At 34.5% G+C, this 72,089-nt stretch overlaps 1 protein-coding gene across 1 annotated transcript; it reads left to right on the top strand.

Annotated features, from left to right (window-relative positions):
* The first annotated feature begins 26,374 nt into the window (after positions 1–26,374).
* LOC131167444 (serine carboxypeptidase-like 45) lies at positions 26,375–70,751 on the top strand. The gene is made up of 15 exons (XM_058126248.1): positions 26,375–26,467; positions 28,050–28,354; positions 30,070–30,161; positions 34,536–34,758; positions 34,970–35,175; positions 67,207–67,425; positions 67,559–67,663; positions 67,737–67,832; positions 68,879–68,971; positions 69,154–69,233; positions 69,355–69,642; positions 69,794–69,915; positions 70,062–70,153; positions 70,299–70,414; positions 70,578–70,751. The coding sequence occupies exons 1-15, from the start codon at positions 26,375–26,377 to the stop codon at positions 70,749–70,751; spliced, it is 2,304 nt and encodes a 767-aa protein (XP_057982231.1).
* The last annotated feature ends 1,338 nt before the right edge of the window (positions 70,752–72,089 follow it).

Below are 72,089 nucleotides of genomic sequence, written 5' to 3'. Positions count from 1 at the left end.
CTACTAGTCTTGCCTTATTTCTAACAACCATCCTATGTTCATCTTTCTTGTTCTTATATATCTATTTTGTTCCAATAACTGTCTTATCCTTAGATCTAGGAACTAGTGTCCATACTTTATTTCTCTCAAACTAATTTTACTCTTCTTGTATGGACATCACCCAAGATTCATCCTCAATTGCTTCACTCACATTCTTAGGTTCTTCTTGAGATGGAAATGCACAATGACTAATCATATTTCTAAGTGAGAATCGTGTGGCTACTCCACTGGATGGTTCACCTATTATTTGATCAATGGGGTGATTCTTTATGTACTTCCATTCTTTAGGTTGTTCATTAACTTCATTTTCAAATTTATTATTTTCAACAGATGGTTCCTTAATTTCATTTCTCTTATCTGAATTATTTTCAATAGACAGTTTTTCAAATTCCTTATTAATCTGAATTTCATCCTCATCAATCTTTTGAGCAAATGGATTGGATTCATCGAATACAACGTGAATGGATTCTACAACTGTTAATGTTCGTTTATTATATACCCTGTAGGTTTACTATTGAAGGCATATCCTAGAAAAATACCTTCATCTAATTTCACATCAAACTTTCCTAAGTGTTCATTGTCTTTAAGCACAAAACATTTATAGCCAGAGACATGAAAATACGAGATGTTTGGTCTATGGCCATTCCAAAATTTGTAAGGAGTCTTATTTAGAGATGGTCTAATCAAAACTCTATTTAGAATATAGTAGGCGATATTCACTGCCTCAGCCCAAAAGTACTTAGGTAACTTATGTTCATTAAGCATAGTTCTGGTAATTTCTTATATAGACCTATTCTTTCTTTCAACTACTCTGTTCTGTTGAGGTGTTCTAGGAGCTGAAAAGTTATGGGATATTTGTAATGAATTACATTATTCTTCCATATATTGATTTTTAAATTCTCTACCCCTATCACTCCGAATATTTTTGATTGTATATCCTTTGGCATTTTGAATTTCTTGCATAGTTTAATGAATTGTTCACAAGCTTCATCTTTGTGACCTAAAAATAAAACCCATGTATAGAATAATCATCAACTATAACGAATGCGTATGATTTTCCTCCTAAACTCTAAATTGGGTTTGGACCAAATAAATCTAAATATAACATTTGAAGTGGCCTAGTAGTAGAGATTACTTTCTTCTTCTTAAAACTGGATCTTGCTTGTTTTCCTAGTTGACATGCATCACAGATTTTGTCTTTCACGAATTTTGCCTTAGGCAATCCCTTAACTAAGTCTTCCTTAACTAGTTTAGATGTTAAGTTCATGTTTGCGTGTCCTAGTCTCCTATACCAAATCCAACTAATCTCATTCATAGCAGAAAAACAAGTTACGTGTTGAGAAGCAAGATTGTCAAAGCTAGTGATATATACATTTTCATGACGCTCAGCAGTGAATAGGATTTTGTTATCAGTTTTATGTTCGACAATGCACTTGTCATGTTCAAAAGATACTTTATAACCTTTGTTGTACAGTTGGCTTATACTTAATAAATTATGTTTTAAACCATAAACTAGTAGAACATCTTCTATAATAAGTGATGAATCGTTACCAACTTTACCTACACATGTGATCCTTCCTTTTGCATTGTCCCCAAAAGTGACAAATCCTCCATCCTTTGGTACAGTGGATGCGAATTTGGCTTTATCCCCAATCATATGATGTGAACATCCGCTGTCCATATACAATCTATCTTTCGAAGTGGACAATCTCAAGCACATATGCAAGACATAATCAGATAACTACTTGTGGTATTTAGATTTTCTTGGGTCCACGGGGGTTAGTGCTTGACTCTGCTTTAACTCTCCATACCTTTTTCTTTTTAACATTGTAGACACCCCATTTTTGCCCAAGGCCCAATATATTATTTTTATTTTTATTTTTATTACTATTACTATCGTATATATTATTAGTGTTAATACTTTACTATTATTATCATTATTACGATTTTTATTGTTGTTATTATCTATTATCATTACTATTATTATTATTTTGTTATCATTATTATTTTTAGTATCTTTATTATTATTATTATTATTATTATTATTATTATTATTATTATTATTATTATTATTATTATTATTATTATTATTTATTTTATTATTATTATTATTTTGTTATCATTATTATTTTCATATATTTTTATTATTACTTTATTATTATTATTCTATTACTATTATTATTATTATTATTATTATTATTTTTCATTAGTATTATTATTATTACTTTTATTTTTATTTTTACTTCTATTTATATTATTTATTATTATTATTATTATTATTTATTATTTTCATTATTGTTAATATCATTTTAAATTTTTATTATTATTAGTATTTTTGTCTTTATTACTATTATTATTATTATTATTTATTTCTTATTATTATTATTATTATTATTATTATTATTATTATTATTATTACCATATTAGTAGTTATACTCATATATATTATTTCCAAAAGAAAAAAATGTAATAAAATGCAATAAACCAAAAAGGAAAGAGAGAATTAGGGTTTCTAAATTTTTTTTATAAAGGGTCTCTTTTGGCTTCTCTGGACGGCCCAGGGGGGGGGGGGCAGTGCACAGCCAAATAAAAAAAAAAAACTTATCTGTGCTTCCTCTTCTTCTCCTTTTCTTCCTAACAGTCTCCCGCTACATCCTGCTCACGCTCACGCAACCATCATTCCCGGCCAACTCCACCTTCTCCATCACTCCCTCTCTTTCATTCTCACGACACCCACCAGCCACTCCTCAATTCTCCCAGCCACGACAGAGGTCTCGGATCACGAACAACAACACACCGACCGACCTCGCCTGCAACTCCGGCAACGACTCAGCAGATCTCCTGCAACCATCCCGCCGCTGCAACTCCATCCCTACTGCTCCGGCCGCCCTTGACGTCGAAGCAACCTCCGGCCACACCAGGCAGCACCTTCGAGCCCCCCTTGCTGCCGAGCACCACTCCAGAAACTTTATTCTCCTGTTGCTGCCGCCACGAGCCTGAGAAGCCTGCGGGAGACTGCTACACTCCGGTGACACCACTCACGACCACTGTTTCCTCCGGCCATCCTTGCAACACCAGAACCTGCTGCAATCATCCAGATCCACCCGAGCCCGAGGCCACCCAGCCTGCCAGCGGCTATTTGAGCAGCCCCACTCCGACAGCCTCTGCAGATCTCCCTGGCGAGTCCCTCTGTAAGTACCCACTACAAGCTCCTGTACACACAGACCACAAACACACACATACACTCTGTATACATAAAATTGTATATATGCGGGATTGTATATTTATTTTTGCAGGCATTAAATCACTGGTATATTCATGTTATTTTTGTATTATTATTATTACTATTTTGTATATTGCAGTGTATATTCATGTTATGGTATATACAGAATGTTTTTATTATGGTGTTCTATATTTATATTGCGTGTTTATTTTATTCACTAGGTTGAGATCATGATGGTGTTCTACATTTATGTTATTTTGTTTCGTATACTTATGCTATTATGAAAGTGCGGTGTATTTATGCTATTGGTTTGTTTGCATATATTTTCACATATTTGTGTTATTATTAATGTGCGTTAATGGTATTTTATTGTATATGCATTTTTTTTATTGCTTGTATATTGTTTAGGGTGATTTAGTATTTTATTATGGTTATCCATTTGTTTGTATATGTATTTAGGGGGTTTATATGACAATGCATTTATTTTTATTTGTATATTTATTCATGATTTCTTTATTGATTTTGTAACATTTAATATGTAATAGTTATTCTATTTGCTTGTATTATATTTAGGGTTTTTATCATTATTGTTAATTTTAATATGTAATATGTTAGTGTTTTAGGGTTTATTTTGTTTTCATTATAATATTTAATGTGTAATATATTCATCTTATTGGCTTATATGTTTATTTACAGTTCTTTGTTTTTATTGTAATATTTAATGGGTAATATGTTCACCTTATTTGCTTGTATAATTATTTCGGTTTTTTTTTTTTTATTGTTATTGTAACATTTAATGGGTAATATATTTATCTTATTTGATTGTGTAATTATTTAGGGTTTTTTATTTATTTATTATTATTGTATTATTTAATGTGTAATGTGATTATTTCATTTACTTGCATAATTATTTAGGGTATTCTTAATCATTATTTTATTATTTAATGTTGCTCCCATATTTATCATTTTATATTATTGCTTACTAATGTTAAAGTTTATTTGTTCCCATATTTATCCTTGCATATTTACATATTGATTTTAGAATTGATTGTTTCCATAATTCATTATTTTGTTGTCATACTCATAATCGTGTAATTACATACTAATTTTAGAATTGATTTGTTTCCATATTGTATAGTTTACATTTTAATTGTAGGATTGATTTGTTTCTTTAATTATTTCCATATTATATATGTTATCATTAATTGTACGTTAATATTAAGACAAGTATTGTATTATTAAGATATACCTTTTTATTATTAATATTATTATGGCTACAACTATTACCTTTATCATTATATACATATACATACATATATTTTTAGAATTGTGTCATTATTGTATATCCTACTGCATGTTATTATTATTATTATCTTTTTTTCTGCAGGTATATATATATATATATATATATATATATATATATATATATATATATGTTAAAGTATGTGTTATTATTACTATTACGTTATATACATATATTTAAGTTAGGTGTTATTATTATTATTATCATGGTGTGCATTCTTCATAATTGCAGTATTTATTTTCTTTAAGTAATTTATATTATATTTTTATTTCTATATCATTATACTTAGTTTTTATAAGATATTTTCTCAATATTCCAATCCCTATGATTTTATTGCGGGGGTATGAGCCTTTGGGCATCACGTACCCTAAGCTCTGAGGGAATATATGTATATATTTATTTATTTATTTATTTTCCCTATGTATTTATAAACTCATAAAAAGGAGTAATTTAAAGACTTATTAGATTAACTTAGGGATAATTTCAAATTAATTAGGTACCGTTCGTAAGAACGGGCGCGTAGAGGGTGCTCGTACCTTCCCCTCGCGTAACCAAACTCCCGAGCCTAACTCTGGTAATGTAGACCTATTTAGCCCTAACGGGGTAGTTATCATGTGTTCTAACCACACTAAAGGTTAGTGGCGACTCCGACTCCCAACATTTTTCCTAAAAATTTTAAAATGATTTTAATTTCGCCGCCCGGGGCACACGCGCTCCTGGGACGTCGCGACAAACATCTCTGTTCTTAAAAGGAAAATCAAATTTTGTATGACCCATCCTTTTACATTTAAAGCATGTGGTATATTTAAAAAAATCTTTTGATGGAGCATAAGTCTTTGATTCTTTTACAAAATAACTCATGTAAAGATGTTTTTGTTTCAAATTTTCTTTTCCATTAAAACCAAGTCCTTCTTTATCTAGGGAATTTCTTTGAGTTCCAAGGAGTTTTTCAAAATTAGTTTGACCTTTATAAATTTACAAATAATCTTAGATTTATCTTTCAAATTCTTTTTCTAACTCCTCAATTTTCAAATCCTTGTCTCCCATTAAGGATGCATAAGATTCATTTTGAATTTCTATTGACTTTAAAAGTTCCTTCAATTTTAACTTCAAAACAGAATTTTTCTGATTCATTTTCTCAAGCATTTTAAGTGTATATAAATATTTTTGTTGCAGTTCATCATAAGAGAGCATGTCATTTTCATTTTCTAAATCGCTGGAATAATAAGATGAAGCAGAACAAAAGGATTGTACCTCGTGGTCTTTGTGAGCCATCAGACACTGACATGCAATCTCGTTATCACTAGATTCAGATTCTAAACTACTAGTATTGTGAGTATCCCAACCAACTTTTAGTGTCTTCTTCTTCTTCTTAGATGCTTTCTTTAGCTGGGGGCAGTCTGGCTTGATATGCCCAACTTCTCTACAGTTATAGAACATAGGAAGATCCTCCTTTTACTTCTTTCTGCTTGTCTCTCCCTTTTCTATTTTTGAGCCCTTGAATTTTCTGGTGTATTTCTTGTTCTTTCTCATGAAATTTCCAAATTTCTTAGTAAGAAGAGTCATGTTATCATCTGATTCTGAATCACTTCCTTCACTAAAGATGTTAGATGATATCTTAAGTGTTGTGACTTTCTTTGCTTTATTTCGCTCATTTTTCCTCTCACTTATCGCTAGCTCATAAGTGATGAGCGATCCGATCAGTTCATCAACTGACATCTCCTTCAGATTCCTTCCTTTAGCTATTGCAGTAGCCTTAGCTTCCCAAATTGGCAGTAGTCCCCTGAGTATTTTCTTGATCAACTATAAGTAGGGTAAGATTTACCAAGAGCATTTAAAGAACTCGTGATATATGTGAATCTAGTGTACATGGGTTGAATAAATTCATCAGCAGTCATTTTAAATGTCTTATATTCACTAGTAAGCATGTCTATCCTACTATCTTTTACTTCCTTAGTACCTTCATATGTAACTTCTAATTCTTCCTAAATCTTTATAGCAGTGTTACAGGCCATCACCCTATTAAACTCATTTACATGTAGTGCACAGAATAGTAAGTTCATTGCACTAGCATTTATTTGCACATATTTCCAATCTTCTTCAGAATACTCATCTTCAGTTTTGGGTACATTTACCTTATCAACTACTTTCATAGGGACACGGTTTGTCTTGGAAACAATTTTCCACACTTTCCAATCCACATTTAAAATATATATACTCATTCTTCTTTTCTAGTAGGTGTAATTTACACCGCAGAAAATAGGTGGTCTAGTGAACGAGTGTCCCTCACCGAATAGGGTTACACTAATGTGTGTCATGTGATCTTTTTGAAAAAATGACGGTTAGCACTATGTAAACCCACTCTAATACCAAATGTGAATTATAGAGTTATCTCAATGGGGGATGAATTGGGTATTTCAAAAAATATTTAAGTTTATTTTACCACTTAATCCCTATTTCAATATTTAAGAAAATAATTGCAGGGACTTGAAATTAATTCAAATTATTATCTCAATAAATTCAATTTTACCCAATTAATTATCAAGCACATGCAATATTAATCAAGATACAAACATACAAAAGCAGATAATGAAATGCAAGTGAAAATTAAAATGTTAAGGGAAGAGAGAAGGCAAACACGATTTAACGATGTTCAGCCTGCCAAGCCTACGTCCTTGTCTTGAGCAACCCACTCTAAGATTCCACTAAATTTCTGCTCCGTTAATCAGGATGGAGCTTCTCTTACAATCTACCGCTTACAAGAGACACAGCTTCCTCCTACTCTGCTGCTTATAAGAGGCACAACTTCCTCCTCATCCGGTTCACAACCCGAACCATGATTACAATATAGAATTAGAATTCTGTAAGAACTCAATATTGCTTCTACACAAGCTAGTGAATACAATCAAAATCCTAACACATATTCATATGATAAAACTTGAAGTTCAGTATGTATGTAATGATGATATCGTTATATGAATGATATGCTTCACAAATCAATTCTTCAAATCGATATCTCTCAAAAATGATTTTATAAATAAATGCTTTGGAAAAATGTATGGTTCAATTTCAGAATACTTTATGCAAGATTAGAAAATAAGATCCTTTCAAAAATAATCTTTAATAATACGCAAATCTATATTCTTGCTATCAATAATCTGTAAAGTTGAGTCTTTGAATAAATATACGACTTTTAATATGACAAAGATTTAAACACAGTTTCAAGAATAATATCCCTTAAGAATATGTATTTAGAAGCTCTTAGGATTTGCAATCAAATACTTCTTACACTAATCAAATAGCCAATCTTTGAATGAAGATATATTTAAAAACTTTCTTCAATATTTTAGTTTTTAAACAAAAATTTTTCTCAAGTAGTGATCTCTCACAAAAGTATATATAAATAATAACTCAAGATCAATTTCTCAAAACAAATATTCAAGAATAAGTTTGTGAGATGAAATAGTCTCTGAAAATAAGCAAACAATTAGTTTGATCACCAAACCTCAATACCCAAGTTGTTTGCACAATATTTGCTTGAATTCCTTTTTGAAAATCAACGTAGCCCAAGCTTAGATATTTAATAAAAGCTTTGAAATCGCGGATAAGAGCTTAGCAATGAGTTCAATGATTTTTAGAGTTTTTTTATACGATCAAGGCTCCCAATCATATGCCAAAAGTGAGGCATTAGGGTTTAGAGGTTGTTTATATAAGTAATCTCGGCTTTAGGATAACTCCTGAGTGTTGGATCAATTTGATCAAGTGAATAACTCGTGTGTTTTCTCTCTAAAGTTCATATTTTTAAAATTCCCGCAGGTTCAGACGACTAAGCATTCGGGTTCAGACGTCTGATGTTCCTTAAAGCACTAAAAAATATAGTCTGGACACAGGGTCAGACAACTGAATTATGGGTTCAGTCTTAAGAAGTCCCAGACGACTGAACTGAATATGTTCTACCTGTTCATTATTTCAGCAATTAAATCTTCAGATTACTGAACTAATTCTTCAATCTTTTGAGAAAATTCTTCAAATGTCTGAAGTAAAACTTCAATCGTATGAGGTTGTATCTTCAGACTTTGGAGGGTACTCCTCAGTCGTCTAGGCAAACCAACTTCATTTCAATTTAGTGTTCAAAATCAGTTGAGGTCTCTTACTTTAATCTCTTATAAAACATTTTCTGGGGTTCAAAATAAGTTCTCTAAGTCCATGTTTAACCCTATAAGGTTTTCATGAGATGCATGTGTAGGGTATATTTTGAGCTTCTAGCTATATCATATAAAATAGGCACATGCATCACTTCTAAATATTCATTCCCATGACGATCTTGAACTTGATGCTTGCATCTTCATTCTTCTACTCTTTTAGTTCTATGGATTGTGTCAGGTTATGTATGCTTTAATCCTCATGGCTTCCATAACTTCATCACCTTTCGTGCATGCTAAGTAATGTTCTTGCTCACATTCTCAATGCACAAATCAAATACCAAGTAATTTGTCATTATCAAAACAGGATAGAACTCATAAAGTCAACAGGATGTATTGAAGACAACCTTTCGAACTCGGTGTGGCCATTACGAATTTTTGGTTATACCATTTGGTTTGACGAATGCGTTTGTAGCATTCATGGACCTGATGAACAGGGCGTTCAACGAGTACTTAGATAGGTTTATGGTGGTATTCATTGATGACATCCTGATTTATTCGAGGAGTTTTGCAGAGCATGGAGCTCATTTGAGGCTGGTACTTAAAGTACTCAAAAAGAAGAGATTGTTTGCTAAATTCAAGAAATGCGAGTTCTGCCTAGAACGGGTTGCATTTCTAGGACATGTAGTATCCAAGGAAGGAATATCAGTAAACCCGGACAAAGTAGAGTCAGTAGTAAATTGGGCGAGATCAAAGAACATACATGAGATCAGAAGTTTCATGGGTCGGCAAGGTACTATCGTCGATTCATTGAGGCTTTTTCTAGGCTGTCGGGTCCTTTGACATAGCTTACGAGAAAGAACAGAAGGTTTTACTAGACTAGTCAGTGTAAGCAAAGCTTCCAGGAGTTGAAGTAACTTTTAGTCACGGCCCCATTCCAACGGGGGATGGTGGTTACATGATCTATAGCGATGCATCCCAGAAAGGGCTCAGGTGTGTTTTGATGCAGCTAGGGAAAGTTATTGCATATGCTTATCGCCTACTCAAGGAGTACGAGAAGAACTACCCTACACATGACTTAGAGTTGGGTCTCAAATACTTCTTCACCCATAAGGAGTTAAATATAAAGCAACGCAAGGGGTTTGAATTGATTAAAGACTACGATTGTACTATTAGTTACCACTCCAAGAAAGCTAATGTGGTAGCTAATGCTTTGAGTCAGAAGTCGGTATCTGCATCAATCTCAGCAGTTGGGATTCAACATGAGATCAGGATGGACCTGGAAAGGTCGCGGGCAAAGTTAGTAGAAGGAAATCACTAGGCATTCATTGCCGGTCTGGTAGTGCAACCAAACTTAAAAGAGAGGATTATATCAGCTCATATGAAATATGTAGAGCTGGCAGAGATTATGAGTGAAATACAGGATCGGATGAATGTAGATTTTAATGTCTCTAATGATAGGGTGTTAAGATTCACACCCGGATCTGCGTAATGAATGATGACGAGATTAAACGAACCATCCTAGAAGAGGCACATCACTCCTTATATACGGTACATCTAGGAAGCACAAAGATGTATAGAGATCTACGAGGTTCTTACTGGTGGTCTAACATGAAAAGAGAGATTGCCCATTTTGTAGAGCAGTGTCTGACATGTCAACAGGTGAAGACCGAGCACCAGAGGCCAGCAGAAGCACTACAGCCACTTGACATCCCCAAGTGGAAGTGGGAGCATATCTCGATGGACCTTGTGTTAGGATTGCCTTCAGAGGTGGATGGGCAGAATGCTATCTAATTTATTGTGGATCGGCTAACGAAGACTGCGCACTATATTTCAATCAAAGTCAGTTACTCCATGGATAAGCTAGCAGAGCTTTATGTACAGAAGATAGTACGACCTTATGGCATCCCGAATTCTATAGTTTCAGATTGAGATCCACGGTTCACCTCTCATTTTTGAAAGAGTTTGCAGGATGCCTTGGGATCTCAACTCACCTTCAGTACTGCCTTTCACCCGTAGATGGATGGACAATCTGAGAGGACTCTTCAGATTCTAGAAGACATGTTGTGGGCGTGTGTACTGAATTTTGGTGGTAGTTGGATCAGATACCTGCCGTTAGTCGAGTTTGCAAATAACAATAGTTATTAGGCCAGTATTGAGATGGCACCATATAAAGCTTTGTATGGTCTCCGGTGTCGATCTCCACTATACTAGGATGAGGTAGGTGAGTGACGAATGTTGGGTCCAGGATTAGTTTAGCAAACCTCTGCAAAGGTCGAACTTATCAGGGAAAAGATTAAAGCAGCATAGATTCAGTAGAAGAGTTATACAGATACTCGCCAATGAGAGTTAGAATTCAAGGGGTGATGCTGTGTTTTTTAGGATTGTTCCAATGAAAGAAATGATGAGATTTGGTAGGAAGGGCAAGCTGAGCCCTAAGTACGTCGGGTCGTTCGAGATTTTGGAGAGTCGCTTCAGTGGTGTACAGGATAGCAATACCACCCGCATTGTCTAGGATTTACGACGTGTTCCACATGTCCATGCTTAGGAGGTATGTTCTAAATCCTTCACATTTGATCAGTTACGAGTCATTGGAGCTTGAGGACATGTTAGCATATGAAGAAATACCAGTTCAAATCCTAAATCATAGAGAGCAGGAGTTACGTTCAAATAAAATTCTGTTAGTAAAGGTATTGTGGCGTAATCATGCAATAGAAGAGTCTTTATGGGAGCTAGAGTTAGAGATACGTCAAAAGTATCCTTAGTTATTTAGAGACGCTCAGAGCTAGATAGGTAAGTAGAATGGTAAGTAAGTGGTTTATGTGTATGTATGGTAGTGTGGGTTTGTTAATGTTAGAGTAAGTATGGTCTCTGGGAGAGCTTCGTATGGATATTGTAATCTCCTGAGACATTATGTATAACCACAGTATTCCTCCACCATAAGTGAGGGCAGGTAATAAATTTGGGATGGGGCTGTTATGTGGGTGGCCACTAGCTCTTCCTAGAGTCAGACCAGTGATGGGTAAGATGATGTGATAGAGAGCAGTTAGCAAATTTGGAGAACAAAATTTTTATAAGGAGGTGAGATTGGAGAGACCCGAACCAAGAAAATAAGGGAAATTAAATAAGAAAAGGAAAAAAGGAAATTTCAGCAGGCTTCGTCGACGAAGGCCCTTGTGTGGTTCGTCGCTGAAATTCAGTGCATCGTCGACCAAGAGATCCAGAACGTCCGAAAAATATCAGGCTTAGGGTTTGTTGATGAGGCCCTTCTTTTGTCGACGAACGGCTTTATGTGGTTCATCTAAGAAGGCGTCATTCTGGGTTAAGGGGTCTATAAATAGATTTTCAATTGCTTCATTGTTAAGAAATCAAAATATATATATATATATATATATATATATATATATATATATATCTAGAACTTGCGCCCACACACTCTCTCTCTTCAATATTTCGCCGATCGTTGCCTATTTCAACGATCGGAAGTTACAACGAGGATCAGGGGGCGAAGATCTACAAGTCTAGCGGAGTGGATTCTTGAACTAAGGAAAAAGCTAGGGTTTGGTTTTTGAGTTTCAGTTCATTTCGGTTTCTGTTTCAAAAATTAGGTAAGGTGATTAAATTAAGTCGACTTTTTTAATGAATTTGAACCGTACGAAATGTTTTTGGAATAAGTATATCTATATTTTCAGTTGATGTTTCAAAAACCAACCGTTCAAAAGACTTCTTTTTCAAACCTAGGATATATGTTATTCTGTTTTAAGTACAAATGAACGATGGGAAGCCTCGTTTTATGTTTTAAACCATATATATTATGTTTTCTTGGTTGCCTACGGGCTATGTTCAAAATATAGGAAATTGTGTGGCAGGTGAATGATATGTATGCATTATTTTATAACCGAAATGATGAATGTTTGTGAGATACTATAACTTTTTATGGAAGTACAAAAATATGTTTACAGCTGTGAGGGCCATGATTACGTTTAACGGTTGTGAGCTGAGATTTATGTGATGGCCGAGTGCCGAGAGTTTTAAATGACAGGCTTTATATTTAATGGATATGAAATATGGTTTTTATATTACTTAAATTGCATGATATGCTCTAAGAACTCTGATGACCCCTATGTTATGAGCATGATATCATTACTAGAGATTATGTATGTGGTCATGTGCGCCCACATTGTACTGCAAGAGTGGTGTGGGTGGTTTCAGCCGATTAGCCTTAATAGAGGGTGTACCTTCCCTAAAAGTCCAGACTTTCAGGATGTGGTAGGGCAATCAAAACCACACAAGCAAGTTGCGGATTCCTACATAGTCGGAGTTAAATGCAGATGTATATTTGACTTGGTCTGGGTTGATCACCTCAGGCTTTGTCCAGCCTTCGGGCCACAAACCCTGACCATGGGGGTTTATACATGGCGTTAGATCCCAGGGATTGTCTTCTATGCATATCTATAGATTTATATAAATGATGTTATGTAATTAATGAACCGTTTATATGAGGAATATGAAGCAAGTATTTCCAACTATATCAATACGTACAATCTAAAGTAGCTATTTTTGGTTAAATGAAGAATAGATGTTTTCTTTAAGCACTAAATGCATGCTTCCCACATACTGATATTAACTTGATCATCCTTACTGAGAAGTGTGTTATCCCAATATACAAATCATCTTTTTAGGAAATAACAGGTATCGTGCTTAGCATGATCAGGGGGTGAAAGTTAGAATAGTCTTCTTGTGAATATCTCTATGATTTCAGGTGAATGTAATTATGTTGTAAGTCTCTAGACTCGTATAATGGTCGTATGGACCAAACTAGTTGTCCTTTTTTGGTCGAATTGTAATATGGATGTTTGGAAACCTTTATGTATGAAAAGAACTTAGAACTCTAGTAATGTATGTTTGGAGAATGTTTCATTACTTCCACTACATTTATTATGATAAATATGGTATCAGGTACACAAACGTCACTAAAGTAGCACCCCAAGCCCACGTGGTCGGTTGGGGCATTACATATATGCTTAGTTGGGATATACTGCTATGTTCGAAAGAATGTATAAATGCATGTTTATTGGATGTTTTGTAATTGCTACTTTAGATGAACAAATTGCCAAAAATAAAGAGTGCGTTCATGCATATTGCTTTGAATAAAGAGTGTTTTCATGCACCTTATGATCATGCATGCATGTATGAAAATCATGTGTTAAGTATTGAAATCCTTATTTGAGAAAGGGCAAGTTAAGGATGTCTATTGAGGTTGTGGCTGCTCACCCTAGTCCTTAATGTATATGTTCAAGTTCAAACTAAAGTAAAAGCTCCACTTATTAAGTTCTCCAAGATACTATCATTTGAAATGTATTATAGATTGACAGGAAGACAATAATCATACTAAGTGTGTGTTTAGTTTTGACGATTACCAAGAGGTGCTGGATTCTAGTTTTATTACTCGTGTTTATTTTGTATGGTTTAAAATATCTCTATTATCGTGTTTTATCTCTTCACAAGCAATCAAACTACACACGTGGAGGGAGTGTTAAAGTTTCATATACATTGTTGGCCACAGCCAAATAACTTAAACTTCTAGGTAAAATGGAAATATTCAACACACTATAATCATCTGAGCATATGGTAGATGACTTTGATTATTTCGAGAAAAATTTTAAAAATTTTCGACAACATGCCGTCTATAAATAGAACATTTCCCAAGCCTACAAGTCACAAGAGCATACAATTTTCAAGATTTTTGCATTATACAAATGTCATTTAGATTAAGACATGCAACAACCTAAAAGTATCTACCAACATACACATCACTACATCAGCCATGCAGGTGGCATTCCAATCAAGCATGCAGTCCTAATGTCCACAACTAGCATGCAGTTCACAAGATATATCAATCTAGGAATGCAGTCCAGAAATTAAATCATTCATAAAACTGAAGCAATAAGCAAAAATAGATGGTGTATGTTTGTGCAGTGTAGTGTAGTGCAATGTTGTCAAAATAAAACAATCATATGCCCCAAAGACAAACTACCTTTTACGTACCTTCTAATGAGAGGAAAAGCCACCGGCATCATCTGGATGACATTGGTTCATAATTTGTTTGATATGCGCTTTCCAATTTTTCATGGCTTCCATCCTCGCTTTTCAAGCGAACATCTCTTCTTTCATATGCAGGTTCTTCGTTGAACAAGTGGACACCTGTTCTTTCAATTGCTGGTTCTCTGCTCCCCAAGTGGACACCTGTTCTTTCAATTGTTGGTTCTCTGCTCCCCAAGTGGACACCTGTTCTTTCAATTGCTGGTTCTCTGCTCCCCAAGTGGACACTTGTTCTTTCAATTGCTAGTTCTCTACTCCCCAGGTGGACACATGTTCTTTCAGTTGTTGGTTCTCCACTTCCATCGTCTGCATTCGGAGAACCATCACCTCCGCTTGAGCCTCGGTGGCTCAATATGCTCGGTCAATCTTAGCATGAGACACCGCACTAAAAAAAGATGATGATGTTGGAGTGATGTATCTAGTCCCAAGGCCATTCAACCAACCACCCGCTCGTTCCCTAAGCACCTGAGTGCAGATCTTGTCATCCGTCATTGGCTAACTGCCCTCTGGAATTGGTGTATCCCTCAGCTCGAGCATCTTCGCCTATTTTCAGTCATGAAAATGATGAAAATGAAGAAATAAGAATATAACTTTGACGTTTTGAATAAAATAATGAACTAAATAATCTACTTGACTTACATGTTTGCTCTGCGCACCCTAGCACCACTTTCCCGATGGCCTCTGATGTGTTCTTCGATAAAGATCCGGCCTTGGCTCCAGTTCATCGGTGACAGGATCACGCTACATTATCATATAAAAGTTCGATAATATTAATTCGGTAGTGTCAATATAAATAACACTTGTCAGGTAATGGTCAGATAGTTTTATAGTAATTATTTTTCGATGATTGACGAATAACTCTGACCTACAGTAATGCGTAGTGATTACACGCTTAAATTGCGTAATTAGGTGCTTTAATCCATGTATTACGAATTATATTTTTAATTAAATTTTTAATTACTCTCAATATTTTAACATTGTGTCCTATTTATAATATTTGAGTTTTATTGAGTAATTTATGATTTTTTGGTATTTTTTTATTGTAAGGCGACTATTGGAAGCTAAAAACCGATGGTACTTCGTAATCTATACGTAACTCTCTCATCCAACCTTCGATTTAGATGATTCAGGATGTTGTAGAAATATAAGAAAATGCTCTACAATTTTCATGTTTTACATTTTGAGAAATATTGGCTGCATCAAGGTCGAAATCAAATGTGAAGTTACCATACGCTGTTTTATGGACTATTTCAACATTACTTTATAATTTGGGCATAACTTTCTCGTATGAGCTCCGATCAAGATGATTCAAAATTACAGGAAAAGATGAGAAATAGTTTTACAACTTTTATGTTTTGAGTTTTGAAAGATACGGACGTTTACTAGGTGCAAATTGGGCATTAAAGTGAAAAACCGATCCTATGTTAACAAAAGAAAAAAATAAATACATAAAGGCCCATTAAATGATGTGCCCACGTGAGAGGGCTGCATAGCCCATGCGCTGGCATTTCCTTGGGGCGTTGAATTGGAGCTAAAGGGCTGGGGAGTTTCTTTTTATTTGGGTTGATTTTGAAAAGTCAAGGGAGAGTAGCTTGGGTAGGGTTTTTTAAGTTTTCTTTAGTTTTTTTTTAGGTAAGCTTGGAGGGGAGGCTGGGGCAGTAGCAGTATTCTTTAATACTTGCTCAAGTTATTTTCAATGATAATTTCAGTTTAGTTTATTTAAAATATTTCTTTCAAATTTAAATATTTGTTTGGATTGTATTTATTTTTAATTCCAGTTTATTCAAAATCTTAACTATTATTTGTTTTAGTTTGTTATTTTTCATTGAAGTTGTTAAGGTACTAAGTTTATTTGTTTTGATTGGGTTGTATTAATTTGTCTTTTTTTTTTATTCAATATTATTGTTAAAATTTCAATTTGATTGAGTTATTTTGAATTATTGAGTTTAGATTTTCTTTTCTTTTTAGTCTCCTTTTGAATCTTAAATATTCGTTTGGGTTATTATTTAATATGAAAAAAAAAATCAATTTGTTTCTCTTATTTGAAGTCTTTATTAGAATTTAATTTTTTCTTAGGTGATTTTATTATTAAAGTTAGTGGTTCTATCTTGTTAGGATTTAATTTTGTTTGGGTTTGTCTTTAAAGTTAGAATTTTTATGTAGTTGAATAATTGCAAGGTTATTTTTTTTTCGTTATTCTGGTATTGAATCTAGTGTTTATTTAGTTATTTTATGCGTGTTTAATTTTTAGTTAAAGTTTAAGTTTCATTGCAAAATCTCAAAAATTCCAAGAACCTTAATCTGAACTATGTTCAGTAAACTTTTCTTTTCTTATTTTCTTTTGGAATTACACTAAGTTTTGAATTAAAATGCATTTCCTGAGGAGACGATCTAGTCTTTGAGATAAATATTACACGACGGAACTCCTATACTTAAATAGCTTCCGAGCTGCTCATTTTTCGAGTGAGTCAAGGTTTTGGCGTCGTTGTCAGGGAATGTCAGTTTTAGTTTCAAACTAGTGTTTTTTTCTGTCATTTTAATTTTTCTCATGAAAAAATTTAAAAAAAGAAAAAAAAATAGAAATTTGAGTTTTGAAATATATATATATATATATATGGTTGCACCTGCACCACGCACGCTTAAGGATTTTTTGCAACCCACACGAACCACACCACCATCTTGCATCATATTGCTTGAGAATGCACAGAACTTTAACATTAAACCTGGAATGATATCTATGATACCTCAATTTTATGGGATGAAATATGAAAATTCGTATCAACATTTAATTGATTTTAAGCTTGCATGTGTTACATTCATAGATGGGGCTACTACTAATCAGGCAATTAGATTGCGTCTATTTCCTTTTTCATTGAAAGACAAGGCTAAGACGTGGTTTAATTCTCATAGGCCTAATTCTATCTCTAGTTGGGCTGATATGCAAAACGAATTTCTACATAAATTTTTTCCCTTACAGAGAACTCAATTTTTGTAGGAACAGATCAGTCATCCATGCAAAAAGCTGACGAGATGTTCCAAGCTTGTTAAGAGAGATTCAAGGACCTGATGAATATATGTCCACATTACGGATTTGAATCTTGGAGGTTAGTGAATTATTTTTATACTACTTTAACCTCTGAATGTAAATAGTTTGTCCAGACTATGTGCAACGGGGAGTTCTTCAGCAATGAACCAGATGAGGCTTTATCATTCTTTGATTATTTAGATAAGAGTGCCCAACAATGGAACACAAGAGAGGAATGAGCACCACTGGCAGCACAACCTCTCAGAGCGATCAATGGTGGAGACAGATACTAGGTCAAATAGGAAACTAGTCTATAGGATCTCGTTGTTGCGTTGTCTAAGAAACTAGAGGTTATGGAATCAGAAAAAGTGAAAGCTGAGGATTGCTCTATCTGTAAAACCTCAAACAACAAAATTCAGGATTTTCATTTACTACCAATTTGGCAAGAGAGTAGATCTGATCGGGTACAATCAGTAAATTGGGTCAACAAATCCAAAAATGAGCCATTCTCGAACACTTATAATCCTAGATAGAGAATTCACCTGAACCTCTTATGGAGGAATGATCAGTCTAGTCCATCTTCCTCACGGTATCAGCAAGTTCCTCAATCTTATGCAGCCCCTCCATAGCAATTGTAGTATCAGCTGCAATAGGTCTCTCAGAGCTACGCACCTCCGCGATTTCAACCAAATTTTATTCCTATTCTGGAAAAGAAATCTCCTGATGATAGCATGATGCAGATGACGAATATGTTTCAACAATTTATGCAGATTCACATCACAACTAACAATCAGTACACTCATGCTATACATGAATTGTGGGACACCATTAATGGGATGAGAACGCAATTGAATATCTTAGAAAAAGGGGAATTTCTGGTAGAATCTCAGTCTAATCCTTAAGAATACTAGCATCAAAAGCAACAAATACATAATGTTTCTCTTAAGACAACGGAGGTCATTATTACTTGGAGAAGTGGAAAAGAAGTTCCCCAACCTGAGATACTCACTGACAGACCAACAATTGTCCCGACACCTGAAGTTACAACTAAGATAGATGAGATTAAAGAAAAATCAGAGGAAACAAACCCCTAATTGAATAAGTTAGTTAACGTGAATACCGAGACCAATAAGAAGTACTAACCTATGGTACCTTACCCTTAGAGATTGACAATCGTGGAACCATCATTCCCTACTGGATTAAATGTCAAGGAGTGCAATGCTGAAGCAAATCCCCGTAATGGTAAGGTGATGGGTACACCCGATAAAGAGGGTGAGCAGATTAGTGAGAATTTAACTTTCAAGAAAACACATAAAACTTTTAATGTTAATGCTTCTGACGAACCAAAGGTAACTGTTTAGACACCTCTTTTTCCAAAGACCGGTTCTTAAAGAAGTGAAATCCCTAGAAAATATACTGAATAAAGATCTTTTCTTGTTAAAACAAGGAAGGTAATCTGCACATGTTTTGTCTAGCACCTTAGAACGTATTGATTTATTTGATGCTAACTTTTTTGCAGGTAACAAGATAGATTCATTATGGCAGCTCAAATTTGAAGACTTGCTTGTTCAATTTATAGACTTGCACCCACTAGATGAAATTCCTCCAGAGCCTCCGCCAGACAGACTATGATGTTTTTATTTCCTTTCTTTTCATTTTGTTTTACCTTATTTTATTTTTAGTTAATTTTCAGGTACATTTTTTCTTTAGTTAGTTTTTCTTTTCCCTTACTTCTCCACCCAAGTACGCTCTACTTCCCCTATGCTTTCATATTGAGGACAATGTTCCACTTTAGTTTTTTGGGGGGGGGGGGGGATGAGACATTACAAAAAAAAAAATTGAATATGGATGATTAGGTCATGATTAACAATGACTTATATCTTTTACATACTTGCATATAACCTAAGAGTTACACACTCGAGTTATTTATGTGTAGTTTCTCTTTATATGGCTAATCTAGGAATTGTAACTCTATGTGGGTTGACTACTAGTTCATTCGTGTTAATCTGGCTATATAAAATCTTGTATTTACATGGTATCTCATGAGGTTGAAAATACACGTTCACATGACTTGTAGCACTTAGGGTTCCTTGTGAGCACTGAGAGAACACCCGTAATGACTATGACACCTTGCGAGGTACTGTTGAGTCATTTATCGTTCTTTTGAATTTTGACATCAACTCAGAGTTCATGAAACTCAACTTTCCATTTTTTTTTTTCTGGATATTCTTTGTACACTAGTCTTGGCTTTTGACTTGCTAGCCTAGAGGTGACATCTAGTGGGGAGATAGAAACCTAGATCTTGTAGCCTGCTCAAGATGTGAAGGCTGAGCCACCCCTAGAAATAAACTTAATTCATGGACTATTGTTCAAGCTTAATTTCCATTGGTCGTATGAAGAAAATGAAAGAAGTTTAATGATTGTTCTAATTGACAATGAAAAGACAGAAATTGAAGAATGAGTAGAAGAAAGAATAAAAAAAATAGAAATATACATGAAATGAAAGGTTAATACTTGCTCCACATAAATACAACAAAAAGTCAGGGACACTACACATGTTCTCCACATATGAAGACTCTTCAACCGCTTAATGCTTCAGATGTATTCATGCCTGGTTTGTGAATAAGTTGATCTAGGGTGGCCTTGGTTGGATATGGCGAGTAGGTAAGAAGATGTTAAGGTGAAGGACCTGACACCTCACAAATAGGCTAGATCCTTTTCAGACTAGTCCACTCCATACATTTAGCATTTGTTCTTTGTAATATGTGGGATGTTTGATCGCGACACTCTTCCTCACATATGACAAGTGAACTCATCCTTTTCCAGTGTTTTTTAGGGTATACCAGTAAGACCGAGTCAAAAAGACCATTTTGTAGGTGTTCATGGATACCCTGGGTGTAACGAGTCATACACATTACACATACCTCAAGATGTCGCCTGTTTATACTCAAATTTATAGGACTACATTAACTCTGAATTGAATTGTCAATTGACTTTATGTGAGTATATTATTTTTAATGACTATATAATGATAAAACTTGCATGAATGACTTGCTTCGGAATTGCGTGAATTGTGTATGAGCTTGTGTGTAATCTGATGATATTCATGTATGGGAAATGGTATATTTGTGTTGAATGTAAGTTCATTTAATATTCATTGGAATTGGTGTTTGTGGGTGTCGCCCTAGAAACTCTCACAAGACTACAACTCGTCCACTAGGATCGACCTAGGGGTTTAAAGCCTTGTTGCATTCGGTAAATGCAACCGTGTTTCCCGCGAAAGATAAGGTAGATAGAATTTGGTAGCTTTTTATTTTTTTTTTATTTTTCTAGGGACTAGCAAAACTTTAGTCGGGGGTGTGATTACGCGCTTAAATTGCGTAATTACGTGTTTTAATTCATGTATTACGAATTATATTTTTAATTAAATTTCTAATTACTCTCAATATTTTAACATTGTGTTCTATTTATAATATTTGAGTTTTATTGAGTAATTTATGAATTTTTGGTATTTTTTTATTGCAGGGCGACTATTGGAAGCTAAAAACCGCTGGTACTACATAATCTATACGTAACTCTTTCATCTGATCTCCAATTCAGATGATTCAGGATGTTGTAGAAAGATAAGAAAACTCTCTACAATTTTCATGTTTTATGTTTTGAGAAATACTGGCTACATCAAGGTCAAAATCAAACGTGAATTTACCATATGTTGTTTTATGGACTATTTCAACATTACTTCGTAATCTGGGCGTAACTTTCTCATACAAGCTCTTATCAAAACAATTCAAAATTTTGGGGAAATCTGAGAAATAGCTCTTAACACTTTTGTGTTTCGAGTTTTGAGAGATACGGACGTTTACTAGGTCAAAAGTAGGCTTGAAAGTGCAAAACCAACCCTGTGTTAACAAAAGAAAAAAAAAATGAATAAAGGGCCATTAAATGATGTGCCCAAGTGAGAAGGCTACATGGCCCATGCGTTGTCATTTCCTTGGGATGCCAAGTTGGAGCTAAAGGGCTAGGGAGTTCCTTTTTATTTCGCGTTTCTCTCTCTCTCTCTCTCTCTCTCTCTCTCTCTCTCTCTCTCTCTCCCTTATTATTCTTTAATACTTGTTCAAGTTATTTTCAATGATAATTTTAGTTTTGTTTATTCAAAAAATTTATTTATTTTTAATTCCAGTTTATTCAAAATCTTAGCTATTATTTGTTTTAGTTTGTTATTGTCCATTGAAGTTGTTAAGGTACTAAGTTTTTTCGTTTTGATTGGATTATATTTATTTGTCCTTTCTTTTATTCAAAGATATTATTGGAATTTCAATTTGGTTGAGTTATTTTGAATTATTGAGTTTAGATTGTCTTTTCTTTTTAGTCTCCTTTTGAATCTTAAATATTCGTTTGGGCTATTATTTAATATGAAAAAAAAATCAATTTGTTTTTCTTATTTGAAGTCCTTATTAGAATTTAAAATTTTTTTTAAGTGATTTTATTATTAAAGTTAGTGTTTCTATCTTGTTAGGATTTAATTTTGTTTGGGTTTGTGTTTAAAGTTAGAATTTTTATTTAGTTGAATAATTGCAAGATTTTTTTTTTCATTATTCTGGTATTGAATCTTGTGTTTATTTAGTTATTTTATGTGTGTTTAATTTTTAGTTAAAGTTTAAGTTTCATTGCAAAATTTTAAAAATTCCAGAAACCTAAATCTGAACTATATTCAGTAAACTTTTTTTTCTTATTTTCTTTTGGAATTACACTAAGTTTGGAATTAAAATGCATTCTTTAAGGAAACGATCTAGCATTTAGGCTAAATATTACATGACAGAACTCTTATACTTTGGATAGTTTCCAAACTGCTCATTTTTCGAGTGAATCAAGCTTTTGACGCCGTTGTCGGAAAATGTTAGGTTTAGTTTCAAACTAGGGTTTTTTTCCGTTATTTTAATTTTTTTTATGAAAAAAAAAAAAAAGAGGCACAACTTCCTCCTACTCAGCTACTTACAAGAGGCGTAACTTCCTCCTTCCCCGGTTCACAACCCGAACCGTCAATACGATAGATTAATAAAATTTTTGAACACTCAGATGCTTCTTAACAAACTAATGAGTACAATAAAATTCCTAAAACGAATTAATAAGATATAACTTGAAGTTCAATGAATGTATGTAATTATTTCAATAATAATCAAATATATTATCTTTGTATATAAAAATATGTATGATGAGTTTTCTCAAAGATCTACACTCAATACAGTATATCTCCAAAAATTGATTTTTCAAATAACATGTGTTGGAAATCTAGGGTTTTCTTAAATAACTTTTGGCACAAATAAAAGAATATTAAATCTTTGAATAAAAATAATATCAAGAATGCTTCAAAGATTTAAAGTCCTAGAATGAACTTCTCCCACAAGATTTTTCAAACAAAAATATGAAATTTAGGGTTCTTCCTCTCTTAATAAAATAATAAAAAAAAATATAAGAGAAGAAAAACTTTTACAATGAAGATTAAGTGCCAAAATGTAAAACCTTGTATACTAAACCTCAATATCAAATGTGCTAGCAAGATAAGTGCGTGAATGCCCTTTGTGAAGCTGAGAGAATGTCCAAAAGATGTTTAAACTTGATAGAGTATGGGCAAAGTATGCAAAAGTGATCTCCTCTTGTCTTGTCATGTTCTCCTAGGGTTTTGGGAGTGTTTAAACATGTATTCTCGACATTGGATCAATTTCTAGTCATTAAATTATTTAAAACAAAGTATTTACATCTGTGTCCACACTGAACCGCCATTCTGCGCCAAGAACTCGTCAATGAGAACACGTGTTCGTCGACGAGTGCTCAACACTCGTTCATTGACAGGAACATGGGTTCGTCCACGAGAGACCTATCTGAGATTTTTGAGCTCTCGGTATTTTCTCGTCGACGAGAACATGGTGTTTATCGCCGGGTAGCCTTCATGCGTTTGTTGACGAGGCCATGGGGTTCGTCAACGAGGCCTCTACTTTCCAGTATTATTTTGCCTCTAAAAATTCCATCCAACCTAGAACTAATGTAAATATATTTTTCATGAAATGCATGAGTCCTAAGGTCAGTCTAGGGTATATTTGAGCTTCCGACTATATCTTATGAAATATGTAAATACAAGTGAGACTAAACACATATTACAACTAAAAATCTGAGGTGTCCTCATCCTTTTGCTCTTTTAATTTCATTGAATATGTCAGATCGAATGCGCTTCAAATTCCTCATGGCTTCTATAGCATTTGTATCATCCGTGCGTACTAAATAATGATCTTGCTAAAAATCTCAATGCACAGATGAAATAATTGTGTTTTGTCATTATCAAAACGAGATCAGACTCAAAACGTCAACATTTAAGATGATATAAATATCATATGAAATTTGTGTGGCATGTGATTTATATTGATAACTGTTTAAACTAGATTAATGACTTACCCTGTGAAATATGTGATACTGGAATATGTTTTAATATGAGAATTGAAATGTGGGAAAATGATGAAAGTGGAATATGCAGGAAATGTATGCTCTGAGAAAATGAAGAAAGGTGAAATATGAAAATGTGTTTTCAGAAATATTGAGTAATTTTGAAACGAGATATGTATATGATAGTATGAGATGAAATGAATTATGAATTGAAAAAATATCATTGAAATGATGAAATGCGTTAAGAATATTGATATTGAAATGTGAATGTGAGAAATATGAATATTGCAATGTAGAATTCTATAATACTGATATTGAAATGTGAGTATGAGAAATGTGAATATTGCACCATTAATTTTGTAACATGAAAATGAGAAATATGGATATGAGAAATACGATTTTGAGAAATGTGAATATGTGAAATGTAGATATTGCAATGTAAAATTCTACAATATGAATACTAAATTATGAGAATTGTAATGTGAAATTCCGAGATAAGAATACAAACATGTGATTGATGAAATGTCAATGCCACAAAATGATTGCTGGTATATCGCAGTGATAACCCTGATGGATGGATATGGAAACCCCAATGATGGGTAGTGATATTAAGCACAGTACTGTTGCTAGTGGAGTTAGTGCAACCACACGGGCTCGTGAAGCGTGTGGCTTGAGAGTAGACTGAGCTGTATAGTAGAGTTGTTGTGCCCCTTGAGTCCAGATCAGGGCTTTTAGCTAGCCAGTCATACTACAGACACGAGATATATGATGATATTTGACCTAATCGGGTCGGCCAACCGCAGTTAGGTCCAGCCTTCGGGCTACACAACCCTATTCATGGGGGAAGCATGACGTGGAGTGATATCCTTAGAGCAGCCATGAGTATAGACACGTATGTATTGATTATGGTGACACTCATGAGCTAGATATGGAAATGAAAATGAAAAAGAAATGGAAATGGAAATGAAAAAAAAAATTGAAATGAAATGAAAATGGAAACGAGAATGAAAACGAGAAATGAAATACTGTGAGTTAATTAAAGCAAAGTAAAACACACCGCCTGAGGGCTTACTGAGTAAGGTAAGTGCTCTGATAAGTATCAGTTGTAGCTGAATCCGAGTTAATCGGGCTAGGATGCAAACGATATCAGGGCAAAAGGAAGCTACTTATATGGGCGGGTAGGCTTCCCTATTCTCAGGAACTTCGCTAGTAAATTTGGGTTATGGGTGAATGATTTTGGAATTGGAACTAAAAGCTTAGAAAAACTTTTGTTTTATACCCATATAAATATGATTGTTGAAATGATATATTTTCTCATAAAATGTTATTATTGAAACAAATATATGTTATGATATAATGAATCTCATATTGCCACACACGGTAGATAATTTATTCTATCTTACTAAGATGTGTCTCACCCAATCATTTCAATATTTCATGAAATCGAGCTAGACTTGGTGATAGAGTTCTGAGATAGAGGGAAGCAAATATCCTGAGTAGTCAAGGTGAGTATTTTGTACTAAGGAGGTTTGATTCCTCTAGAGTTCTTTAGTTGATTTTTATATATGGATGGTAGTACTCCGGTATGTTTATTCACTGTGGTAGTTATATGTATATATATATGAGATGACTTCCGCTGTTAGATTGTGTATATGGATAAGTTTATGTACCTAGTACCCACTTGCGGGTCGAGTTATGTATTATGGTATCAGTAATTGACGTGACCGATATGTGGTTATATGTGTTGTTTATATGGAAAAAAAATTGGTATGAAAATCGGGGCGTCAGAGTTTGGTATCAGAGCCTAGGTTTGCTAGGTTCTGTAGACATTAGTAAACAACGAGATTTAATACTAGAGTATAGGAATGGATATTGTTAGATATGAGTCTGTGGTTGTGTTTGTTTTTTTCTTGGGGTGACAACTTCTGAAAAACCATAGATACTATCATCGAATCGTGTTTCTAAGTGGTGGGATTGAATATTAAATGGGGATCAAGAGTGTTAAGAGAAATGTTTATAGCCAAATATTGTGTGAGTTTGAGTATGTTGGGTATGTCGTGAGTTATGATAATAAAGTTATAAAATGGTTTTATACCCTTTGCAAGATGGATCCAGGGAGTAGTAGTGCATGTGCTGGGGGTGATGATGCAGGGTCTTCTGGTATGGGTGGAGGAGACCCCGATGCTATATTGCATAGTGTCACCTAGCAGGTGATGTCAAAGATGGCTAGGAGTTCGGGACGGTAGAGCTGCACGATTAAGCAGTTCACGCAGACCTCCATCGTTTTCTGGAGGAGCTGACCCACTTGTGGTTGAGAACTGGGTCTAGGATATGGAGTACATGATGGCAGTTCTTCCATATACAAATGAGCAGAAAGTTTTATTTGCGACATTTAAGTTGACAGGGGAAGCAAAGTGCTAATGGAGATCAGTGAGATTGTTGGAGGAGTAGAGATCGGACCCTGTAGTGGTGACGTGGAGCCACTTTAGGGAGATCTTTTTTAAGAGGTGCTTTCTCGCTACAATTAGGAGTGCGAAGGTGGAGTTCCTACATCTGACGCAGGGACTGATGACAGTACAATAGTATGCGGCGAGATTTATTGAGTTATCTCAGTTTGCTCCGTATTTAGTACCTGATAATGAAGGGAAAGCAAGGAAGTTTGAGGAGGGTCTAAGGCGGAATTTATTTGAGTAGGTTATAGGCTTTCGGGCTCAGACATTTGCAAAGGTGGTAGACAGAGCTGCAGTGATTGAGGATAGCCTTCAGAGAGGCACCGCAACACAGAGTTAGGGGAAGAGCACTACAAAAAAACTGATTTTTAATGACAAAAGTATTAGTGACGAATTCAATTTCGTCACTAAAAGTTGGTATTAGTAACAGTTTTTAAGAACCGTCACTAATAGTGTAAGAATTAGTGACGGTTTGAAAATCGTCACTAATACTTTCGTCACTAAAAATTGCGCGGTAAACAATTTTCACTCGAAAATATTTCCGAGAAAATATTAGCGACGATTTTAGGGTATTAGTGACGGATTAAATTCGTCACTAAAAGTCGCTTATTAGTGACGATTAACTAATCGTCACTACTAATATTTATATAAGGGTATTAGTGACGGTTTGAAAAATTCGTCACTACTAAGGGGGTATTAGTGACGGTTTTGCCATGGTCACTACTGGTCGTTTTATTAAAAAATTAAAAAAAAATCTATTATTTCATACTATTAGTGACGGTTTTTTATTTTCGTCACTACAAGTTCCTTATTAGTGACGGTTTTCAGAATCGTCACTAATAGTCTTTTATATTAAGAAAAAAATAATTTCTAGGTACTAGTGACGGTTTTGTATTTTCGTCACTAATGGGTCCTTATTAGTGACGATTTTCAGAACCGTCACCAATAGTCTTTTTTATTTAAAAAAATAAAAAAAAAATTCAAAGTAGTAGTGATGGTTTTGTATTTTCGTCACTAATGGTCCTTATTAGTGACAGTTTTTAGAATCGTCACCCATAGTCTTTTTTATTTAAAAAAATAAACAAAAAAAATTCAAAGTAGTAGTGACGGTTTTTTATTTTCATCACTAATGGGTCCTTATTAGTGACGGTTTTCAGAACCGTCACCAATAGTCTTTTTATTTAAAAAAATAAACAAAAAATATGTATTCAGAGTAGTAGTGACAATTTTTATTTTCGTCACTACTAGCCCTTTATTAGTGATGGTTTTAAAAACCATCACTAATTGTCATTTTATTTAAGAACATAAATAAAAATTTATTTAAAAGTAGTGCTGCTCAAAACCTAAAATCCCTTCTCTACCCGCCCGTCCCTCAAAATCTGAAATCCGCAAATTTGCTTCTCCCTCCTCCTTCCTGCCCCTCCCTCCTACTCGCTCCTCACTCCTCACTCCTGCCCCTTCCACCTCGCTCCTCAAGTTGTCACCCACAGCGGAGAGCATCTCCACCTTTCACCGCCGCCCAGAGCGTCTCCGCCTGCTGCCGCCACCTACAGCGTCTCCACCCACAGCGTATCCGCTTGCTGCCGCCGCCCACAGCATCTACGCACAGCCGCCTCTCCTCTCTTTTCTTCCACGGTAAGTTGCTGCTGCTTCTTCTTCTAGGTCGTTTGTGTTCAAACTTATTTTTTAAAGACGATCAGTGATTTTAAAAAAAATCACTCCTCTTTGATCGCGTCAATTGGTGAAAGGCCAAGACTTTAAACTATCTACTTTTGTTTGGTGTGATCCTGCTTATTCTTAGGACACTGGTCTTATAATAGCAAGAATTAGCATTAGATCTGGTGATCTCTCTTATATTTTCATCATGGGAAGGATGGGTTTTTGTGCATCATGTTTGGAGGTTGAAGTTCAGGCAATTAGAGAGTGCTTGAAGGTGGCCACAGAAAAAGTATATATAAATTTCTTTATTTTTTCAAATGCAAAGAAGGTGATCAATGATTTGTCGGAAAAAAAATGCTCATCTCGGGAGATCCTTAATATATTTGTTGATATTTTGAATTTGAAAACTATGTTTATTTCCTATGCTTTCATTTTTGGTCCAAAGGAGTTTAATTGCCTACCACATTATGTTGAAAGGGTGTGAAATCTGAAAGAAAAAATTTTGTAATTAAATCTCCCTTTGGACTAATACTATAAAGGACATGCTGTATTTAGGCTTCCTATTTGAAGGTGCAACGAATTATGCTGGTATTGCTTCAAAAAAAAAAAATTGTATTTACATAAAGACCTCTTATATAATTTCAATGGAATTTGATATTGTGATTGGTGGTTGTGAGAAGGGCTAGCTTAAATAACCTTTTAAAATATGAGTGATTATTTTTTTAAAAATAATCACCCTCAAACATACAATAAGAAATTAAAAATTTTAAAAATAATACAAAAATGTCCAACTTTTATATGAATTTAAAAAATAAGAAGATAAGTTGGTATTTTTGTGAGGGTGAGCCTAAGATTAACGGTAAGATTGTTCTTTTGTGACTAGTTGATTATGAGTTTTGAGTCCAAGAAAATGACTTCTACATTAAAGCATGGATAAGACTGCGTACACTAGTACGATCCTCACCCTCTACCCTCACTAAGTGCCGAGGAGACTTTTTTAAGTTAGTATTTTTGTAATTATTTGAAAGCCCTCCAAATAGTGAGCCCCAATATTAAGAATGGCAACAAGCCAAAATTTGAAATCCTAAAACTTCTTGAGGCCGAGTCCAAAAACTTCTTGAGGCTAAGTCCAAAATTTGAAATCCTAAAAAGGCTCATTTGTATAAAAGGCACTATTTTTGTGGCCTTTTTTTTTTTTTTTTTTTTGAGGCATTTGGGGTGCATGAAGCTCAAGTTTAGATTTGGCTGGAAAATTTTAACTACATGTCTATATAAAGGGAATGTTCTAATATGAGTTGATCTCTAAAACTCTTGAGCCTCAACCTTTCCAAAATAATTGGGAGTTGTATCATAAATCTTGAAAGTAATCTGAACTTTGCAATTTTATAACTTTCTCTTGGCTTGATTTACTTAATGAATTTAAGTTAGTATTTTGAATGACTAAAAAATAGTTTAAAAACTATATTTATTTTTTACATTGCATTTATAATTATGTTGTTTTTTCCTTATTTTTAAAGTACATGTAATTTATGTATTTTTATCTAAAAATTGAAATTCTCAAAAGGTTTACACCTTAATGCCATAAGGCTTATGCCTTGCCTCATATAGGATAAATTTATGTACACCTTTGCCTTACATTGATATGAGCAGTGCTGTAGATGTTCCTTTACGTATGATTATCCTTACACTAGGCAAATGAAGAACTTGACTTGTGTGCGAGCTTGTGTTAAGGTTAATCTTTTAAAGGATGTATCTAACTCTGTTGAGATTCTGTCTCCTGAAGGTGATTTGCTGTAGTAGGAACTGAATATCCTTGAAAGCCTGCTAAATGTTTAGTCATTATTCAAAGCATTATACTATTAGAAGTCAGTCATATTCTAAAATGTGTTCAATCATGATTATAAAATTGAGCATTATTCAAAGCTAAAATGTTCACATTAAAGAATGTGATATAAGCAATAAACTTACTGACTTCCAATTCTGCAGTCACAAAACTTAACCTTACAAGTAAATCAATGTTGAATTTTTCAATTGAAACCATGCACAATAAAAGGAAATCTTACTCTTATCACGGGCTCCTTATGCAAAATTAATTATTGTCATTTCATGTGTGCATTGAAGCTTAGACCCGTTCAAGAATGGTTACTATACATTCATGCCTCATCGTACATGTGGGACAAATCAATTGTTAAAATTCAATTGATTATTAGTCATATTATGTAAACTACTAATCAATTGAACATGTTGATTATTTGTTTCATTTACGATTAGTGATGTTTGTATTTCAACCATTCTTGAATTGTCCAATGTGGACAGTGTAGGAAGTTGTATTTACATTATTGTCATTGTTCCCGCTTTGGTCATTGTCATTATATATTTCGAGCACGTCTCTACTTGTGTTCTCTGGGTGCATAGTGGGGTGTGGTGACAATTTGTTAGTGATGGAAAACTAGCAGGTGATGTGCACTTCCCCCATCTCGTGTACTTGGAGAGCCATAGGGAGATGCTGCTGAAATTTATAATGACTACGATGAAGGAATTTGAGCGATTGATCGCAATGTAATTGCAACATTCCTGAATGGGATAGGATCCGTACCCTTTAGACGGAAGGTGGTTGATTATAGGATTCACAATGCATGCATCATAAACATTCTGACAACGTAATCAACATCATTTACTTGAACATGTTATAGGGAATTAATGAACATGGATAAGAGTTGGATAAACGCTCGGGGTAGGTTTTTTCCAGAATACGTGAAAGGGGTACATGATTTCATAGAGTTCGCGCGTCCTCATGCTGACGGTGCTAGTAGAATAAGGTGTCCTTGCAAGAAATGTCAAAACATAACATTCAAACACATTAATTTGGTTCATACACATTTATTAGACTTTGGAATGGAGAGAAGGTACACAACATGGGTGTTCCATAGTGAAGATTATGCAGTTCAGAGCAATGATGATGATGATGAAGATGAGAGGGCAAATGTAGTAGGTGGTGATACACGTTCGGAAGGGTTAATCGAAATGTTAGGTGACTTACAAAGGGGGATTGCAGTGGACATGGAAGACATCAGTGTGTCACGTACTGGTGATGAATCTACTTCAGTAGGTACCATACCTTGCGATCCTAGTATGTTAAATCAACTTGGTAAACCATTTGCTAATCTCGTGAGGGATGCACGGGTGCCCCTATATCCAAACTGTATAAAGTTCTCAAAATTAGAGTTCCTGATAAATTTACTTCATGCAAGGACAATGCATAGGTTATCTCAGAGCGCATCCAACATGCATTTAAGCCTCATTAAGGTAGCACTGCTTGATGGTGAAACACTTCCAAAGTCCTTTTATGAAGTAAAGACATACACGTGTGAATAGGGTCTCAATTACACTACAATACATGCGTGTAGGTATGATTGTGCACTCTTTTATGGTGAACATGAAAATGCGAATGAGTGTCCAAAATGTGGTGAATCGAGGTATACAGCTAATCAGAAGAAGGGTAAAAAGATCCCCCAAAAAGTTTTGCGATATTATCCATTAATACCACGATTACAACGATTGTACATATGTAAAAAGACTGCTATAGATATGAGATGGCATAAGGAGAAACATCTTCGAGAGGAAAACACCCTTAGCCATCTAGTAGACTCGGAAGCTTGGGCAGAGTTTGATAAAATGCATCTGTGGTTTGCTAGTGATCTCGCAACATCAGACTTGGCCTTGCTTTAGATGGGTTCAATCCTTTTAGTAACATGAACAACTCGTATAGCATGTGGTCAGTTATGATGAAGCCATACAATATGCCGTCATGGTGATGTATGAAAGAACCCTTCATTTATATGTCTCTACTTATTCCTAGACCGAGGGCGCCTAGTAATGATATTGATGTTTACTTGAGGCCATTAATTGATGAGCTGAAATAACTATTGGAAAAAGGAGTGGAGACATTTGATGTGGAAACCGGGACAAAATTTCGGATGCATGTTGTACTATTGTGGACAATTAATGATTTTTCCGCCTACGGCAATCTGTCAGGCTGGAGCACAAAAGATTACTTTGCATGCCCAGTGTATAATAAGGATGCTGGGTCCTTATCCTTAAAGGATGGGTGCAAGTTATGTTTTATGTGTCATCATCGTTTTTTACGACCTGGACATCCTTGAAGGACTCGTGGTGTCATAAGCTTTAATGGAAAACCTGAACGAAGGTTGCAACCAAACCGACTAAGTGGGGAAGAGATATTAAACCAGCTTAGGTTGATCAGAGATATGAAATTTGGGAAATCACCTAATAGTAGAAAAAGGAAATGTGCTGAGTGGGAGTAATTGGACAAAGAGAAGCATCTTCTTTGAGTTGTCATACTGGAAAGATCTTCCACTATGCCACAACTTGGATGTCATGCACATCGAGAAGAACATTTGTGAGAATGTCATTTGTACATTGCTGGATATAAATGGGAAGACAAAGGACAACGCAAATGCTCGTCAAGATATGGAAGATATGGGAATACGGCCTAAGTTGCATCTGATTCGTGATGGGTACAAACTTCTCATGCCATCATCCTGTTACACATTTTCGAAAGATGAGAAGAATAATTTCTTCGAATGGTTGAAATCAGTGAAGTTCTCTGATGGATATGCATCGAACATAACTCGATGCATAAGCACAAAGGAAGGAAAGATGTTAGGAATGAAAAGTCATGACTGTCACGTCTTTTTGCAAGTTCTGCCCGTTTTCCTTTGTGGACACTTGACCGAAGATGTTCGCTCAGTGCTGATTGAATTGGAGATCTTCTTTCGAAAATTGTGCTCTAAAAAATTGAGCGTAAACTTACTTGAACGGTTAGCGGAGGACATTATGATCATACTATGCAAATTAGAGAAAATATTTCCGCCAGCATTCTTCGATGTGATGGTCCACCTAGCCATCCATTTACCAATGGAACCATAATTGGAGGACCGGTCCAATATCGTTGGATGTATCCTATTGAGAGGTAAATTATAAAGTTCTACAATATTCACGTGATTTCCTCGATTTTTTTTTTTTTGTGTACAAGTCACTAATACTATGTAAAATGCACAAGTTTTTATCCACTTTGAAGGGGTATGTGCGCAATAAGGCACAACCGGAAGGTTCAATCATTGAGGCATACATTGACAGTGAATGTCTTGCATTTTACTCAATGTATCTACATAATATTGAAACAAGGTTCACTCATGAGGAGCGAAATGCCGACGTTCATGCTATTAATGCCGAAGATGAAGAACCGAGGAGCTCTATATTTCGAGAAAATGTTCAACCGTTTGGTACACAGGTTTATGATTTCATTGAGATGGACGACCTACGAAAGGCCCATTTTTACGTCCTCAATAATTGTGATGAAACTATTCCATATATCGAGTACGTGGTTCAAAACTCCTTACTTTGCATTGTATTTACATATGCATATATACTTAGTTGACATTAACACGAACTATTGTTACACATAGCGAACATAAAACTGAACTTTTGGCTCAAAATGAAAGGAATGTTGATGAAAGGCATAAGAAGGAATTTTTCAATTGGTTTGGGTGTCGTGTAAGTAACAACTACTGCTTGAGTTCGCTACAATATACATTTTCAATATTGACGGTTTACTCATCTAAAGTCCTTTGTAATTAATAGATGAAAGCCATGTATTATAATAAAGAACTAATAGCAAGTAAAGATTTGTACGCATTGGCATGTGGCCCCAATCAATGAGTTAACCGCTACAACGGTTGCATTGTCAACGGCTTACGATTTCATACAAAATCCCTCAAATTGCATTGAAGAACCCAAAATTGTGGAGTTGTGGTGCTAGGCACAAAAGGAGATGAGGAAATTGACTACTTTGGTGTGTTGGATGACATTCTAGAGCTTCACTATGGAGCTAACAGACTTGTCCACATCTTCAAGTGTACCTGGTGGGACATTAGCAATAAAAAGAGTGGGAAAAATATGGATGCCTACTTTACTAGTGTCAATTTTAGTAAAACATGGTATCAAAATGACCCTTTTGTGCTTGTGACACAGGCAGAACAAGTGTTATACCTTAAGGACACAAAATTGAAGGGTAAATGGCATGTGGCCCAAAAAATTCCTCCTCGAAATTTGTATGATATTACAAAATTCGCAGATGGGGAGAAGAGTGTCAGCGATGATACTTTCCAAGAAGATCAGCCGTCTGTTAGTGTAGCAACGCACTCCGCTATCAATGTTGCAGAGCAAGGAGCTGATCCTATACCATTAAATAGGGTTGGTACCACGACAGAACACATAGGAATTGCTGACATTAGAATTGAACCCTCTGTACACGTTCACTTCATCGATAGTAATGAAATTGATGGAGAAGATGAAATGTCAGTTGTATTCTTATTTCTTCATTTTTCATCATTTTTACGTCTGAAAATAGGTAAAGATTCTTGAGTTAAGGGATGCACCCGTTCCAGAGGGCAGTCAGCCGATGACGGATGGCGAGATCTACACTCAGGTGCTTGGGCAACGAACGAGTGGCTGGTTGAATGGTCTTGGGAGTGGATACATTGCCCCAACATCATCATCTTCTTTCAGTGCGGCATCTCATGCTGAGATTGACCGAGAGCATCGAGCCGCCCAAGCTCAAGCGAAGGAGATGGTTATCCGGATGCAAATGATGGAAGTGGAGAACCAACAATTGAAAGAAAAGATGTTGAACTGGGAAGCGAAGATGGAAGTCATGAAGAACTGGAAAGTGCAGATCGAACAAATGATGCGCCAATCCCGTCCAGTTGATGCGGGTGACTCCTCTCATTAGAAGGTATGTAAAAGGTAGTTTGTCTTTGGGGCATAATATGATTGTTTTATTTTGACTACATTCATCGGAGTTGTACCATAAGAATGCTTATCATCCCTCTTTTATGGTTGTCCCTATTCAACCTATAACCTGGACAAATGTTGTAGAAAATTCCCCTAATCAGTAATCACTTCGTATGAAGAGTAACAAAGCTTCCTATGCACAAGAAATACATTTTCCAGATCTGTCTAATTCTAAACCTTCATCCATCCAAATACATTTATAAAAAATAAAATAAAAAGTGATTGGCATGTTGAACACTCTATCCATATATGTTAAGTGTTTCAATGATTAAGATCCAAGAAGACCAAGCCTTGGCTCTATAGCTTTCAAATTTATATTGTTATTACTCTCTGACAAGCTTGAGATTGGGAAGCTATTCATGGAAGAACAATTTGGTGATCCTAAGTAATTATGTTCTTTTAAGCCATTCTGAGAGACAGAGTTTGAGACTGTGAGTTCTTCTATAATGCAGAAATGAAAATGACTTAATGTTGTATACCAAATAAAATTTATTGCAGTTTACATAGAAAAAAATAAAATTAATGTCAGTTATTGAAAAAGGTAGGAATAAAGAAGGGACTTTGATATCTTATGAACATTCATTATCCAAAATATAAAGAAACAGAACCCCTCACTCAACTTAACACAACCATTTATCAAAAAGAAGACTTCCCAATTTGATGAATAGCGAAAAAACTATCCATCAATGTTGTGCCAATTACTACCATCGTGATATCCAATTAAATATCATTTGCCAATTAATCTCGTTTTTTCTCACTGCATCACTCAACAACATTCCCTCCTTCTCCACCCAATCCTTCTTTCGGTAAGAAGAATCCTTGTTTGCCTAATCTCCCTTTTTGCGATTTACCCAATTTCTAAGTTTCTCAATCATATAAAAATTAATTTCTTCACTGTGATGCTTGGTTTTAGTTGAGATTTTTTGGGTAGAGTCCAAGACCCACCCGAGAGTCTTCCCAGAAATGAGTCCAAGACCCATTGCTTGCAACTAACTGAGACCTTGTCGATGACTTTTTTCACACTGCACTTTGGCAACTCATTTTCTCATTTTTTTTACTTTTTGCAAATTATATGCTTCATTTTACTGTTTGTTTGTACAGTAAGTTTACTGGCTATATTCTGTGTGGCTTGAAAGCTTTAGTTTTCTAATTATGATTTGGATTTTGCGAGGATGCGGTGGACTTGAAATTAGGATCTTCCAATTTCCTTGAAATATGATATAGAAAGTATGTTTTTTTTTTTTTTAATGTGTATAACAGTTTAAATTTTGGGCATGTATAGTTATTTATGTGTTGTAATTGTTAATGATCTGCATAGGCATGTTGTCAAACTGGAATTAGGATCGAAGGCTTTATCAATGTTAGTGACAGTTAGTGGTCACCAAAGTTTCTGTCTTTAGGTCTTCAATAGCTCACGAAATTTAATGGCAACATGAAAATGTTCTCAGCAACAGGTATGGTGTCTTCTCTTTCTTTGGTTCTTTCCAATTCTGGTAAGGGCCAAAATAAAGCTTGCCTTTGTACCTGAGAACTCCTTGCTTGATACTAATATTGGGGATAAGAAGTAGAATTAATCAACAGACCTGCAACAATCTACAGAGCTGAATCATATCCTTCATAGCTGTCATAGATCTCAATGATCCACAGATGCTAGCCTGCTGTAATAGCCAACAACCTGGCTGAATTGTCAAGGCTTTTCGAGAGAGCATCTGTGACTTTATTCTCAGTGCCTTTCCTGTATCCAATTGAGTAATCAAAGTCTAGCAAATTGGGGAGTCACTTTGGCAGCAGCATGGTTGGGACTTTGTTCCAGCGAGTAATTCAAGCTTTACTGATCTGTACAGATCACAAAATCATGTCCAAGAAGCATAGGATCTCTACTTAGTTACAGCCATGATAACTACGAACTCCTTTTAATTGATAAGCTCAGATTTTTAGGACCAAGAAAGTTGCTAAAGAATGCTATAGGTCTGTCCTCCTGCTTAAGAACAGTCCTAATTCCTATATGCTAGCACCTGTTGCAGGTTGCAACTACTAAAGGCTTGGAAAACTCTGGAAAAGCCAATACAGAATAGGTAATCCTTGCTTCCTCAGACTCTTTTAAAAGCACATCCAGCATCAGAGGTCCTGTCAAAACTATTTTTCTTCAATAAACTTGCTAGGGGCTTAACAATGGAACCAAAACCTAGGGCATATCTTCTTCAATTGCTTTTGAGGCCAAGAAAAACCTGCTCAAGGACTTAACACAAATAGGAATAGGCTGGTTAAGCATTTAATCTATCTTAGAAGGTTCAGCTTTTACTCTTTCCCCACTAATAATATGGCCCAAAAAGTCGATTGGCTTCTATCCCAAGGAAAATTAAGATTTCTTTGCTACAACTGATTGGATCTCAAAACCTGCAGGACTTCTCTTTAAGTGCTACACATGCATCTTCAAAGTAATACTGTAAACTATCACAACTCCTGGGAAATTTTTAAAAACAGCATTCCTAAGAGTCAAGAGTTTGAAAGGTTGCAGGGGCACTAGTTAGGCTGAGAAGGCATAACCTTAGGTTCATAATGCCTTAAATGAGTTTTGGATTCATTTTTCGGATTTCCTCTTCCTTCACCCTGATCTGCTGATAACCAGCCCTGATATCTATTTTTGGGAATGCTGAAGCCACATTTAATTAATCCAATAATGCCACTCACCAGAATTGGAGACTTATGTAGAACAAAAACCTAGTTGAGTTGCTGTAATCAAATATATATATATATATATCTGTGTGTGTGTCCAAGTGTAGGCATAAAATGATTCATGTAACCAATCCTAACTAGTGGGACTTAAGTTTTATTGTTGTTGTAGACCTTGTTTGTAGTACACATGCTTAACAAATCTAGCAATGTTAAATTGAATTAGGACAAAATATAATATAAAATTATATTAATTTTTATCTAAATTCAAACAAATTTAAATCCCAAACATGAAATCTTCGAACAAAAATAGCAATGCATGTAGTTTAATCTTTTATGTAATTAGATGAACCAATACTCACATCCTCATCAGCTGTCTGTAATATTAGATCGAGCTTGTCTTGTATAGGCAAATTATATATTATGTCATAAAATTCGAACTTTAGTTTAATAGATGATTTAACTTCTGAACTGCATGTTTGGATTAATATATCTTGTGAACTACATGCTGGTAGTGGACATTAGGACTGCATGCTTGATTGGAACGTCACCTGCATGGCTGAAGCAATGATTTGTATTGTCTGCTGGTAGATACTTTTAGGTTGTTGCATGTCTTAATTTAAATGGCATCTGTATGATGCAAAAATATTGTGAATTGCATGCTTTTGTGACTTGCAAGTTTGGGAAATGTTATATTTATAGACCAAAATAATCATAGTCATATACCATATGCTCATATGGTTATAGTGTGCTGAATGTTAAAACATTTTTGAAAGAATAAGTGAACTTCAATTGAACTTTGAACTTCATCTCTAAATTTACTTTTGCATGTGTTAAATGAAAATTCTATCAATCATGAACTTATTTGCATTATTTGATTATTATTATTATTATTATAGTTGTTTTAGAATCCTATGAAAGTCATGTAAACCATAACCTCACATTCTACTTTTTCATAAAACTATATTCTGATATATATATATATATATATATATATATATATATATATATATATATATATATATTGTTTATGGGATGCATGAACACGTTATATCATTTAATGCTTATTATATGAAGCTCTTGTGCACTCGTAAAATTCATTAATTGTAAACTGTTTATTGCAAACACCTAGGTTTGGAGCATATCTCTATGGAAAATGTCATATTTACAGTAGAAATGCAGCCAAAATTTTTCAAAAAACGTAAACTAATTTTTTTAATTTTCTTAATTTGTAAGGTTTACAACTGTGACAACGTCAGCACCATGTCATGCCCTACGGATGCAGCTTTTGACTTTTTTTGTTATCTGAACAGATGAAATGTATTTGAATTTGAATTTGTATAATGTATTTGTATTTAAATTTGAATTTGTATAATATATTTGTATTTGAATTTGGTATAATATATTTGTATTTGTATTTAAATTTGAATTAGAATTTTGAATAATTTAAGAATTTTTTAGCAATTATGGTTTAATGTTATGTATAAGAAAATGTAATCACAGATTTTTATAGGAATTAATAATTGGGAAAAAAATTAATTTAACATTATTAGTACGATTTTAAAACCGTCACTATTAATTGTCCAATTTAAGTATTAATGAAGGTTTCAAAACCGTCACTAAAAGTATGGTAGTGATACTTTTATTTGTCATTAAAGCCTTAATATTAGTGACAGTTTCAAAACCATCACTAATAATTGCCTTTTTAAAAACTTTTAGTGATGATTTTCAAACTGTCACTAATAATAGAGCATTAGTGATGAATTTAAAACAGTCACTAATATTATGGCTTTTAGTGACCATTTTTGGTCGAGCCGGTGTAGAATCTATAGTGACGAGCTTAGGTTTTTAGTAACAGTTTTAATCTGTCACTAATACTCTATTATCAGTGACGGTTTGAAAAATTTGTCACTAATAAGTATTAGTAACGGCAGATATAGCGACTAATTGAAAACCGTCACTAATACTAGTAGTGACGATTTTTTGAGTATTAGTAATGGTTTTGAACTGTCACTAATAACCTTATTTTTGTAGTGGAGGCTCACGTCTTTAGATGTTCAGGCAGGGTCCAATCGAGGGCCTTGGAGGAGGCAGGATAGTAGAGGAGGACAGAGACAGATAGTGAGAGATCAGGCTGTACAGGGCGGTCAAATACCCCCTCCTTGTCCTATATACTACAAGAGACACCCGGGAGAGTGCCAGATTAGGGAGGTGATATGTTATCGGTGTTATCAACCCAGGCATATAGCGAGGGATTGACGTGCACTGCCAGTTGCCGCACCTGCTCCTAGACCATATTAGGGAGGTCGTCAAGCACCTTAAGGCAGACAACCGAGGAATATTGCCCTAGCATGATTCTATGCACTAACATTGGGAGATATAGAGGCAGTAGGAGATGTGATGACAGGTACAGTTTCAATTCTGCCATTTATAGCTACTGCTTTATTTGATTTATGGGTAACTCATTCTTTTATCACCCAGGAGTTTGCTAAGTTTTATGGGTTAGAAGCACAGTAGTTGGGTGTCAGTTTGTCAGTGGCTATGTCAACAGGGGCTGTGGGGATATGTGATAAAAGTACTTAAGTGACTGTCTGGTATGTATTCAGGGGAGGATTTTATTAGCTGATCTGGTGGTCTTGGATATGCATGGGTTTAAGGTAATATTGGGGATGGACTGACTAGTTGTTCATTATGCCAGTATAAATTGTCATCAAAGAGAGGCAGTATTTAGACTTCCAGGGAGACAAGAGTACAGGTTTTTGGGTTCTCATTTGTGTACCCCACCACAGTTGTTATACGCCATTCAGGAGAGGCGGTTGCTGCTAGAGGGTTGCCAAGGATTTGTGGCCTGTGTAAAGGAGACATCAGAAGGAGAATTCTGGATAAAGGATATCCCAATAGTGAGGGATTTTCCTAGTTTTTTTCCCGAGGATTTTTCGGAACTACCTTTTGATCGTGAGGTAGAGTTTTCTATTAATCTAGTACCAGGGATAATGCCGTACAGGATGGCACCAACAGAAATAAAGGAATTGAAGAACTAGTTGCAGGAATGGTTAGACAGTGGATTTATTTGGCCCAGTGTGTCGCCCTGGGGAGTGCCGGTATTATTTGTGAAAAATAAAGATGGGTCGATGAGAATGTGCATCGACTACCAAGAAATTAACATAGTGACTAGCAAGAATAAATACCCGCTTCCCCACATCGATGATTTATTTGACCATCTACAGGGGGCACAAATTTTCTTGAAGATAGATTTATGGTCTAGGTATCATCAGGTAAATGTTAGGGCGAAGGATGTTTCAAATACGGCATTTAGGACTTGGTATAGCCGCTATGAATTTTTCATTATGCCTTTTGGATTGACAAATGCTCCTGCAGTGTTTATGGATTTGATGAATAGGGTCTTTTACCAATATCTGGATCAGTTTGTGGTGGTATTCATTGACAATATACTGGAGTATTCAAAGAGCTCAGAGGAGCACGAGAAACATCTGAGGATAGTACTTCAAGTACTAAGGGAAAGGAAATTATTTTCGAAATTCAAGAAGTACGAGTTCTGCCTAGAGAGGGTTAGCGTCCTTGGACATATGATATCCAGGGGTAGTATATTAGTGGATTCGAGTAAGATTGAGGCAATAGTAGATTGGGTGCGACTGAAAAATGTGCAGGATATCAAAAGTTTCCTGGGATTGGCGAGATACTACCGCAGGTTTGTTGATGGTTTTTCCACATTGTCGAGTCCGTTGACTAGATTAACCAGGAAAGGGGTGAAATTTGAGTAGTCTGATGAATGTGAGCAGACCTTCCAGGAGTTGAAGTAGTTGTTCATCATTGCGCGAGTGTTGACGATTCCTTCAGGTGAAGAGGGTTTCGTGATTTACAGTGATGCATCGCATAAAGGGCTCAGCTGTGTTTTGATGTAGTAGGGGAGAGTGATAGCTTATGCCTCACGACAGTTGAAGGAATATGAGAAGAAATTCCCTACCCATGATTTGGAGTTAGCAGCAGTGGTATATGCATTAAAAATTTGGAGACATTATCTTTATAAGGGTAGGTGTGAGATTTTTACTGATCATAAGAGTTTAAAATACTTTTTCACGCAGAAAGAATTGAACATGAGGTAGAGAAGATAGTTGGAGTTGATAAAAGATTACAACTGCACCATTAGTTACCACTTGGGAAAGGCTAATGTGGTGGCTGATTCCTTGACCAGAAAATCAGTGGGTGCATCAGTATCGGCAATGGCAATACAGCATCCGGTTCAGATGGATCTGGAGAGACTAGGGATAAAAATCGTATAGGGTGATCATCAGACATTTATTGCCAATTTGGTGTTGCAACCGACTCTATAGGAAAGAATTAAAGTAGCACAGAGGAGTGATGCAAAGTTGGTGGAGCTTATAAAAAAAGTACATGATGGTCTGGAGGAGGATTTCAGTATCTCAGATAATGGGGCCTTGAGGTTCCGTACCACGTTATGTGTACCTGCCGATCCTAAGATTAAGAAAGTGATTCTGGAAGAAGCATATCGATCCTTGTATATGGTACATCAGGGTAACACTAAAATGTACAGGGATCTTTGAGAATCATTTTGGTGGAGCAGAATGAAAAGAGAGATTAATGACTTTATAGCATAGTGTTTGACATGTCAGTAGGTGAAAATTGAGCATCAGTGACCGAAGGGATCATTGTAGCTGTTGTATATTCCTAAGTGAAAGTGAGAGCATATAATGATGGATTTTATCACAAGATTGCCGCCGACACTACATGGACAGAACACCATTTGGGTAGTGGTAGATCGACTAACAAAGACTACCCATTTTCTGCCTATCAGAGTTGACTACTCCTTAAACATATTGGCAGAGTTATGCATACAGGAGATAGTGAGAATGCATGGTGTACCAGTGTCCATAGTTTCATATCGAGACACATAGTTCACATCCCATTTCTGGAGGAGTTTGCAAGGGTCCATGGGTTCTCATTTTTGGTTCATAGCATCATTTCATCCTCGGACAAATGGACAGACGGAGAGGATGATACAGATATTGAAGGATATGTTGCGTGCATATGTGTTGGACTTTGGAGGTAGTTGGTTATGGTTTATACCATTAGTTGAGTTTGCGTGTAATAACAGCTATCAAGCCAGCATAGGGATGGCACCATTTAAGGAATTTTATGGTAGGAGATGTCGATCCCCATTGTGCTAGGATGAGATTGGGGAGAGACGGATATTGGCCCCAGAACTAATACAACAGACTCAGGATAAAGTCAAACTCATCAAAGACAGAATTAGAACAACGCAGAGTCGGCAGAAGAGTTATGGAGATACTCGCTAATGAGAGTTAGAGTTTGACGTTGGGAATCACATATTTTTTAAGGGTGGCACCATTAAAAGCAATTATGAGATTTGGGAGAAAGGGTAAAATGAGCCCTAAGCATATTGGACCATTCGAGATTCTTGAAAAAGTGGGTTCAGTTGCCTATAAGTTGGCGTTACCACCAGTTTTGACTAGAATTCACGATGTATTTCACATTTCCATGTTGAGCAAATATGTCCTAAATTCCTCCCATGTGATCAAACATGAGGCACTGGAGCTTAGTGAAGCTTTGTCTTATGAAAAAGCGCCAGTGCAGATTTTAGATTAGAAAGAACAAGAACTACGTACGAAAAGCACACCATTGGTAAAAGTTCTGTTGCACAACCATATGGTAGAGGAAGCTTCTTGGGAATTAGAGGAGTAGATGCGCAAAAGATACCCACAACTATTCAGTGGGAACCAAGATTGAGTTATGTAATTGAATTTGTATAGTATAGGTAGTATTTTGGTTTTAATGGTTTTGGGGAGAATTTTCTTTTGATGATTGTAATCTCCTGAAACCCCTATGTAACCACGGTATTCCTCCGCCATAAGTGAGGGTAATTAATAAAAAGGTGATGTTGTTCTTTAAGAATGGAAATGTGAGAAATGACAAATTTTGAGGACAAAATTTTATAAGAAGGGGAGAATGTAGAGACCTAGGAAAATTAAATAATAAAAGAAAATGGGAAAAAATGATTTTTGGCTATAAAGGAAGAAAACCGGCAACGGTTTTCTGGAGGAGCCAAAATACCAGCGACGATTTTGGTATTTACCGCGGTGTGGTAATGGGTAAACGGTTAAAATTGGGCTAATTAAATGGAAAGCCGGCGACGATTTTCTCTGCAGTGCTAAATATATGGAAGTCCCACGAGCTATTTCATTTTATCAATTAAAATTCTCTCTTCTTTTCTCTCATGCAACCCACGAACCCTTCTTCCTTCCCTTCTTGATTCTGGCTTAATTTTAGGCCGGATTGATGATTAAGAACCACCACGAGGTTCATAGGAAGATTCTCTGCAACGCACGCGAATAGATTTTCAAGTTGGGGTTCCGAGGCACCATCTCAAAACATGGGTAAGTGGTGTATTGTAGTATTTTTAAGTTAATTTGGAGTATATGAAATGTAGGAAGTGTTAAATGGAAGTTATTTTGGGAGTTATGTTGAATAATTTGGGAAAAATGTGAATTGCGAGTTTTTGGACTACGAACGCCGAAGGGCGTAGAAAATTGAGTGTTTATTAGAATCTCACTAAGCCAGGTAAGGGGAATAAATTATAGCAGTCTTTTTATGAAAATTATGGGTTGAGAAATATGTGAAAATGGTGTATGTTATTTTACTTGAAATTTATTATGACATAAATATCAGATAAAATTTGTGTGGCATGTGATTTATATTGAGAAATGTTTGAAATGGGTTAAATGACTTACCCTGTGAAATATGTGATATTGGAATGTGTTTTAATATGAGAATTGAAATGTGGGAAAATGATGAAAGTGGAATGTACACGAAATGTATCCTCCGAGAAAATGAAAAAAAGGTGAAATATAAAAATGTGTTTTGAGAAATATTGAATAATTGTGAAACGAGATATGTATATGATAGTATGAGATGGAATTAATTAGGAACTGAGAAAATATCATTGAAATGATGAAATGTGTTGAGAATATCGATATTGAAATGTGAGTATGAGAAATGTGAATATTGCACCGTTAATTCTGCAATATGAAAATGAGAAATATGGATATGAGAATTTTGAGAAATGTGAATATGTGAAATGTAGATATTGCAATGTAAAATTCTGCAATATGAATACTGAATTATGAGAATTATAATGTGAAATTCCGAGATAGGAATACAAGCATGTGATTGATGAAATGTCAATACCACATAATGATTGCCAGTATGTGGCAATGATAACCTTGATGGATGGATATGGAAATCCTAATGATGGGTAGTGATATTGAGCACAGTACCGTTACTAGTAGAGTTAGTGCAGCCACACGAGCTCACGAAGCGTGTGGCGTGAGAGTAGACTGAGCTGTATAGTAGAGTTGTTGTGCCCCTAAAGTCCGGATCATGGCTTTTGGCCAGCTAGTTGTACTACAGACACGGGATATATAATGATATTTGACCCAACTGGGTTGACCAACCGCGGTTAGGTCCAGCCTTCGAGCCGCACAACCCTATTCATAGGGGAAGCATGACGTGGAGCAATATCCTCAGGGCGTCCATGAGTACAAACACGTATGTATCGGTTATGGTCACACTCATGAGCTAGATATGGAAATTAAAATGAAAATAAAGTGGAAACGAAAATGAAAATGAAATAAGAATGAAAATGAGAAATGAAATAGTGTGAGTTAATAAATAATTAAAACGAAGTAAAACACACTGCCTAAGGACTTACTAAGTAAATGTGAGTGCTCTTATAAGTTTCAGTTGTAGCTGAACCCGAGTTAATCGGGTTAGGATGCAAACGATATCAGGGCAGAGGAGAGCTACTTCTATAGGCGGGTAAGCTTCCCTATTCTCAGGAACTTTACGAGTAAATATGGGTTACATATGAATGATTTTAGAATTGGAAGTAAAAGCTTATAGAAGCTTGTGTTTTATACCTACATGATTATGATTGTGGAAATGTTATATTTTCTCGGAAAATGTTATTATTGAAACGAATATATGTTATGATATAATGAATCACATATTGCCACACACTGTAGATAATTTATTCCGTCTTATTAAGATGTGTCTCACCCAATCATTTAAAAATTTTAGGAAACCGAGTTAGACCTGATGATAGAGCTCCAAGATAGAGGGGAGTAGATACCCGGAGTAGTTAGGGTGAGTATTTTGTACTAGGGAGGTTTGATTTCTCTAGAGTTTTATTGTTGATTTGTATACATGGATGGTAGTACTCTAATATGTGTATTCGCTGTGGTAGGTATATGTATATATATGAGATGACTTCCGCTGTTAGATTGTGTATATGGATATGTTTGTATACCCAGTACCCACTTGCGGGTCAGGTTATGTATTATGGTATCAGTGATTGACGTGGCCGATATGTGGTTATATGTGTGGTTTATATGGAAAAAAAAAAAAAAATTGGTATGAAAATTGGGGCATCACAGGCATGAGCTAGGAACCATGAACTGGAGGAGGATGCAGAACTATATAGTGTTGGTCTTGCTTTGGATGTTTAGAAGAATTCTTGTATTTTGACTGGGCATTCTTGAACATTTTAGCTGCTTTGGAAAAGGATGGGCTTTCTTGCATCTTGATGAGCTTGTTCCTAACCACTCAATTCAAAATCATTTGTTTTTTTGTGTGTAGTATGTTCATTCGCACACTTGTGTGCTTAGTTATATAACTGTAGGAAATTCTCAACTTCACTTTGATATGTCTGGTACCATTTTGGATATTTACCGTGCAGTACTTGGCCTTGATGCTGCAGGTTGGTGGCATCATCCCATAAATATATGTATAAGTGGTGTGTGATTGCACGTGTCTCTGTGAAACATAGTTCTAGGAAGATATCAACTTTTTTAAATACATAATAAAATTTTGGATTTTTGTTTTGCATTGATGCCATTTTCTCATAAATTTGGTCAAGGTTGAAGCTTTTAGCATTTCCAGTGTGAGATTGTTCCGAGGAATGATTCTTTGACTGATCTACTGCATGGGTAATCCAATAATCAAAGAGGATATTATTTTTGGCAGGGGTGTCTATTTGTGCACCAAGAAGGGAGTTTTGAAACAACATTACTAGTGGAAACTGGAGAGATGATCTCAATTGTACGAATGTGATATCTTTAGAATTGCAGTGGTGAAGAATTATTGTCAGGTTGTCTACTATTAGCATTGTATTTTTGGTAGAAACTACTCGTTCATTCGAGTAGTTTCATCTAAGTTTTCTTGACTATCTCATTCATCCTATTAGTCTCACTTATATTGACCCTTCGTGGTTCAACCTTATTGACCCTTCGCAGTCTCACTCTTATTGACCATTTGCGGTTGCACTCTTATTGACCCCTCGCGGTCCTACGTTATTGACCCTTCACGGTCCTACTCTTATTGACCCTTTGCGGTCCCACCTTATTCATCATTCGCAGTTCTACTCTTATTGACCCTTCGCGGTACCACTCTTATTGACCCTTCGCAGTCCCACTATTATTAACCCTTTGCGGTCCAACCTTTATAACCCTTCACGGTCCAATTCTTATTAACCCTTCGTGGTCCCACTTTATTGACTGTTTGCAGTCCCAATCTTATTGACCCTTCGCGGTCCGACCTCTTGTATTGATCCTTTCACGGCCCCACTCCTATTGACCCTTTTCGCGGTCCCACTCCTATTGACCCTTTTGCGGTCCCACTCATATTGACCCTTTCACGGTCCCCCTCTTATTGACCTTTTCGCAGTTCCACTCATATTGACCCTTTTGTGATCCCACTCGTATTGACCCTTTCGCAGTCTCACTCTTATTGACCCTTTCGTAGTCCCACTCCTATTGAAATTTTCATGGTCTCACTCCTATTGACCCTTTAGCAGTCCCGCTCCTATTGACCCTTTCGTGGTCCAAATCTTATTGACCCTTTTTTGGTCCTACTCTTATTGTCCCTTTTGCAATCTCAATTGAATTGACCCTTTCGCGGTCTCACTCCTATTGATCCTTTGGCGGTCCCACTCCTAGTGACCTTTTCGCAGTCCCCCTCCTACTGACCCTTTTGCGGTCCCATTCCTATTGACCCTTTTGCGGTCCCACTCTTATTGACCCTTTCGCGGCTCCACTCATATTGACCCTTTCACAGTCCCACTCTTATTGACCCTTTTGCAATCCCACTCCTATTGATACTTTGGCAGTCCCACTTTTATTGACCCTTTCATGGTCCCACTCTTATTGACCCTTGTGCAGTCCCACTCCTTCAACCCTTTCATGGTCCCATTTAAATTGGCCCTTTGTGGTCCCATTCAAAAATATCAATTGGACTATCTCATTCATTCAAGTAATCATCTTCAGATTTGAAAACTGCTTTAGTTCTCAGGTTCCTACACCCGAGTGGTAATCTTCAACTAAGAAAAATTCTAACTCTGGGGATCCTACACTCGAGTAGTCATCTTTCAAAGAATTGTGCTAAACATTTCTAGGTCGCCCTAGTTATTCCTTTTTCATCATTGATTGGCAAAAGCAAACAATACCTAATTGATCTGAAAACCATAGGCAGTTGTGTGGCTCATTTAAAATAGGTGTCTTTTATCTTTATAAGCTTGTTGCTAAAGATAACATAGCAAAGTTCCTACTGTTACCTTGAAGCAACAAAGCCTATAAATAAGGGTAGTTGTAGATACCCCAATTTTAACCAAGCCTTTCCGAGGAGACCCTTCATTATTAAAGTTGACTTGAATCCCAAGAATGGGAGGATCTAATTGAGTCCAATTTTATTGCAAAATTGAGTCATTTTATTTCAAAAATTGAGTTCCGGTTATCCTTAATTTTAAGTCTTGGTTGTTTTGAAAAATGAGTTACGGTCATGTTTAAAATTTAAGCCAAGGCTATTTTGAAAAATAGAATTGAGTTCCGGTCATTTTAAAAATTGAACCCCGCTCATTTAAAAATTTGAGTCTCGGATACTTCAAATTTGAGTCCCGATTATTTTTAACTGAGTCCTTTTCAAAATTAAGTTCTTTTTTTTTTTGAAAGAAGTCTGAATATATTTAAATTGAGTCCTGGGTATTTTAAACCGAGTCTTGGTATTTTTAAATTGAGTCCTTTTGATTTTTTTATTTGAGTTTTTTAAATTTTAAATTGAGTTCTTTCAATTAAGTATTTTATTGAGTCCTTAAAAATCGAGTCCCTTTTATTCTTCAGTCATTTTATTAAATTGAGTTCGGGTCCATTTGTTTGTGGGAATCAAGTACTTTTTACCAAGCCTCACCTTTATTTTTGGAGGAATAAAATAAAAAATAAAGGGGCCTTTTGCATGGGCCATGCAGCCTTTGCAACACACCCACCACAAATGTGACAACCCGATTTTCCTACCATAATATTTTTTTTTTTTCAAACAACAATAATAAATCATATGTCATATATCAAAAACTATAATACCACATATCAATATAATTCAACCCTAAGGGGGGTATCCGGTATTCAGTTCATCCAAACATACTATCCATGCAGCGGATTACATACAATGTCTGAGCCCAACATACAATACAATCCAAAATGCTACACAATACCAGAGTGCTAAGACCCCTACACACACATATATATATATATATATATACACCCCCAAAAATCCATAAAATAGTCTAGGGGTTTACACATAACACATCCCTTAACTTAAACACTTACCCTGAATACTAGGGTACTACGGTCTCCTCTACCTTGGAGCTCTCTCTACTCATCTGTCCTAATTTCCTGAAATGTTTAGATTCTGGGTGAGACACCTCTTAATAAGACGAAATAAATTATTCACAGTGTGTGGCAATATGAGTTCTGTTATATACTAACACATTCATTCAAATAATTATATCAATTGGAAAAATATATACAGCTATGTACTCATAATCATATATATATATATATATATATTTATGTAAAAACATATTTTCGTAAGCTTCCATTTCTTATAGTAATATTTCAATAGCTTTCATAGGCTTTCATATCTCATAATCATATATCAATGTATTTTCATAAATTTTCATTTCCCATAGTCATATCCTAGCTCATGAGTATCCACCTGCATATAGCACAACATGTTTGTAACTCATGGTTGCTTATCACATCTGAGATATACTATTACTTTTCATTTCACTTCTCATTAACAAGCCCTAGCTCATGAGCATCCACCAGTATACAACACGACATGTTTGTAGCTCATGGTTGTTTATCATATCTGTATCACAATTATCATGTCTATAATGAGTAACCATTCTGAGGATATTCCAACCTCTTCATCATATATTCACCCCACATGACCGGGTTGTGCGGCTCGAAGGCTGGACCTAACTATGGTTGGCCTTTCTGGTTAGATCAAAACAAGGAATGTATCTGTAGTACGATTGGCATAACTAATCCTGGTCCAGACCCCAGGGGGCAACACAACCCTTTACAGGCCCAATCGATTGTCTCGCCGAACTCTGTACTAGACGTGTGGTTGCACTAATCACCATGCTAGCAACGGTACCGTGCTCTCTAAAAAACTATGGTCCATCAGGGTTCTCATTTTCACTTTTCTGTATTCATATTTCTATGTCTGTATATCTCATCATATCAATATAGTTTTCATTATTTCTATTTATTTCAGTTCATCATATCTATATAATTCACAACATTTATGTGTATATCTCATCATTTATGTACTTATCTCATTTCACAACTATATATATATATATCAATTCCACTTTTCTAGTATAAACATTTCTATATACCATATTTCATCGTTTCTCATTGAAAATATATCCATATATTACATTTCATTATTTCCAAGTAAAAGCATATATGTGTTTCACTTTTCATCATTTCTATATATAAATCACATATCATAACACTTACTGGGTTTCTTATATCTTCATATCTGTATAAAACATTTCAATATATATCATAGTCTCATTTCTCAGTATAAATCACATATTTCAATTTCAATCACATTCCCAGTATAAAATCGTTATTTCATATTCCTCATGCCACACAAAGTTTAACAGATAATCATAATATAATGATCACAGGGAAAATATTTATATCATCATTTTTCAAAACTAAATACCATATTCTCAATTTCATATTCTTACGAAATAATTAATTTTCCCAAAATACCTGTTATAATTTATTCCCCTTACCTGCTTACTGAGAGACCTGCTAAAAATCTTTATACCCTCACCCGCAGCGTTCGGAGTTCAAAATCCTGAAATCACATTTTCCCCAATTCAATCAACATCAACCCTAGAATCATATTCATATAAATATCTCTTGGCCCATATACTCCATTTAATCAACTTAATTTCAACATTTAACACCCTTACCTCAGCTTTGGAGTGGTGCTTGGAATGCCACTTGAAAATCTGCTCCGATTAATTCGCTCAGGGTCTTTCCTAGAATCCTATGGTAGCTTCTGATCATCAATTCGGGCTATAATCAGAGCGAAAATGAAGAGAGAAGGGAGAGGGTATTCATAGGTTCCTTTATAGAGAGAGAGAGAGAGAGAGAGAGAGAGAGAGAGAGAGAGAGAGAGAAAGAGAGAGAGTTTTATGTTTTTTTTAAACAAATGAGGCTGCAGGATTTATTTAACTCAGCACTGAAAGACGAAATCGTCAACGGTTTCCTTAGGGATTACAAAATCGTCGATGGTTTGGTCTTTAACCAAACCATTTGAACCATTTACCCAACTACGATAACACCAAAACCATCGATGGTTTTTTGGTCTCTCCACCAAATCGTCGACGGTTTGGTTTACACCAAACCATCCTCCCTCCTTTCTTTTATTTTTCCTTATTATTTAAATTTTTCTTGGTCTCTACATTCTCCCCTCCTTATATAATTTTAGCCCTTGAATTTTGCAATCTATCACATTTTCCATTCTTAAAGAAAAATACCACAATTTTATTAATTACCCTCACTTATGGCAGAGGAATATCGTAATTACAAGGAGGGTCCTGGGAGATTGCAATCATGTACATAAAAAGAAAAACTCCGCCAAAACCATTCATAACCAAAACCAAAAACACTACCTATCCTACACTATACATGTAAAGACCTAAAAAATTAAAATAATTAAAATAATAATAAAAAATATAGATAAAATAATAAATAAATAAATAAAAGGAATGGCGTGGGAAAAAGAAAAAAAATTTAAAAATTATTAAAATTAAAGAAATTAAATTAAATTAAGATAAATTAAATAATTAGTAATTAAATTCAACATTATTACATTTTATTTAAAAAAAAAACTAAAAACTAGTTGAAATAAGATATATATATATACACATCTATAAAGTTAAAGAAAGAAGAAGAAGAAGAAGAAGAAGAAGAAGTCAGAGGCACAAACCCCCCCCCTGAATAATCCTCCTGCGCACGCTAGCCACCTCCGTCTCCGTCTCCCTCTCTCTCTCAATTTCTCGGCGAATTTGCAGCGGATCGGGAAATGGAAGGTATCGTTGGATTCCTAGCTCCACTACCGACATTTCTACTGGAGCAGATTTGTCGTGGGAACAGGTTAGGCACTGCTCCTGGGGAAAGATATTTTTTTTTCATTTTTCCAATTTCGCTGTTAATATACGGTTAAATCGACGATCGGATACCACCATGTTGTCCTAATCACGGTTGTCGTCATTTTAGCGTAGGTAATTTTTCAATTGGGGTTTTCTAGACCCTACTCCAAAGCGAAAGTGAGATTTGCCAAATTTGGCAAATTAGTTAAATTTGCGGGTGTAATTGTTAATTTGAAAATTATGACCCTAGAAAATATTTAAATAGTATTTTATTTAGGAATAATTACATGGAACTAGAAATTTTGATTCAAGGTCCGGGTGAGCACCGCAGGTATTTTTTCGGAGTCCCTGTTGGTGTAGTTTGAGAATTCAAGTAAAGGGAAATTATATATTAAATCAGATTTTATGAAATTAAAGGTAATAATTTATGTTATATTATATGTGTGTTTTGGTGTGAATAATTAAAATGCCAACCATGTAAAATTATGATTTCTGAGCCTAGGACCACTTATTTAGCTATGTATTTGTGGGAATGAACTAAACAAAGTGGAAGGAATTTTCTAGATAATTATATAAGAAATGGAAATTATATTTTCAGTAATTAAATGCTAAATGTGGGTTGGCCTATTTTACAGGAATATGTATGAATTTTACTGTTAAATTGTGTGGCATGAGATTCTGTGCAAATATATGTTAAATGTATGAGATGCAGGTTAAGTAAGTAAAGCAATGAGAATAAAATATGATATGGACCATGTTGCTTGTGTATGTTAAATGCAACCATGTAAATATAAGACAACTGAAAGATAACCATGTTAGTAGATCTAGCTCATTTCTATGTGGACTAACTGTTAGCAAATCTAGCTCATTTCTATGTGGACTAATTGATGACAACTAAAATGAGTTGTGTTAGATTCTAGCGTATTTCTATGTGGACTAACTGATGATGGCTAAAGACCAGCTGTAGTACGAAGGAATGAAATGAAAATGTTATGCAATGAAATGACAATGGAATGACAATGCAATGAAATGAAATATGAAATGTGAATGATACAAATGGGAAAGAGTCACTTAAAGTAAAACACAATGAAATGTTAAGTTATGAACATGAAAGGATGTGAATGATTGAATAAAGATAGAAAGAATGGTGTATTATGATATTAGAAATATGTACGTACATAGAACATGTTATGATTGGGTGAGGCGTACCTTTCGCCTGAGGGCTTGCTGAGTAAGGCGATTGCACTAGTAGCTACAGATGTGGTAATAGCCGCATAACGTACTAGGGCATAGGGAACCTACTTGTATGGGGGGTAGATTTCTCTATCCTTTAGGTCTTTACCGGTAAACTATTGTTGAATTGTGTGGGTACGAGATTAATCTTACACTTGAGGACTTACTGAGTAAGATGAGTGCTCTGGTATATTTTAATTGTGACCGTAGGATTACCTAAGTATTAGAGCAGAGGAGTGCTACTTGTATGAGCGGGTAATCACCCCTATCCTTGGGTAATCTCATGGGTTAAACCTTTGCATGTGATTGTTAGGTTCAGAAAATGACTTTCAGTATTAAGTTAATGATTTTCAAATATTATAAAGTGATATGTATAATCTTATGTTGGCCACACGCTATTTTAATATATTGTTTCTTCCCTTACTGAGATGTGTCTCACCCGAATATGATTATTTATTTTTCAGAACATCCTCGAGGTTGGGCTTAGAGAGCTCAAGGGTTTTTAGCCTTGTGAGCATTGTATAAAGAGAAAGGGTGTATTTTTATATACTTTGGGGGAATGTAAATATTTATGTTTTATATCTTTATGTTTTAAGTCCGTTGAGAATGGAATGGTTGTGAACATACTGAAATGTTTTGGAAATTTGTGTATTTATGGAAATGCGGGTGTTGGATGGATATTGTGAAATTTAGATAGGGTTAGTAAACTCTAGTATATTGTCATATGGAAATTATATTTATGTTTTCCGCTGCGTATGATAGGGGATTATGGATTATCAGGATTTTACGAGGTATAACGCACCAGACTTAGGTTTAAGGGTTCAGGGCGTTACAATACAAATGAATAAACATACATTATCATTTAGTTTTATTCTTACTAGCTCATCTCTAGGGTCCACTGAATAGGTGTGGATATTGTTGCCACATCTTATCCTCCAATTCCCATGAAACCTCCTCAACTGCATGTTTGCGCCATAACACTTTTACCAATGGAATTTTTTTAATCAATATTTATGCTTTTTGTTTAATAAAGAGGAAAAGAATATGGCTTTCTTGTTGACAACAATTCAACATTAGGTTCTTTTTTACATCACATGCAAAATTTCTACCTTTGAAATTATACCAAGTGTTTTTTCCACAATAAGCCTTAGGTTATAAAAAATTTTCAAATTAGGTTATGCTTACCAATATTCACTATAGGAAATGGGTCTTTTCTTCTAGACAAAAGTCATCATGAATACAATAAATCCATCCGAAAATGATTTCTACTATAGCTCAAATTCATCACCACATCCATCGTGAATATTTGCACCATTAAATCTTCGTGACAACTCATGTAGAGCTTTCATAGCATGTTTATGATAGCTTTCTACAACAAATTAACACTATCGTGTGAATTGTTTTGGCTACTAGTTTTGTCTATCATTGCAGGATCCAAAAGACTAGTGGTGATGACTTTGGAAACAAACTACGATCAACTATCACCAAAACATTTTTAGTAATAATTAGTGCCTTATAATGAAATTGGCCTATTGCGTAAGCATTATTTTCTCTTAATATCAACAACTTACACCCACCACTAAAACTGTATTAGCCATTACTAATATTTTTATTAAAAAGAAACTAATTTTTCATTAATTATTTATTATTTTTTCCCTTTAATGGTCAAATTTCTACACTTTGTTATAGAATTTTCATACCTATAACAAGATATGCATATCGCAAAAAAAAATTTAGATCTCAAAACATACAAGTGCCTCTAAATCATATATATATATATATATATATATATATATATATATATATATTAAAGGCTTATTTAACTATACAAATCAACCAAAAGTATTAAAAGAAAATTTAAATACAGTACTAAGAGAAAAATTATTACATTCGTAACACTAAATGATACCAAGAGAAAGTTTATTCTTCTTTAGTATTAGCTTCTTGGGTTGGTTCTTGGGTGCCAATTGTTTAACATCTTTTTCACCATTTGGGATATCCTAACCTTCATATACATATCTCTCTGTGTGTATGTCTGTGTGTGTGTGTGTGTGTGCGCGCGCATTTGTTCAACACATTTCTCATAAGGCTAAGGATGTCCGATTTAGCTACACCAAGATGGATTCTAAACTAAAATGATTTAGTAGAACAAACCTTTTAAATGGATCACAAATATTTCCAAGTCTAGGTCAAGTTTGAAACATTTTAAGCTATCTATTTAGTTCAAAGGTTCTTCTACTACCAAGCAAGCATGGTCAAGTTCTTACAATCTTTCTAGGTCATGCAAATATAAGCATTCTAAAATCCTAACATTGTTGTTTTGATAATGATATCATAATTCGTTGTTTTAGTTGTTTTATTTTGGTTTTTCAAAGAAATGTAAAGACAAATTTTATAAATTCTTAATATAGTACAAAAGAAATGAATTCTTTACATTAAGAAATATTAAAATGTACTTTTTTTTTCTTTAATACAAATTGTGTTTTTATGCCTATAATTCTTTCTTGATAAAGTGTTGATTTGCCATGAATCATGCTTATTTACTTTTATTCAACCAAGATATAAAAGACTAACCATTGTTCTATTTTTTTCCATAATTACAAAATCTCCCTATTTGATCTCTCTCTCTCTCTCTCTCTCTCTCTCTCTCTCTCTCTCTCTCTCTCTCTCTCTCTCTCTCTCTCTCTCTATCTATCTATCTATCTATCTATCTATCTCTCCATCTTTCTCTCTCACACACACATAGACAAACACAATGCATTCTTGGCTATGGGTAATTCTATCTACAGTATATACGAGTCTCTTTCATGTATGCTTACCAATGAAGTCTCTTTCAACATTAGATGACTCTCTCTCTCTCTCTCTCTCTCTCTCTCTCTCTCTCTCTCTCTCTCTCTCTCTCTCTCACACACACACACACACACACACACACACACAAACCCAATGCATTCTTGGCTATGGGTGATTCTATTTGCAGTATATACAAGTCCCTTTCATGTATGTTGCTTACCAATGAAGTCTCTTTCAAAATTAGATGATAAAATTGTGACCTTTCCTAGGCAACCAAAATTCAATATTCAACAATTTGGTGGATACATTACTGTAGATGATAAGTAGATAGATCTCTTTTCTACTACTTTGTAAAGGCAGAGACCAACCCAACTTTAAAGCCTTTAGTATAGATATATTCCATGTCCCACATCAATTATGAACTAATTGGATGTCAATAAGCTTGGATAAGCCTTCTACCATGCAATTTGGGTTCAGATCCTTATTCCAAAAGTCTTCCCTTTGGCCCTAGACATTGTACGTACTCTTTGTTGAACCAATATAATTGTACTGAAGGCCTAAATTGTGCTTCTATTTTTTTTAATTTCTTTTCCTTAAATGAAAACATTTAGTAATGTCAAGTGTGATACAGAATAAATAAATTATTTGATTAAATAAATGTAAAAGGTGTTTTCTTGATTGAAAACGATGCTTTAATGTCTATCTCTGTTGACCCTATGGGTCATACCTAATTTTGATAATGACTAATACTCTTAGTATTTGATGGCTTTCAAGTTTTTGTGCAGGATCATACTAAATGGATTATATTAATGGCATGCGACAACTTGAAGAAAAATGAAGACCCCGACATATTTGTTTATTGTAATTTATATTTATCATTTGGGGTCTATAATAGAAAATAGAAAATGGTTTATAATAATTAATGCATTGCATGCATGATATAGATGAAAGCTCAGTGATGACCATAGACTAACCATAGGGGGCCACAAAACCTTAGGGATCAGCCTTTAGTCGACCGACGCCGGTTTTATTAGGGTACATGTTTAAAAGACCTAGATTGACCTTAGGACTCCCTATACTTTATAAAAAATATGCCCTATAGTCTTAACATTAATCATCACATGGATAGTGTTGACCTTATAGGTCACGCCCGGTTTTGATAATGATAAATACTTGTTATATTTGATAGGTGTTTAAGGTTATGTGCAGGAACTCTAATTGGCAGATCATAATGATAGCACAAAGAAGAGATTAAAGTTCAAGACCCAATATATATGTTGTATTGTATTTCATTTTTATTCAAAGGGTCTGTAATAGTAATTAAGTTCTATGGCTTGTAATAATTGCATGCATCACCTGCATGGTATGTGAGGTAAGCTCAAAATGAAAATGACTATAGAATGACCTTAGGGATTACTTTCGGTCGACCGACGCCAGATTTTTTTGGTGTCTTCAAAAAGACCTAGAAATGACCCTAGGACACTCACTCATGCATACACATCTTTGGTTATTTGAAATAGGGTGATCGTTGGTTGAAACAGGACCGAAATGCACTAAGTGTGCACTCTCGGTCAACCAAACTTCCCTGTACAAAAATGCCCGATCGACCGAACCGGTGCTGAGTCAACAAGTTGACCATAGCCCGGTCGATCGAACTAATGCAGTTCACTTGGCCCCGGTCAACCAAACTCCCCAAGGGTCAACTTTATTAACCTTCTGGTCGACCAAGAATAAAATACATTGCACCAACCTAGTCGACTGAGTTCCTATGTGTGGGAACTCAACAGTCTGGTCGACCGATCGGCTTAGTTCAAAATGGTCTCAGTCGACCGAACCTTGCAAAAATGGGAAAATCACCTTGGACTTACAAGTTCGGTCGACCGACCGAGTAGTTCATTTCATGCCCAGTCGACTAAGTCTCAAGAACTTCAGTCAATTGAACTTATCCTGGTCGACCGGTGCTCTCGGGTTGCTCCGAATTTTTTACCGTGGTTAACTTTTTTAAATGAGGTTAAATTAATTAATTATTATTAAAACTTTTCTAATTATTCCACTTGTCCCTAATGCTTATAATCAGGGGAAAGTCTATAAATACCCCTTCACTTGGAATGATTAGCAAGGTGATTAGAAAACCAAATTAGCAAATTTTCTCTCAAATTCCAAAACTCATACTACTCATTTCTGAGCTCTGTACACTCATTCTTACCTTCTTATATTGCTAAAAATCCTTTGTAAGTTGTTTTGAGTGTTGATTAGGTTTGCTCTCCTAAGTGTTGTGCTTGATTGATACGATTTTTTTTAGAGCAAAGCTTAAGTATTCTTATGGGACTTTGTTAATAAGTCTCTCCTAAGTAGACTTCTATTGAACTTCTGAGTATTGCATATTCATTGCTATATCTTGTGAAGTTCGTATTTGTTTTTGGTTGCAAAATCTTTTCAAAACATTTTCAAATATCTTGTATGTTTTATCTTGACAAACCTTTGAAAAGATATTTGTTTATGTGATAAAAATCTTTGTTGCAATATTCATTGATTTATATCATTTGTTGAATACAAAGATTAAACTCTTTTTACAAACCAAACATATACATTACTTGAGCTTCATATGATTGAGAAAATCTGTTGATTGAAATACATATACTAATTGTTGGACTAATATCTTTGTTTAAGCACTTAGATTGAATACATCTTGTGATACAAAGATTATATTGATTGCACTCTCACGCATTGATTACATCGATAGCAAATATTTATTTGAGAGTACATATTAAACCACATTAAGCTTACTTCATTATATCATTTGGTGGTGTATGTGATTGCACGTAACTGGGTACACATCTGCTTTACAAGAAAGCATAATCACTGTACCAATTTCATTGATTGTAAACATACTGTTGTATTTCTAGGCACGGACCTGAAGAGGGAGACTAGCCCTGTGAAATAGTCCCGGATTGGCTTAGACTCGATTAAGAAAGCTAGGTGCACCATCCTGTTAAGGTGTAGGATGAGGTCAGTCCCACTAATTAACCTGGTTGTAATCGGTGCCACTCCACCTGTTAAGTGAGCCTTTAGTAGAATCGTTGGGCTTACGAGCTAGAGGCGGGGGTGTAGGCATAGTTGGTCGAATCCCAATAACATATTGTGTGCCTTATTTATATTTCTGCACTTTATATTTACCGTGCATGTATGTTATGGTGTGAATGATGTGCTTGATTTAAATTTCCGCACATTATATTATTGGCGCATTTGGAATTGCATAGAAAGACCCTAAGTTGTATTATACGGGTATTTCATTTAACTTAGGAGATAAATTTTAAAATTCCAATTCATCCCACCCCCCCCCCCCCTCTTGAGAATACACCAATTCTAACAAATAGAGAAAATTTTATAAAAGGAAAAGGACCAAAATGCCCAAGGATGGCATGTTTGGTCGACCAAACTCAGTTACACTGAGATCTTCGGTCGACCGAACCCCCACTAGGTCAACAAGTTGACTACTTGGTTGACCGAACAGATATATACAGGCAAGCTCTGGTTGACCGAACCTCCCTAGGTTATCAAGTTGACCGCTCGGTCAACCAACCAGGTTCGTATGGGCAATGCCCTAGTCGATCAAACCCCCACGTGGGAAATGCCAACCGCCCGGTCGACCGAACCACGTAGTTCAAATTGACCCGGTCGACCGAACCGCACAAATTTGAAAAATCACCCTTGAACCATGCAAGTTCGGTTGACCATCCTTATAGTTCAAATTTCTCCCGGTCGACAGAACCTAGCCACTCGGTCAACCGAGCCTTAAGTTCAGTCGACTGATGCTCTTGGGTTGGCAAATTTCACCGAGGTTAAAATGTTGTTATTTTTTATTAACCTCATTTAAACTTTTCCAAAAATGACAAATAGGTCCCCAATGATCAAAATTATAAGGGTCCCTATATATATCACTTCATTTGACTTAATTAGCAACAAATTAGAAAAAGTGATTAGGGAATTTTCCTCTCTAATCTCTTGCTTCATTTTTTTGATTCCAAGCTCATATTTTTTAAAACTCTCACTCATACGTTTTTGTAAACATTCTTTTTGATTGAGTGTTGGTTTTACTTGTTCCCATCTCTTGCAAATCAATTGCAAGGTTGAAGGGAAGTTATTGTGGTTATTTAATACTCTTTTACAAATCATTCTCTTGGCAAATACTCTCACATACACATACGTTTTGAAAAATTCATTTTGAGAGTTCTTGCTTATTTGATCTATCCCATAGTATTTTATTTCATAAATATTTGATTGGGAAGATCTTAATTTTAGCTTACTAGTCTTGGCATATATATTGCAAGACTTGAAAGCTTGCATACTTCATTTGATAAATCTTTTGCAAGCTTAAACCCTAAGTATCTACTGTGATTGTATCTGATAACACATTTGCTTGATACATGATTGGGGTTTTGAGATTAGCCAAATTCCTCTGAAAATCTTTTTGACCAAAATCATTTATACTTCCATATTTTTCTTACTCATTGCCAAAATCTCTACTCCTATACTCATCTAGCCATTTATTTTGAGTGAGGTTGTTTTTACATAATCTTCATACAACCTCAAACTCTCTCTTATTTATATTTGCTTGTGTATTGATTTTTAGAGAGTTGCTAAAGATTTTTCCCATAATATTTCACTCATAAATGTTTGATTAGGAAAAATCCTTGCTTGGCTTAAGATCTTGCATCCTCATTACAAGATTCATAAGCTTGATTTGTGCCTTGATGAAAATATCTTTAGCAAGCTTAAAAACCTTATTATCTACTATGCTTTATATTTGAGAAATATTTATGTGATATTTGTTTAGGGTTGTAGAGACTATTTGATTGTTTTCACAAGAAGCATATTTATTTAAGATCAAAGGTCTTACTCTCACACATAAATTGATATACATTTACCTGAGAGTTAACACATGAGTTAACAAAATCTCACTTGAGCTCAATATCCTATCATACGTGAGTGCATTATTCAGTTGAGCTTATTGATACATATTTGCTTAGTATAAGAAGCATTTGTTTGTACGCAAAATTTCATATTTGTTGTATTTCGGGTGTGGGCTTGAAGAGGGAGACTAGCCTCAGATTGGTTTAGACCCGGTTAGAAAAGTTAGGTGCATCATCCTAGTAAAGTATAGGTTGAGGTCAGCGTCGTTAATTGACCTGGTTGTAACTGGTGTTGCTCCACCCATTAAGTGAGCATTAGTGGAATTCTCAGGTTTGCGGGCTAGAGGCGAGGACATAGGCACAGTTGGCCGAACCCCGATAACATATCATGTCTATTTATATTTCCACAATTTATATTCCTCCACATGTATGTTATTGTGTGAATGATGTGCATGATTTAAATTTCTACATATTATACTTAGCTGCGCATTTGGGATTACATAGACAAACTCTAGGTTGTGTAATACTGCAAATGTCTGGTCAAACTTAGGGAGAAATTTTAAATACCCAATTCACCCCCTCTCTTGGGAGTACATGAATTCTAACAATCTCTATGTTCACTTTTACGTATATATCCTAGTCATCCACTAGACAAATTTCTTGGGCGTTGATTCCAAATTGATACTATAGAAACTTAAATTTATATTAAACACAACCAATAACACTATACATTGTATTTGTACTATATCCTTCACACATATTTCAAAGGAGGCAATTCATTCCACTAATGGTCTAAACTACATTTAACTTTTTAGATAAGTTAATGCTTTAGTGTCTTCTTAGCTTCTATTATAGGAGTGCAATTTGTTACAAACATAGTCTCCCCCAATCAGGGTAGTGTCTCCCTCCCCTTTTGTACATCATATTTTAATAAATATTTATGCTTTTTTCTTAATAAAAAAGAAAAGAATATGGCTTTCTTGTTGACAACAATTCAACATTAGGTTCTTTTTTTTTTTTTACATCACATGCAAAATTTCTACCTTTGAAATTATACCAGGTGTTTTTTCAACAATAGGCCTTAGGTTATATAAAATTTTCAAATTAGGTTATGCTTACCAATATTCATAGGAAATGGGTCTTTTCTTCTAGACAAAAGTCATCATGAATACAATAAATCCATCCGAAAATGATTTCTACTATAGCTCAAATTCATCACCGCATCCATCGTGAATATTTGCACCATTAAATCTTCGTGACAACTCATGTAGAGCTTTCATAGCATGTTTATGATAGCTTTCTACAACAAATTAACACTATCGTGTGAATTGTTTTGGCTACTAGTTTTGTCTATCATTGCAGGATCCAAAAGACTAGTGGTGATGACTTTGGAAACAAACTACGATCAACTATCACCAAAACATTTTTAGTAATAATTAGTGCCTTATAATGAAATTGGCCTATTGCGTAAGCATTATTTTCTCTTAATATCAACAACTTACACCCACCACTAAAACTGTATTAGCCATTACTAATATTTTTATTAAAAAGAAACTAATTTTTTCATTAATTATTTATTATTTTTTCCCTTTAATGGTCAAATTTCTACACTTTGTTACATACAACACCAAGAGAAAAATTATTACATTCATAGCACTAAATGATACCAAGAGAAAGCTTATTCTTCTTTGGTATTATCTTCCTGAGTTGGTTCTTGGCTGCCTACTGTTTAACATCTTTTTCACCATTTGGGATATCTTAACCTTCAAATATATATCTTTGTGTGTGTGTGTGTGCGCGCACGCGCGTGTGTGTATGTATGCGCGCGTGCGCGCGTGTGTGTGCATTTGTTCAACACAATTCTCATAAGGCTAAGGATGTTTGATTTAGCTTCATCAAGATGGATGCTAAAATAAAATGGTTTAGTAGAACTAACCTTTTAAATGGATCACAAATATTTCCAAGTCTAGGTCAAGTTTGAAACATTTTAAGCTACCTATTTAGTTCAAAGGTTCTTCTACTACCAAGCAAGCAAGGTCAAGTTCTTACAATCTTTCTAGGTCATGCAAATATAAGCATTCTAAAATCCTAACATTGTTGTTTTGATAATGATATCATAATTTGTTGTTTGAGTTGTTTTATTTTGGTTTTTCAAAGAAATGTAAAGACAAATTTAATAAATTCCAAATATGGTACAAAATAAATGAATTCTTTACACTAAGAAATATAAAAATGTACTTTTTTTTCTTTAGCACAAATTGTGTTTTTATGTCTATAATTCTTTCTTGATAAAGTGTTCATTTGCCATGAATCATGCTTATTTACTTTTATTCAACCGAGATATAAAAGACTAACCATTGTTCTATTTTTGTTCTATAATCACAAAATCTCCCTATTCGATCTCTCTCTCTCCCCCCCCCCCCCATCTCTCTCTCTCTCTCTCTCTCTCTCTCTCTCACACACACACACACACACACACACACACAAACACAATGCATTCTTGGCTATGGGTGATTCTATCTGCAGTATATACAAGTCTCTTTCATGTATGCTTACCAATGAAGTCTCTTTGAAAATTAGATGACTCTCTCTCTTATACACACACACACAAACATAACGCATTTTTGGCTATAGGTGATTCTATTTGCAGTGTATACAAGTCTCTTTCATGTATGCTTACCAATGAAGTCTCTTTCAAAATGAGATGACAAAATTGTGACCTTTCTTGGGCAACTGAAAGTCAATATTCAAAATTTGGCGAATACATTACTATAAATGATATGCAGAATGAATCTCTTTTCTACTACTTTGTAGAAGTAGAGACCAACCCGACTTCAAAGTCTTTAGTATAGATATATTCCAAGTTCCACATCAATTATGAACTAATTGGATGTCAATAAGCTTGGATAAGCCTTCTACCATGCAATTTGGGGTCAGATCCTTATTCCAAAAGTCTTCCCTTTGGCCCTGGACATTGTACGTACTCTTTGTTGAACTAATATAATTGTATTGAAGGCCTAAATTGTGCTTCTTCTTCTTTTTTTCTTTTAGTTTCTTTTCCTTAAATGAAAGCATTTAGTAATGTCAAGTGTGATGTAGAATAAATAAATTATTTGATTAAATAAATGTAAAAGGTGTTTTCTTTATTGAAAACGATGCTTTTATGTCTATCTCTATGCTCACTTTTATGTACATATCCTAGTCATCCACTAGACAAATTTCTCGGGCGTTTAATCCAAATTGATACTATAGAAACTTAAATCTATTTTGAACACAACCAATAACACTATGCTTCACACATATTTCAAAGGAGGCAATTCATTCCACTAATGGTCTAAAGTATATTTAACTTTTTAGATAAAGTAATGCTGTAGTGTCTTCTTAACTTCTATTATAGGAGTGTAATTTGTTACAAACTTAGTCTCCCCTAATTAGGACAGTGTCTCCCTCCCCTTTTGTACATTATATTTTAATCAATATTTATGCTTTTTTGCTTAATAATAGGGAAGAGAATATGGCTTTCTTGTTGACACCAATTCAACACTAGTTGTTTTTTTTTTCTTTTTTTTTCTTTTTTTCTTTTTTTTTTTTTTTGAAATGTCCAAAAACATCACATGCAAAATTTTTACCTTTGGAATTATACCAGATGTCTTGTTAACAATAGGCCTTAGGTCATACAAAATTTTCAAATTAGGTTATGCTTACCAATATTCACTACCAGAAATGGAACTTTGCTTCTAGAAAAAAGTCATCATGAATACAATAAAAAAATGATTTCTACTATAGGTCAAATTCATCACCATATCTATCGTGAATATTTGCATCATTAAAGCTTTGTGACAACTCTAGTAGTGCTTTCATAGCATTTTTGTGATAGCTTTCTACAACAAATTAACGCCATCGTGTGAATTGTTTTGGCAACTAGTTTTGGCTATCATTGCAGGATTAAAAAAACTAGTGGTGATAACTTTGGAAACTATTGGGAATTAACAACAAATTTCCGAAACTTGTGAGAAACATAATGAAGAAAGAATACATGCCAAAGAAAAATCAATCACACGCACAAGACAGTATTTACGTGGTTCGACAATTTTGCCTACGTCCACGGAGTTGTAAAGATTTCACTAGTATCAAAAAGAAAAATACAGAGAGTGTGGCGATACAATGCTCTCTCTCTCTCTCTCGCTCTCTTGCGAAGTGTGACCACTTACCCTAATCACCCAAAAAATAATCATTTTATATGTTGCGCACAGGGTTTCGAATGGGCTACAAAATGGGCCCAAAAAATTTATTTCGATCTGATCTAATCTATCAGACCTGCACCCAATGGAAACCGTGCTTTGATACCACTTGTTGACATGCAACGATTTTAATCTTCCGATCAATAGAAACAAACTACGATCAACTATCACCAAAACATTTTTAGTAATAATTAGTGATTTATAATGAAATTGGCCTATTGCGTAAGCATTATTTTCTCTTACTATCAACAACTTACATCCACCACTAAAATTATTAGTTATCGATCACTAATATTTTTATTAGAAAAGATATAGATATGTCATTAATTATTTAATATTTTGTCCCTCTAATGGTCAAATTTCTTTACTTTGTTATAGAATTTTCATACCCATAACAAGATTTGCATATAGTAAAAAAATTTAAAAGCTCAGCGCATAAAAGTGCCTCTATATCATATATAAAGGCTTATTTAAGTATAAAAATCAGCCAAGTTAAAAGAAAATTTAAATTTAGTACCACGGAAAAAATTATTATATTCATAGCACTAACTGAATGTGTGTGTATGTGTGTGTGTGTGTGCGCGCATTTGTTCAACACATTTCTCATAAGGCTAAGGATGTCCGATTTAGCTACACCAAGATGGATGCTAAAATAAAATGGTTTAGTAGAACAACACTTTCTACCACGTTATCTGAAAGGTATCTTTTAGATGGATAGGTAGGGTTTCATTTCCGTTCGTCGTTAGTTTAACTTTAGAGTTTTATTTGGTATATTTCATTTTGATTTTGGCAGTTTTTATGTTTTTATCTCCTTTGTTAGTTATGTTTAATTTTGTTTGTCCTAATTTTGGTTGGTTTGTTTTAACTTGTAACCACGGTATTCCTCCGCCAAAAGTGAAGGTATATTAATAAATAAATGGAGGTGCCGCCCTATTTTAGTAAAAAAAAAAAACCTTTTAAATGGATCACATATATTTCCAAGTCTAGTTTGAAACATTTTAAGCTATCTATTTAGTTCAAATGTTCTTCTACTACCAAGCAAGCATGGTCAAGTTCTTACAATCTTTCTTGGTCATGCAAATATAAGCATTCTAAAATCCTAACAGTGTTGTTTTGATAATGATATCATAATTCGTTGTTGTAGTTGTTTTATTTTGGTTTTTCAAAGAAATGTAAAGACAAATTTTATAAATTCCAAATATGGTACAAAAGAAATGAATTCTTTACATTAAGAAATATTAAAACGTACTTTTTTTCTTTAGTACAAATTATGTTTTTATGTCTATAATTCTTTCTTGATAATGTGTTAATTTGCCATGAATCTTGTTTGTTTACTTTAATTCAACCAAGATATAAAAGACTAGCCATTGTTCTATTTTTTTCCATTATTACAAAATCTCGCTATTCAATCTCTCTCTCTCTCTCTCTCTCTCTCTCTCTCTCTCTCTCTCTCTCTCTCTCTCTCTCTCTCTCTCACACACACACACACACACACACACACAATGCATTCTTGGCTTTGGGTGATTTTATTTGCAGTATATGCAAGTCTCTTTCATGTATGCTTACCAATAAAGTCTTCCTCTTCAAAATTAGATGATAAAATTGGGACCTTGCCTGGGCAACCGAAAGTCAATTTCCAACAATTCGGCGGATACATTACTGTAAATGAAAAGGAGAATAGATCTCTTTTCTACTACTTTGTGGAGGCAGAGACGAACCCGACTTCAAAGCCTTTAGTTCTCTGGTTAAATGGAGGTACATTCAATCATTTATGTTTCTTAATTATATCAATTACACACATAAAATTGAGCACATGATTCTAGTTTCATTATTAAATAATATTAGTGAATTACGTATAAATTACATTTTTTTTTATCTTCATCTAAAGGACCTGGTTGTTCATCTGTTGGAATTGGAGCTTTTGGGGCGCATGGCCCTTTCAAACCAAATAGAAATCAATTTTTAACTAGAAATTGCTACAGTTGGAATAAAGGTACACATCAAAAATCTTTACCAAGTGAAAAAAAATTCTTGCATTAGTCACTATTAAAATTTCTTTGCTACAGAAGCAAACATGTTGTATCTAGAATCACCAGCTGGAGTTGGATTCTCTTATTCTGATAATTTGTCCTTCTATTCTTCTGTGAACGATAACACTACAGGTATTTTTATTAAGTGTTTATTTTTTTCATTGTATCTTCTTAACGAATAATATTATCAACATTATCTACAACCTTGAATTTCTAGAGTGCAATTATTTCACATACATGTGTGGCGAAGAGATCTAATGCCCCTTTAATAGTGAAGTGGACTATTACAGTGGACTTTCATCATCATTATTAATCGATTAATTATAAAACTCTATAGATTTGCTGCTGCTAGTGCCACATTTCCTAAAACCATTACCATGGATTAGTTGTGTTAGTATTTTTGTGACATTTCATTATGCACAAACAATAGTTAATTTTGACTCAAGGAATTCTTTAGTGATGCTTTCTACAAAATAAAAAATAAAAATTTGTTTATTGTAGTAAAATCCTATGTTTGAATCATCATATTTTTTAAAAAATTATTGAAGTTTTTGTGTGTTTGGCCCATAGACAGCTAATATACATGTCAAGAAGAGTGTTTATATAAATTCAAGAAATAGGTGGAGTTTCGTTTCCGTTCGTCGTTAGTTCAACTCTATAGTTTCGTTTAGTGTATTTCGTTTTGATTTTTGTTGTTTTTATGTTTTTATCTCCTTTGTTAGTTATGTTTAATTTTGTTTATCCTAATTTGGTTGGTTTGTTTTAAAAAAAAATTAACAAACTAAAAAAAAAAAAGTCATGATTTGATTATTGATCTAATTTATTTATCCTAGTTTGGTTGGTTTGTTTTAACTTGTAACCACGGTATTTCTCCATCAAAAGTGAAGGTATATTAATAAATAAATATAGGTGCCACCCTCTTTTAGTTAAAAAAAAAAAATCAAGGAATAAATCATTCTTTTCTATAAAATCTTAAAATTTTAAAGTAAGATATTTTTATATAAATTTAACATTTGAAGTTCTTACAAGTAATCGTTTGTGCACATGTTCCATATCCTAATATTATGTAACTTTTTATAGTGTATGTATGCATAGTATACTCATTTAGAGTTTTTACCAATTCATTTTTGTTAACTCATGCGAAACTAATGACTATGGGTACCTATACTCTTTGTAAGCACAAGAGAATTACATATTTTTAACGCGTTGGCTTGACAAATTTTCGGACTACAAGAATAGGAGTCTGTTCATTACTGGGCAAAGCTATGCAGGTATTCTATATTTTCATTTGCGACATTCAAACTAATCTATAAAATGAGAGAAATTTGGAGGGCTTTCCTAATTTAAAACCTCCAAGCTTTATATATTTGTTCTATATGTTAGAGAGATAAAGAGAGGGAGACATTTTAAACCTCTAAATCTTAACGTGTGTGTGTGTGTATGTGTTTTATAGGCCATTATATTCCACAACTTGCACAACTCATTCTTAATCAAGGCTCGGCTGCCATGAAGCATAATTTTGAAGGAGTTGCTGTAAGTAAAGGGAATAATAATAATATTATTACAGATGATTTAAAGGTCTAGCTATATTTAGAAATAATAGTGCTTTTGCAAAAACTATTTCTACTGTTCTTATTAATATTAATTGTTGCAGATTGGAAATCCATTTATGGAATTCAATAGCGATCTTAATTCAGTAGCTGTGTATTTATGGTCCCATGGGTTGATATCAGATTCAACACTCGCACTTTTCACTTCAGTTTGTAATAATTCTCGATTCACAAGAGAATCTATAATTCTTGGACATGTTTCTAGCAGTTGTTCTAAGGTGCTAAAGCAAGTAAATAGTGAAATAGGGAGCTTCATTGATCCGCATGATGTTACTCTTGATGTATGTTTGTCATCTAATAGATCTTATATTCTCAATCCCCTACAATCATCAGTACGCAACCAGCAGGATATGTTTGACCAGATTGTCAATCAAACAACAATAAATACTCAAAAGGTCCAACTGTCAAGAACTTACTTATTATGTTATTAAATTTTTTTTTTTTATCATTATCTAACCTATATCCTTTCATTTCCTCCTATAGCAAAAAACACAGGAGTTAGATGTGTGCATTGATGATGAGATAACCAAGTATTTAAATAGGAAAGATGTGCAGAAGGCTCTTCATGCCCAACTTTTCAAAGTGAATTGGACAGCATGCAGCAAGTAAGTAATCTTCCATAACTCTTCACTCTTAGATTTGAGAAAACACCCTTCTTAATTTTCATGTCCTTTTGGCTTTAAAGTCTATTTTCCCCTTTACTTTTGACATTGAATTTTAATGGGTGCTTGTTTTACTATCTTCATAACAGTATATTGAAGTATGAGATGAAAGACGTAGAGATACCTACAATTAATATGCTCGGTTCACTTGTTAATCATGGCATTGCTATTCTAATTTATAGGTATTCTAGCTAGATTGTTGGATCTTTTATTTTTATTTTTAATTCAATTTTATTGCGAGGGTCTATATATATGCACATAGACATACATATGTGTGTTTTCCATATATGCACTAATGTATGTATGTATTTATATATGTATATATGGTGGGGATCAAGATTCAATCATCCCGCTACTTAGCACTCGAACTCTTGTGGATAAATTGGCAAACAAGTTGAGACTAAATACAACGACATACAGAAATTGGTTAGTCGAAAATCAGGTTAGTGTTTGATGCATACATCCATGTGCTACTATGAATGAACTTTTTGTTTAAGTTTGGTACCCTAATAGTAACAATTGATGAATGTAAAATTACTTATTGGGTTCCAATTTTATTAATCTAAATTGTATATTGAATCTATTTTCTTCTTTTTTTTCTTAAGGTTGCTGGATGGACAAAGGTTTATGGTAATATCCTATCCTTTGCCACAATTAGAGGAGCCTCTCACAATGCTGCATTCACACAACCAAAGAGGTCACTGGCATTATTCAAATCGTTTTTAGAAGGCAAAGCACTACCATACGAACCAATAGCTGAAGATTCTATTCATGGATAAATAATTTGGAGGAATTTCTATTTCTCTACATAGAAGTTGAAATGATCTTTAATTGCATTAAAATAGATGGACTGCCATTTTTATATGCTGCTTTTATTTTCTTTTTTTAACATAAGTTTATGAAATGAAAAAATAATAAAATATAAAGTCTTCTTGAATGACCTATTGAGCATCGTAATTGGTTCTTATACACAAAAGAACCAATTATGTCATATGATTTTATTATAATGAATACTTATTTCACAATGAGAGGATACATGGAGGAGATATGGATATGAAAACAAAAATAAGCTAGGTCTATTAAAAATACTTATTTTAAGCTAGGTAATTGGTTCTTTATCATATGATTTTTTCATAATGAATACTTATTTTAAAAAAAAAGAAAAGAACACTTTTAATAACCTTTCAAAGTGGACAAAATAAAAGTAAGATAATTTTTTTCTTAACTAGGAGGATAGACCATTTATCATATAAGGATTGCAAAGTTATCCTAGATGAAAGTTTAACCACTCAACATAGAGTTTTAGGTGGTGGAATCTAAAGAGAGAAAAAATAATAAAATTTAAAAATAAAATGATTAAAGATGGTGATTTGACTATAGAGGATGGTATAGATACAAATACTAATTAGAGTAGAATAGCTAGGTCTATTAAAAATATAGCAAAAGAGATTTTAGGTGAATCAAGAGGAAGATTCTTAAATAGAAAAGAAAGTTAATGGTGTGATTAAAATGTCCAAAAAGCCATAAAGACAAAAGAATCTGGTATAAAACATGGCAAAAATATAGAAACATGGATAACTTTAAAAAGTAAAAAAAGACAAGAAAAGATGCAAAAAGAATTCATTGGTGAAGCTAAACATAGATCATTTAATAATTCGTATGATAAATTTGATATAAAAAAAGTAGAAAGATATATTTAAACTTGGTAGAGCTAGAGAAAGAAGGAGTAAGGACTTAGGTAATGTAAAAAGTATAAATAGTGATGACAATATTGTCTTGGTTAAGGAAGAAGAGATAAAAGAAAGATGGTGAAGTTTCTTTAGTAAGCTATTTAATAAAAACCTAATAGAAGGCTTAAGCTTAGAATTGACAAATGAGGAGACTAAAAGTATAATATTTATTCGCAAGATTAGAGTCTACGAAGTTAAGTTTGCACTAAAAAAGATGAAAAATGTAAAGGTTATAGGACCGAATAACATCCCAATTTGAAGTTTGGAAAGGCTTAGGTGATAACAGAATTATATGATTAACTAATTTATTTAACACAATTATAAAAATAAAGAAAATGTCAGATGAATGGAGGAAAAACACTTTAATACGTATATACAAAAATAAAG

This window comes from Malania oleifera, chromosome 11 (assembly GCF_029873635.1).
Source record: "Malania oleifera isolate guangnan ecotype guangnan chromosome 11, ASM2987363v1, whole genome shotgun sequence".
Lineage (NCBI taxonomy): Eukaryota > Viridiplantae > Streptophyta > Magnoliopsida > Santalales > Ximeniaceae > Malania > Malania oleifera.
This window is presented reverse-complemented; position numbering and strand designations above follow the sequence as displayed.

Excerpts from the sequence above, each read along its gene's own strand:
- LOC131167444 (XM_058126248.1), top strand. The coding sequence starts at position 26,375 with ATGGATCCAGGGAGTAGTAGTGCATGTGCTGGGGGTGATGATGCAGGG. Across the intron at positions 67,426-67,558 it reads AGTTCTCTGGTTAAATGGAG|GACCTGGTTGTTCATCTGTT; the intron begins GTACATTCAATC and ends CTTCATCTAAAG. Across the intron at positions 69,234-69,354 it reads ATAATTTTGAAGGAGTTGCT|ATTGGAAATCCATTTATGGA; the intron begins GTAAGTAAAGGG and ends TAATTGTTGCAG.